Here is a 72,089-nt window from a genome sequence, read left to right on the forward strand (position 1 = left end):
ATGTTTGTATGGGTCGGAGTTACCCTCCATTTGTTAGAATTGCAACATGTAATTAGGAGTCAGAGTTATTCTGTTACTTACGTGTTGGTGTGGGTCAGAGTTACCCAGTTTGGTTGGAGACAATTAACCTAAATTTTGGTCTAATTTGAACATGTTTTTTATTAAGGAGTCAAGGTGCTCTGTTATTGCCATGTACATGGAATTTGGTCAAAGTTTTCTTATAGATACTTGGATAATTTCAACATATATAGTAGGCAGAGCTATTTGTCACTGGAACATTTTGTGGGATGTACTCTGTTTTTGTTTTAATGTACATGTATACATGTACATGTAAGTCAGAATTTTCTCATAAAACTGTCAGTATTGTGTCATCTCTTGAAATGACCATTTTATCTATATGTAGAATTTACAAATTTTTTCTGGTTCTTGGTATTTGACAGTCTTCTAGCCTGCATTGTTGTGAAAATTTTCCTAATTTGGTACAGTCGATGTTATTTCTTATTATCTTTTCCTCAGGAACAATGCCACCAAAGAAAAGAAATAAGAAAGGTGATTCCTCGGTGGGAGAGCAGTACAACTCCTCTGTTGCCATGAACGCAAGGAAAAGGCGAAAACAAACAACCCATCAAGAGCAAGACACTGTGACACAGAGTGTAATGCCGAACATTGACTATGCTTTACTGGCAAAACACATTCTCGAATAACAAAAAGTGCCAGCCAGTGAGACTGGACTTGCTGAGGCAAACCTTGTAAGCCAAGAGGAAGCAACAGCACCTACCAATCTTGGCACAAAGCCAGAATCCACCAGTGGGCTACTGAACCCTGCAACAAATTCAATTTCTACTGAGGGTACTCTACAAGCTAGTGCCATGGTCCCAGCTTCTGCACTTGGAGCCCTTCTGGACAATGTGTTCACAGGTGAGCCAGCAGGCAGAAATTCTGATAACAATTCACAAATACAATTAACAGATAGTGTGCCTCTTGGGGCTATTGTTTCGGCTAAGCTAAAGCTCAAAATTTGGAATAATGAATTTGTTGACTTGAAATTTCTTTTACCCAACTCAACTGAAGAGCCCCTTTCCATTATGGTAAAATCTGGTAAAATTGAACTTCAACAAGCATCAACAAATAAAAACCCAATTACAATCCATCAGTGGACAGATGCTTTTCTGATATTTATCAGCATATACTTGCAAAAATTCCCTCAAGAGGCAAGCAATCTGTTAAAATACATGTATCAAATTCGTGAAATAAGCAAGCTCCATGGTGATCAAGCTTGAAGGAATTATGATGAGTCATTTAGGAGAATAAGAGAGACATCTTTATTACCATGGGAAAGAGTAGTAACAGAATTAAGGTTAAAGGCAGCATCTATGGGGATTAGGTATTCAAACAAATCGCAAGGGAGTTTTGGAAAACGTCAGCCCTTTCGTCCCAGATATTGCTTTGCATATAACAAAGGGCAAAAGTGTATATCCCACCCATGTAAATTTTCCCATACCTGCCAAGACTGTAACGGTCCCCACCCACGATTACAGTGCACAAGCATACGGTCTAACTCCACCTCCTCAATCAGAACTGACAATGGCCCTTCCAACACCAGTAAACCCAGTAAGTCTCAAAAATGAATTACAAGGTTATGACAAAGAAAAATTAAATTTTCTAGTTTCAGGCTTCACATCTGGTTTTCGTTTAGGATGTGTAAAAACTCCTTCCATTCACCTTCCTCACAATCACAAATCAACCCGTGAACACCCAGAAATTGTTGAAGACTACAATAATTCGGGTTTAAATAGACAAAGAATTTTAGGCCCATTTCCGCATCCGCCATTAACACATTTTAAGACTTCTCCTCTAGGGGTGGTTCCTAAATCTGAACCAAACAAATTTCGGATCATTCATGATCTTTCTTTTCCAGCCCAGGATTCAGTAAATTCAAACATTCCTAAAGAATTTTCGGAAGTTCATTATGATTCAGTTGACACTGTAGTTTCACTTGTACGTCAGTTTGGGAAAGGTTGTCTTATGGCTAAATCTGATATTAAGGATACTTTTCGTATTATACCAGTGAGCCCTGATGATTATCACCTTTTGGGATTTACATGGCAAGGTCAATTTTATTATGAACGGTGTTTGCCTATGGGGGCTAGCAGCGCTTGTCAAATATTTGAGCAGTTAAGTACAGCTCTTCAATGGGTAATGTTGAACAAACTGAAGGCTGCGGGCATGTCTCATATTTTGGATGATTTCTTTTTCATCGGACCCCCCAACTCGGAAAAATGCAAAAATGATTTGGAGAACTTTTTGGCCTTGTGTGGCAGAATTAACATTCCAATGAATAGGGAAAAAACCTTCTGGCCAGTGACATGCATTACTATGTATGGTATTGAAGTAGATTCCATCGATATGGTGAGTCGCCTTCCACTAGATAAACTGAAAAAATGTAGAAATTTAGTGCGTCAATTTAGAAGTAGAAAGAAAGTTGCATTACGAGAACTCCAATCATTAATTGGAGTTTTAAATTTAGCGTGTTTGGTAGTAGTTCCTGGTAGGGCTTTTTTACGCCGTTTGATCGATTTAAAAATAGGAATTTTGAAACCCCATTATCTGATCCGTTTTAATAAAGAAGTCAGAGCAGATTTAACAATGTGTTTACATTTCCTAGAGAACTTGAATGGAAAATCAGTTCTTTTCCCAGTGGAATGGGAATCTTCAGATATCACCCGTTATTTACGGATGCATCTGGTTTGTTAGGGTTTGCTGCTGTGTTCGGATCTAAATGGTTTGCAGCTGAATGGACTGAGTCTCTTTTACCCATGCAAATTGCAGTGAAAGAGTTGTTTCCCATTGTATTAGCTCTTGAAATCTGGGGAACAGAAATGGCAAATAGGAAAATTCTTTTTATGTCAGACAATATGGCAGTGGTGGAGGTGATAAATAAACAATCCAGTAAAGAAAAACATCTTATGCATCTTCTTCGTCGTTTGGTATTGGTGTGTCTATCAAATAATATCTTTTTTAAGGCTAAGCATATTCCGGGCAAATACAATGTGGTGGCTGACAGGTTGTTTCGTTTGCAATTTCAGAATGTGAGGGAGGTAGCGCCATTCTTAGAACAACAAGCAACGGTCATTCCTCCACAGCTATTACAGCTTTGACCTCAACCACTCGTTCGATCCTGGTGGCAGCTCTATCCCCCTCTGCACGCTCTTCATATAGAAATTCTTGGCAAATTTTCCTCACTTACAGAAATGATCCAGCGTCTCTACCATTACTAACCATAGACATTTGTAACTTTATTGGGTTTCTATTTGAAAAACAGTACAGTTCTAGTAGCATTGTTTCACATATATCAGCATTAAGTTATGTACACAAAATTGTAAATATGCCTGATCCAACTCAAACTTTTATTGTTCGCAAATTACTGAAAGGTTGTCACAAGCTACTACCCTCTCAGGATGCGAGATTACCAATAACAAAAAACATAATGCACAAAATCTTGGCTGCAATAGTCTTTACTGTTCCACAAGCGTTAAATCGGGTCCTTTTGCAAGCTCTTTTTCTTTTATGTTTTAATGCTTTTTTACGCTTAGGGGAAATTATGTCAAAAACCCTAGCTGATAAGGATAAAATAGTTCAAGTACAGGACATTACTTTCTCTGGAGATGAGTGCAATCCTTCAACTCTTCAAATTGTTCTTAGACATCATAAATCACAAAAGAAAAATGAACCCATCACTATATCTATTCAAGCCAGTCCTAATTTTCAGTTTTGTCCAGTGCATTATCTTCATAGGTATAAAGCAATATTTCCCCATGCTTCAGGCCCCCTTTTCCAGTTTATCAATGGCACTCCAGTCACTTATTCTTATGTCAGTAATGAACTTTCAAAAGCAATTGCTTTCGCAGGTCTTGATCCAAAACGATATAAAGGACACAGTTTTCGAATAGGTGCAACAACACATGCAGCACAATTAGGCTATTCAGAGAGTTTCATTCAACATTTAGGCAGATGGAACTCAAATGTTTTGCATAGATATATTAGGATTAAGTCTTTCCAGTTGTAATAAGGAATAGATACCCCACCCCTCCCCTTTCCTATTTCATCCTAATCCGCTGCAGGTCAGTGTTTAACTGTTGCTATAGATTTAGGATGCAGGTCAGTGTTTAACTGCTGCTATTGATTAGGATGCAGGTCAGTGTTTAACTGCTGCTTAAATTACATTTAAGATTGGCACAGGTAGTTAAAAAAGGGTGTGTCTCTTGCTCTCAGTATATGCTTGTTTATAGTATGTATATATTTGTAACAAATTGTGCAATACAGGTTGCTTTATTGTTGCCATAATTTAGTTGTTTTTTGTTTGTTTATTTCTGTAGTCTTTTGATTTTTGTTAAGACAAGCTAGATACATTTTACTTGTCAAGTCATTCTGGTTAGATAATTAAAGATAATGACTGCCTGCTGGTTCCATCTACCGGATAATTTTTATATGTATATCATAGTCATATATTCTCCATCGTCAACTTCCCACATTTATGTAGCAATATTCCATTATCACCTGCATATGGTGTTTATATATCTCAACTGATTCGATATGCAAGAGCTTGTTTTGCGTATAGTCAGTTTTTAAATCGAGGTAAGGTACTGACAAACAAGTTGATGGTACAGGGATTTCAACAGTCTCGATTGAAGTCAGCATTTCGCAAATTATATGGTCGTTATAACGATCTAGTTCGTCAATACAATCTCGCATAGGGTCAAATGCTGTCTGACGTGTTTCATACCGATTGTTAAGCCGTTCTTGGCACACTGATTTTGACTGCGGATAACTCCGTTTACCTGATCAGGATATGGGGCTCACGGCGGGTGTGACTGGTCAACAGGGGATGCTTACTCCTCCTAGGCACCTGATCCCACCTCTGGTGTGTCCAGGGGTCCGTGTTTGCCCAACTATCTATTTTGTATTGCTTGTAGGAGTTATGAGATTGATCACTGTTCGTTATCTTCACCTTGCATATTTACAGTATACAGTTATGAACGCTAAGCAGATTGCCAGGTCAGTGTTTAACTGCTGGTACAGTTAAATATGGTGAACAGTTATTCAGTTTATTTTCTTTATTCATATAACATAAACCAGAGAAGTATTGAATATTCTGTGCACAACCTCACCTTGGATGGCACAATGTGAGTGCCAAATTCTGTTTGGCCGCTCACATTTTGGTGGCCTTTGTACTTTTGATGTGCCATCTTTTTGCTGTAGACCAAATCAATTTTATAATTTTTGCATATATTGTTCTTCCGTAAATTTAGGGGATCAGCCGATTGATATGTCATTATGTATTGTGTGAATAGTTTTTGGTCTGATCCCCTTATTATATTATGTATATATTTTTCCTTATTTGCGTCATTTGAATAAATGACATATTTCATCTCCACAGTGGTGTTGATGTTATTGATCTAAACTCAGCAAAAACGGAGCTGCGGTGAGTTTGTGCAGCATGAGGAAACATAAATCCGTTTGAACATATTTTGAAAACAAAATAAAATATTCTATTTCAAAAATGACCAAACTCAAATGATTTGAAAGTAATGTTTTCAATAAATATCTTTGAAAGCCCTTTTTCATGACGTTTATCTTAAAGACTTGTATATTAAAGGTGTCAAAAACCACACGTAAAATAGCACATATCGTGCACAATTCTCCATTTTGGAGGCCTCGTAGAGGGAAAAAATCACATTTAATTCGTTAATTTCTTATTTTCAAAATATCGGAAATTAAACCCTAGAACACAGATAACTAATAGTAAATTCAAAGAAAATTCCTTTATTCGTGTAAATTATGTCATATCTATATACATAAAAACACATTCAAAACTGTGTGTTTATCTGATTGAGCAGTGGGAGGGAAACAGGAAGTACATATGTAGAAAGAAAATTAAAGGTATGATTATATATATATATATATATATATATATATATATATATATATATGAAAGGTGAAGATAATAAACAGTGATCAATCTCATACAACGTACTCCTTTAAGTAATACAAAATAGATAGTTGGGCAAACACGGACCCCTGGACACATAATTTATATAGATCTGTAAGTCATAAGGTACGACATTGTCCGGTATCACACGCGATTTTCCTACAGCAACAGAATCCGAGGTCTACATCATTAAATGTGGGACGAGATACAAACAAAACTACGTACTGAAAATCTGAAATTTCACTATTCATAATACAATCCCTACCTTGTACACACTTAATCTATATAAAATACCGTATAAGCAGAATTTTTAGCGATGATTTAATTTTGGCGTTATCAGCGAGAGCGATGAGGCCGCTGAATTATAGTATCGTAAACAATTTATTCCTTATCGGAAGCAATAATTACCTTTCCTGTAATTATAAAGTCACTAAAATTAGTTCTCGCTTAATATGTATACCCATTTTTAAGGGGGAAACATCGTTAAATTTGTGTCTCTCTAAAAACAATCCGCTAATACGGTACGTGCAAGTAAATTAAAAGATATTGTGCTGAAACGTGTTTGATGTGTTTTACACTCGTTATAAATGTTCTACGTAATTACACCAGTAGTATGCACCCTTAATTGTGATTTGACCAAATCAATTCTAGTTTCCGTGGCTATCTGTATTTTGTGGCGCGGTATCTGTCTAAGTGACTCTTGATAAGACTGTAACGCCCCGTGCAAGTCCCCCACAACATGTTGACAGATCCCCAGTATCTGCCAGGACAGGTCTCTATTCTCTAACTCTACGTATCTCCCATCATCATAGAGCAGTAGCGTGTGTAGGTCTGTCAGTGCCTGTAGATATTGTGACATGTTACCTAGTATGTAGTGACATAGCACAGATAACATGTGCACGATCACAAAGGGAGGTAAATGTAAATTTGGCATTCCGTTCATTTTACTGACTTCTTGTTCCAACCTTAATTCTTCAATAAAGGTAAACTCATTTTCGAACGTAACATTTCTTGCCCAAGCCTTCCTATATTTAGTTAAGATAGACTGACCACCTACCACTTCACTGTATCTCTGTCTGTCTACACTTCTATACATGATATGAGGCTGTGAGAGTCTCTGGTTCACTCTATCTGTGACAGTTAGCGCTGTTTGATATCTACCGGTATCGTACAAGTATAACGCTAAATATAAACCATCAGATACACAACCTAACTTTGAAACTAGATCTAACATGTGAATTATTGACCTCTCATTGCTGTGTCTCTTTTTCTTAGACACAAACAAACACTGTGCTTTAAGTGACATGGAAGTTGATTCAAGCACACGTATCAACATATCATGATATACAACATTCTGACAGGTTGAGAATAACTGATCTATTACATTTAAATGCATCATGTTTGAAAGGAAATCCGATACAACGACCACACTTGTATAACTAAAACTTTCACCATCAAAAGCAATATCGATATCTATTTCTGACTTGAGGTAGCTTTCCTCTGTCGGCATTACAAAGTATGGATCGGAGACGGCCGGGATCAGAATCTCTCTGAGAGTGGGACTATGTAACAGCAAGGCAATGCCTATTTCGTAAAATCTTTCTAACTCTTGATACAGGAATATTTGTTGCGTCCCGACAACTTTTCCTGCAAACATGTTGTTTTCCGGAATAAAGAAATTTGGAAGGTATCCGGTATATACACACTGCATCAAGGATTTGAAACAAAACCACACATGTTGTAGTAATGTTGATGGTAACCATGAAGTTGAAGAGCTCTCTTGAATTCTCCAAAATAATATTGTTTTCATATGATATGAACACAGTAATTCGTCAGAAATCACTTCCTTCAGAATAATTTTCATAATTCCGAAACAGAGAAACTGGCAATGGTTCATAGAGTACACTAGTTTTTGTTCCGCTTGTGAAAAAGAAATTCTCCACTCTAAGTCTGAGTCTTCATTTGTCTGTCTGTTTGCGATCGGAACAAGATGAAATCCTTCATTGATAATTGATTGCAGTACACTGCGCGATGGCCATGCGCGAATCAAACATCTATCAACCCAGGGAAGGGCTGGTAATGGCCAATGACCGGAATGGAAACACAACGCGATATCATTCTCTATAGATAGAAAAGTATAGTTGTGACAAGGACCGTGCAGGTTCTCACCTTCACTGGATGGATTCAATCTACTCAATGATTGATGGAACCTCATCCGGAGTAATGAACTTGAAATGTATTCAGTATAGTTTCTCTCCAGTAGCGAGGACATGACAATTTCTTGATTTGACGGTGTGAGTAGTTGTAATCTGGCGAATCCCGGGGGAGTATCAGAGGTCTCCATATAGATAAGTGTATGTCTGGGTGGATGATAAAGCGTGGACTGAGACAGCTCACATATCACCTTATGATCAGGGAGCCAAAACATGTAATCAAAGTCAGATGATTTAAACCTGAATCCCTCCCTACGACTACCACTCAGCATCTGTGTCACACCTTTATATAACTGTGAAGGTTTCTGTATCATTTCCCCCGTGTCCTGTATATCTCTTCTGAAGGTCACTTCTGTCGGTGTCCCTATCTTACGACACATACCCACATACAGGACTTCTGATACACGGGGCATGTGGTCCATCCTGTAACGATTCTTTAACGTTAATTGACACAGTACAATGTCATGTTCACAACCAGTATATATCACATCATTCCTCGGACTTTGTGAATTTTATTTATAGACAATCGGAAATACCCGTCTTCGGCTACTTTCCTTTTGATCTTTCAATATTGTATATTTATCGAAAATCAAAAATTACCAGCTACGGCTTATTTATGCTGTCGTCTTTCCACAATCCGGTAGATACAATGTTAAATCATAGGCCTAAATCCCCTTACTTTGTTGTGTTTTTTTTTTTTTTTCAATATACATAAGATATCTATATTGATAGACAATTTAAAATTAAATGCTATACTGAGAACATATATTTTACGCACCATCATGCCAAGAACTCCGGTGTAGAAAAACCGTTATAAATCAGTGACCGCAATTAAGAGATAAGCGAGGGCTACTATTAATCAGCATGTAATGTGGTCCTATTGAAGCCAACGAATTCAAGACCGGACGGGATTTCTTGGCATGGTCATGGTTTTTGTGTATTCAACTAAAAAACTCAAATAACCCCATACCGGCTTAATTGCTCAATTTTGAAAATTATTTTTGCACATCAAATCTTTCCATAGTCTTGGCGTAACAATGCGTAATGGCAAAAATTACAAATTGTGACCCCCCGACCCCCCCCCCCTCCCCCCCCCCCCCCCCCCCTGCGCTTGATCTCTAAGGAAGGATATCATAACATGTTTGGAATGAATCGTTAGAGAAAGTTGTAATTTATCACTTGTTAAAATTGATGCCAAATAACGCGCTGATGCCAAATAACGCTCTCGGAAATGCTCATTGTTACCCGTCTCGTCTGCCGAAACCGCAAAAACAACATCCTACGTAGAATTTTCAAAAGTATTTACCTGCAAACAAGACTATCCTCAAAGCCTGAGTGCACCCCAGGAAGTAGCCTCAGCTACCAACATCAAATAGTTCCTTTGTATACAGCTGATTATTTCTGAAAATTACACAAAATTTCCTAATCAGGGGTACAAAAATTAAGAGAAAAGAAGAAGAGGAAATGAGAAGAATTGCGCAGGGGGGAAAATCATTCTTTCAAATATATGGAACTACAATTGTGATACCTTTACACATTAGACGATCGATCCCGATGCCGGCTTATTTTGTAGAATATCAAATATACCTTTCTGTATGCAGAATGTGTATTCATACAGTAGTTCCTTCTTCTTTTTTTTTACTACCTCCCCTCCCCCTTTCAAATTTTCCGTTTCAAACTCGTCTAAATCGTACTCGTTTACCGTTGACACATCACTATGACCAGTAGAGTGTAAGCATAGACAAAGTGTAGGTTACAATATATCCGCCGTCCCAGAAACTGATGTATGAGGCAGTTGGGTTATTTAATTTATCATGTTGTTAATTTAAATCGTGTCTACAATCAGTATTTCATATATAATTATAGATATGTGCAGTGCAGAAGTGTGAAATCTGTCAGTATTACCGGTAGTACTTCTGAATGATTGTCATTTATTTTCGTTGTTATAATTAATTGCTTGTTAACCTGAATATGCCCCCGAGGACCCTTGATTGGTGAATAAACAATATATGATTAATATTCTACATTTCAGTACGACCGTGGTGTACAGAGCATTACCAAGCTCATTCAAATAATGGACAATGCACTACTTCAAATATAAATCAAAATAATGAATTAAACACATATCAAAACAATATGCTAGTATTATACGCAATAATGAATTCTACAAACAATATTAGATACATGATTATATATGAAATACTGATTGTAGACACGATTTAAATTAACAACATGATATATACAATAAAATAACCCAACTATCCCAGCCGCGGAGACAGAGAGAGGATCGACCCATTTACGTTAGCGGCTCTCTACCATTTGGATATCCGGAGAAGATATGGAAGAACACGGGTCAGACCTTATTTTGGTATAATTCCATTAACCGCTCTGTTTGTTCAGTTGTACATTTCATCTCCTCGTTTTCATTCCTGCCATCTTGAAATCAAACACGTGAAATATCAATGTCCAACCAAGAATTCCCAACATCTTTATTCCAATGATATATCTAATTAATTTCTAAATTACTTTCGAGTAAAAGTTTGGGGGAAATCCACGTGTTATTTGTACTGTATTTAAATTAATCTTTATGACCTGGTTTTTTGATTGAGAGCATGTCTCTATTCTATTTGACTCCCTCTGACTTCATATCTATCTTATGATTTTCCTATCTATAAGACGGGTACCTGTAAAGTGCGAAACGAAATCGAAACGAAACGAAACGAAATCTACCGAAACGAAACGAAATCTACCGAAACGAAACGAAACCTACCGAAACGAAACGAAACAGATTGTATAACCGAACTCTTTTAATTATAATAATTAAAAATGGTATCTTAGGCCCCTGTGAAAGTTACCACATATAACATTCGCCTCCCCTTTGATGTAGGCTTTCGGCTTGACTGTTACAAAGTTTTAAAAGTTGGAAAAAAGGGGGGGGGGGGTAAGCACAAAGTACATATCCGTAGTTGATTAAATACCATGTACAATTAGTTTTGGATCCATAAATTTCAGAACCGAGGGTTACAGTCTCAGAGACCTGGGGAAACACATTATACGAGGGGTGGGATCGCCGACGTTGGATCCGCCTTTGTGCATAGATACATTGTTTGAAGAAGCTCGTGTCTGAGAAAATTGAAAGCAGGAAGAGCTCTTAACCTCTTATTTTATCTCTAACTGCTGAGGTGCGAATACTTTCAATAATGGAAAAACTCTATACATTTGGGGTGTTGCTAAGACGGGGAATTGAAAACGGGACGGAAAACGGAATTTTTTTAATGCAATAATATTAGGAGGAGGTCGGCATTTTGTAAACTGAAAAAGGCTTAAGAACGAGGTAATTTTAAGCAGAAATCACAAAGAGAACGGGAGGGCATATTCAGAATCCACCGTTTGATATACTACATACAAATACACAATATCCACATGTATACATATATTTGTCTTTAGAGCAAAAAATACTGAAACATGTATTTATGTCCAAAAGCTGATCGAACGCCGACGACCCCATCCCTCATTTAGTGTGTTTCCCCAGACCTCTGACCTGTGAGACTGTAACCTTCCGTTCTGAAATTTATGGATCCGAAGCTAATTGCACATGGTATTTATGTACTTTGTGCTTACCCCCCCCCCCCCTTTCCAACTTTTAAAACTTTGTATCAGTCAAGCCGAAAGCCTACATCAAAGGGGAGGCGAATTTTATTTATATGTGTAAACTTTAACAAGGGCCTAAGATACCATTTTTAATTATTATAATTAAAAGATTTCGATTATACAATCTGTTTCGTTTCGTTTCGATAGGTTTCGTTTCGTTTCGGTGGGTTTCGTTTCGTTTCGGTAGGTTTCGTTTCGTTTCGGTAGATTTCGTTTCGTTTCGGTAGATTTCGTTTCGTTTCGTTTCGATTTCGTTTCGCACTTTACAGGTACCCCTATAAGACATAATTTGTAATATGTCGCGAGTCAGATCTGAAAAATCAAGGTTCACGGCGAGATCATTTAAATGTGGTGAAACGTATGTGTGGATATATCTGGATATAGACATAAAACAACAGGACTGCTGACTAATGGTATTGTATTTATAATATTTTATATATAATGTGGCGTTCAGACGGATTTGGTCGCCATTGGCCAGTTAGCTCAGTTGTTGGAGCATCTAGAGATTCAGGGGGCCCGGGTTCGAATCCCGGTCTGGTCAATTACATTTTCCCCCTTCCTGTTACATCTGTTGCCGTAGACCAGACCCTGGAACTGACAGGTGAAAATTCCTGACAGGGGATAACGTTCCGCGATTGATGTCTTCAAGGTATTAAGACATATATAGGGAGGGACAGGTTTGAACTCCGGTGGCCAGATAGCTCAGTTGGTAGAGCAACTGACTAGTGATTCTGGGGGCCGGGTTTGAATCTAGGTCTGGTCAGTTGCATTTTATCCCTTCTTGTTATAACTGATTGTATTTTAAATCAGAGTCTTGGATAGACTAAAATTAATAATAAAAAAAAAAGGAAAAATCCATTAAAGTTACAACTATACAAATTTATTTTCCAGTAAATGAAAATACTTTCAATATCACAATATTGATTTCTACTTTTAAAAATCCAAAAATGAAAAAAAAAAAAATCATACACGCGACGAGAGGATTGTAAAGGATAAAATTTACTAGTGACGCCTCCTCGCAGACCGCAACACCATGCCTGAAGGTACACAATGTTGGCACTGAGTATATACAATACACAGTAATTGTATTCAACTTAAAACAGAAAACTTTGTAAAATTTTAAGAAATTAATAAACTTATATTTTCAAATAGAGTGGGGTTTTTGGTCTTAAAACTACAGATATTTACAGGTATTTCAAAAAAAAAAATTTAAAATATAACGATGATCTACTCTCTGCAAAAACTGGATTTGAACATTGTATAAATTCGGTTAATTCAACTTGTGTAAGCACTTTGGTAAGTCATTAAATTTGAAATTGGTATTTATTGTGTTACTGTTTTCTCGAATTAGTTAGCATATAATTATATATATATTATAAATGTAATAAAAGGTGGAATTCTGGCAATTTTTATATATTCATTATCTATCTGTCGTTCATGGGCATGTGGTTCGTCTTATTCCTCCAGATTCTTTACATATTCAGTTCGATTATATCATACGCTGCGTTACATACATATATGTGTTCAAATAATACGAATAAATCAAAGCACTGAAAGTATAGGTAGCCGGGATTCATATTGATAAAATGCTAATGATATTTCACAGGCACTTATATCACTTAGGAATTTATTTACTATCTTAAAAAACTAAATAGACCGAAGACTATTTAAATTCTAACGATGTCCTCATTAGTTGATGTTTCCGAAAGGAGGCATTATACATTTTATCGATACCGGGTATAGATTGATTATTTATTGTTATGATACAGAAAACTAATTTCAATAATCAAAAAAGATGTTTTAAAATCTTTTAACATATAGTAACATATTTAACAGATTATCTATGGTTTTGGTTTTTCTACAACAAGAGGAACATAGGCCACATAAGTCACCCAGGGACAGGAATTCAATAAAACTATCTATGAAGATGACTTTATATGAAATGATTATTTTTCTTGAAAGTAGGTCTTTAATGCTGTTACCCTGCAAAAAACTACTTAAAACTTTGGACCACCATAATTGTTAAATCAAGACTAAGGAAAATGTTGCTTATGTTGACGCATATATTCCCTTTATTTCTATTTTCCCCCGTAAATTTAAGTTAAAGGAACTGACGACATGTTTTGAAAGAATTATCATTCATAACCCACGGTGGTTTTACTAGCCTGTGATGGGCAACTAACTGCTGCTTTCACCAAAAACAGTTCAAGTATTCTTGAACCGGTGCCTAGAAAACATCATAGGAGTGAAATGGCCCAACAAAATCAGCAACAAGAAACGTATGGCATAAAGCCACACAAGAACCGGTTATCCAAACAATAATAACAAGAAAATGGAAATGGACTGAACACACACTGAGGAAGAAGAGCACCTATGTGACACGCCACGCTTTAGACTGGAAATCTCCAGGGTCACCGGAAGAGAGGTAGGTCAAAAACACATGACGAAGAGATTTGATTTCTGAAATACAGAAAATAGGAAACACCTTGGGAGAAATAAAGAAGTTGGGCAAAGACAGACAGACAGAAGTGGAGAGCTGCAGTGGTCGGCCTTGACCGAAGTGGATTAAGTCAAGTATGTCATGGGCAACAGATAAGTAACAATGATTAATCTCATAATACCTATAACGATGGTTGGTTGATTGTATATAGTGTTCAACGTCCCGCTCAATTTTTTTTCACTCATATTGAGACATCACTATTGTTGAAATGCTGCGAAGTTTAGACCTATGCTCGGCGCTTACAGCCCTTGGGCAGGGAGGGATCTTTATCGTGCCACACATGCAGTGACACGGGACCTTGGTATCTTTACGGTGTCATCCGAAGGACCTCCCAATTAAATTGCCTCTAACGACATGCAAGGGTTACTGAGAACTTATTCTAACCCGGATCCCAACGGAAAATTCATAGAAAAATACAAAATTAAGAGTACGACAAACACTGGCCCATGGGCATACCAGCGGTGCATGGAATCAGGTGCACAGGAGGGGTAAGCTCCCCTAGTCGACCAGACACACCAGCAGTGAGTCCTATAATTTGATCAGGTAAACGGAGTACTCCGTTGTCAAAGTAAGTGTGTAAAGAACGGCCTAACAATTAATATAAAACAGGTCAGGCAGCATTTGACTCAATGATAGGTTGTGTTGATAAATCAGATCGTTATAACGACCATAGAATTGGGGAAGTGCTGACTGACGGGATTGTTGAAACCCCTGTAACGCAAACAATACATGTGCAAATCATGGACCTCGTAGTAAGAGATCTATCAATAGATTCCTCCTATATCTACATACTAAAGGCATTGCGATGGGTTTTGGGTTGTTTTTTTTTTAAAACAACTTCTTGCATTTGTTTGGCCTATAACCTTGACCTTGGGGTTTGACCTACTTTTAAAAAAAAAATCTAACCTATTCAATACCTCTTGAAATATTTTTAAGATAAAACTTTAATGATTTGTATGTACATGCAAAATTATATTTTTTATGGCAAGATCTTTCATTTAATACCATGGTTTATAACCTTGACCTTCTCCAGAACAGCAAGGTCATGTTGGTGTTGAGGCATCCCCATGTTGCGTGAATTCAAGTTCGGTTGTGGGGGTAGGTTGGGGCCACAAAACGGGGTATAAACAAAAACCATTTCATAGGAATAAAGATTGAAAAAAAAAAATCTTTTAAAAAGTCACAACAACTGCAACTGCAGGTTCAAATCTGATTAAAATCAGATCCTATAATCCGCTCACGCAGATCGCTACCCAATCTGTTTAATCAGATCCTATAATCCGCTCACGTAGATCGCTACCCAATCTGTTTAATCAGATTGCAGTAGTACCAAGCGTAACATATTTTAGTCAAGCTTGTGATGCGATATTAAAACGAATACTAGTGAGGGTTCTGAAGTTTATTAGTATTGCATTATACACTGCAACCCTGAAATAAACAATTGCATTAATAAATATTTACATCATGTGCTATAGAAAATTACGTAAGCAAAGTGAGTAATGATATGAGTTTATTACAATATATGCCATCCCGTGGGGATCCGGGTTAGAATAGATCCCCAGTACCCCTTGCTTGTCGTAATAGGCGACTAAATGCATGGGGCGATCCTTCGGATGAGACCGCAAAAACCGAGGTTCCGTGTCACAGCAGGTGTGGCACGATACAGATCCCTCCCTGCTCAATGGCCATAAGCGCCGAGCATAGTCCTAAATTTTGCAGCCCATCACCGGCATTGTGACGTCTCCATATGAATGAAATATTCAAGAGGGACGTAAAACAATCATATACAATCAATTAATCAACAACATATGCATTTCTCTTTAACATTGTGAGTAAAGGGCAACAAGTCTTGATAAATAACTATTTCATTCAGTAATATAAATTTCTTTTTTATTTGCATGTTACAAATGAAATTGAATTATTTTGCAATCAACATAAAACACTTCACGTACAACACTACAAAACCACAGACCAGGTGTTATCACAGCTCTTTGATGTTTGATCACAAGTCTAGAGAGCGATTTAATTTAAATTCAATTCATGGAGAAAATAAAACTATGATCAATATCAATGATGATACGTAATTATGAAACAATAAGATAAATAATATCATGCTAACTTCTTTGATAAATCATTTAGGGGGGTTGGCATCTTCCTTTTAGAATAGAGAGAGACTCCAAAATGGCAGAAATTACCTTTTATGGAGAAAATCCCCCTTTTAGATCCGCCACTGCGCAAGAGTGACCTTACAGTTTCCGTACATATCCGGAAAGAAAATTTTCACGGTGACAAATTCGATTATGAAATTATACCCATTAACCATCTACTAGTATCTAATGTGGTAAAAATATACACTGAATTGATAGTGAATATATTATTCGCAAAAAGAAAAAGAAAAAAATTGGGAAATCTTTATCAATTTAATGCACATCGTAAACTATAACAAAAATCATACCTCAAAACGTATTCATGATTCAGATCTCGCCACATCACCAAAACCGGCGAAAAAAAAAAAGTTTCACGTGTTTTCGTTTTTCATCAAAAGGTTTCAGATGACATGCCATTTATTCAATACAGAGTGTTGTTTTATCGAAACATTTTCGTTGCTTGAGGCTAAAGTATAAAAACACTGTTCGTTTAAATTTATCCACGTGACAAAGTGACTTCCTTTTTCAGTACAACTGTCCACGAGTCAAAACAACATGAGCACATCGCAAACAGCTGTTCACCGGGGAATCGTGAAGCAGGTAAATAGATGTGAATCACTGAAGTAAATTTATAATAGATAAAGATATCATCATCACACAGGTTTGTTTTTCAACATCATTTTCGTTTTTGATGAGCTGTGGTTAAAATAAACAGGTAATGTTACACTACAGCATTCAGCTCTCTGCCAGATGGACAAAACTTTATTCTACCTTTCCAGAAACTATCTAAACTTGTGTAATATTTTCAACAAATATTATTACATTTATTATGAATTGATATTACGAGAGTTTGTAATGAACTATATGATTTATATAAATTTTATAAGAAACTTTAGACAGGTCCAGTCCAAAGACTATTTCTACCTACGTAGCTACTTATAGCTACCTACTACTTAAACCTACTCCAGGTAGCTAGTTTTACCTACTTTTTTCTTTACTTGCATTTCATGGCCAAACGCAGAAACGGCACAATATGGTGTGTACCAATTTCTTGATTCACTTTCACTGACGATGAATACCACAAAAATATTGGACAAAAAGTTATTACTACCTAATCTTTCAAATTTGCATCAATAACTACACTCAGTTCCATTTTCTAGGAGCTTAGGATCAAAGCTACGTGATAAGAAGTCTAGAATGTCTTACAAATTTATCTGTATTAACTTTAAAGTTTAGTTTACCTTCATGCATTTTTACATTGAAGGTTTTTGGGACGATTTTTCATGCATTTCCTCTACATTCTCCACCTTCATAAAGTATTCAAATTTACACTCCGAATTTTGCCATGCACATGTACAACATGATACATAAAACAACTGTCCTGTTTAAAAAATGTGCCTTAATTTATGTTTTTAAAAACAGGTAAAAGTAGGTAGAAGTAGCTACTTTAAAGGGACTGATTCACAATTTTACCCAAAATTTTGTTTTTCACTTTTAATGATCAAAATCTACTGTCTAATGTGTTTGAAAGATTTCACATGAAAATTAAGGTTATTCATCATTACAGAAGCTCATTATAGAGAGATTATTATTTGTTTTGTAAACAAAGGTTGCAGTACGCTATTGTTTACGAAATTTTCAAAAAAAAAAATGGATATGGATCCAAGTATTATTATATCTTTCACATTTCAAGCATTTTTGGGGTGAAATGTGTCATCTAAAAGTCAAAATTTCTGACCATGCAAAATTAAGATGCCAAGCTTTATTTCGAGTCAAGTGACTCGTTCGCTCAAATGGCAGCGAAAATTTGGTACAATTGTGTGCTTCTATTATCGAATTTTGCAGTGATATTTTCTTTTCATAATTGATATTAGAAGAACAAGAAGCATCGTTTTATTGATCAGTTGTTAGTTTAATGTTGAATCGGCTCGCAGGTATTTAAAATTGGCCTGAGAATGCTGCCTTCAACTGGAGGCGGTGAAATTTTCATTTTTACGTAATGGCGCCGGTTCTGACATTATCCTGGTGAAGCCCCTGGAAGCTCTAGGGTTTTTCCAATGAAATCTATTATTTTTTTTGCGCATAGAAACTTGGTTTCTTGTCAATTTCCAAACCAAGCAGAATGCACAAAATTATTTCTTACCGTGTTTTATAATGCCAACCGACCGTGTGTACTTAGAGACTGACTTTACATTTGTTTTACGAATAGTATTGTTCAGTTTTTTGTTGACAGGGATATATATATATATAATATATATTATATATATATATATATATATATATATATATATACATATATAAATTTTACTGATGATAAAGAATATACTAAATTCACCCGCTACATGTACATTATATGATGTACATTAATTAGTAAATTTGATATTCGATATGATGTTGATGATTGAAATTTAAAAAAAGATTTAAAATTTTTGTTAATTTAAAAATTCTTTCTCTTGTGCTTGCTCGCTAGCAATTTTAATCATGATGTGTATTCAGTTGCGTACTTATGTATAGGCACCTACTCTCCTGTAAAGCATAATTCCATTTCAGATTAGAACATCCCCCTTTCTCTGAAAAAAGAAATTGAATAAATTACTTATTCATTTGTATCTTGCTTTTAAGCTCAAGAGTTCTTGAAATCTATTTCTGTGGTATCAGACATTTCAAGATTTTTATCTGTCCAAATAATGAAATGCACTGTGATCTTGTCTTGTCTGAGAAAATTTTGACCGTCAGACTTCTATATTTCAAGAACACTGTCAAAGCTTAAAATGATAAATTGATTGATTAAATATTGTTTAACGTCCCGCTCAAGAGTCTTTCACACATATGGAGATGTCGCCACTGTCTGTGAAGGACTGTAAAATTTAGGCCTATGCTCGGCATTTAAGTCCTTTGAGCAGGGAGGGATCTTTATTGTGGTACACCTGCTGTGACACGGGACCTTGGTTTTTGCGGTCTCATCCGAAGGACCGCCCCGTTTAGTCGCCTATTACTACAAGCAAGGGGTACCGAGGACCTATTCTAACCCGGATCCTCACGGGATAAAATGATAAATATAGAATACAAAAAAAAAAAATAATTTGGAAGTTCAACACTGTGTAGTGGTGCTTAACAATGATGACCCTTCTGTTTCTACATGTATCAGGTTCTCTCGGGAGATGCCGTGGTAATCAGAGGACAACCTAAAGGCGGCCCTCCCCCAGAGAAAACAATATGCTTCTCCAACATCACAGCTCCTCGTATGGCCAGGAGACCCAACCCAGCACAGGACAATGTGGAAACCAAGGATGAGGTCAGAGGACAATGTGTTTATATATAGTGTACAACTGTTGGCATTAGGCCAGTAGACTTGTGTACAGCTGTCGGCCAGTAGACTTGTATAGAAAGAGATACTGTGGGTTTAATCGGCGTTTTTCCTTCTTTTATAATAAGTACCAATAAAGGGTACCATTCTCAATGCAAAATACTATATCAATTTTTTTCTCAAATGTGAGGCTAAAAATGCTGAGTAAGAAACTGATTAGTCTTCATCATTTCAGACTTGTAATTCGCTTTGCATGAAATGTACGAGTTCACTAATTTCTTCATATCCTCTGAAATAGAAAGTACAGATCAATAAAATGGCACTCATTTTTAAAATTTAAACAACGAATACTTGTTTATTCTGGTCATATTAAAATGTATGCCATTTGTCAACATGAAAGAAAATTCCTAATCTGTTTTATGTGACAATTAAAAAACTCGAGAGACCAGTAAAATATGATCTAAACACAACTGACAGACTTTTAGTGTATTGTCAAAGATAACTTTACTGACGGAATCGTCTGTTTGTTTTTACTTTTCCGTGTCTTTATTTTCTTAAGGCTCTCCATGTCATCGTCTTGTTCAACGGCTGCTTCTACAGTGTCTACTGGTTTATAGTGAAATTTAAGGGATGTTTGCCCTTTGTCGGGCTTAGGGATTTTTTTTTATGGCATCTTCAGTCCATGCACATTAAAATTGCAATTTAACGGTATTAACCAATCAAATAACTTTTTATCGTTTGATTAGATACTGAGGAAATCGAAGTCATACTTGCGCTTAAATGAACGAAAAGTTGTACTGTTACAAAGCATGACAGCGATAGAGACTTTTCAAGCACTAAATCAATATAGATTCAGGGGGGACAGCTCAAAAGATTAAAAGTTCGTAGGTCAATGAAGTTAGTGGGGAAAAGTTCAAACTAAGTAAACCGATGATATTACACCACAACAGCACAGGATTTTCAACATCTGTGTGCCATTCTTTAATTTAATGCGACCATGGCGCAGGGCGCATGCTTATCCCAATCACTGTACCTCAATTATTATTTGCCTCGGCTACTTGCACAAATTAGGCTTTAGAAAATATTGATAAGCAATAAACCGTGTTGTAAATGATATATATGTATATTAGAATTAATTAAGTGATGACTCTGTCTTGGGTTATGAAAGAAACGAAATAAAAATAAAGAGTACAATGACAATTTAAAGATACTGGGTATTTGTTACTCTGTTGTTGGTCTTAACCGTCTATAGTAAATCAATCATATCAAAAGCAGACTACACAGGTGATTTTTAATTCTTCAGGACGTTCAATCTGGTAAACAATCTAGCTTTACCAGCCAGACCAAAATTTCCAATGTGCGAAATTTCCTTATTGACTGAAATTCTAATTTACCTTGCATATATTTCAATCCAAACATGTTAATTTTGAAAAACGAAAGATGTATATTAATACATGTAAAAATACTGGAGATTTGGTCTGACAAGAATTATCCAAAATTTTACCAGACCGACCCATTTTTTTTACCAGGAATGTCAGATGGTCTGATGAATTTGTGTAGTCAGCTAAAAAATTCTAAAATTTGGTAGACCAATTGAAAGCAAATTTGACAAACTACCTTGACTCAGCAAAAGGAAGCAACTCTTCTGAACATGCATTTCAACTAAATTTTCTCATACAGAGACTACTGGCTTGAAATTTAGAATTTGTTTCAATATTTGCTATTTAGTTATTAATTATATTGTTGTATGGAAAGCCTTACCAGTGTTGGTACATGTAGTTGTTTAGACTAGTACTTTGATAAAGAAAACTGGCATGTACCCATAATCTGCTTCAGCCCTTTGCATGGGAGGCCAGAGAATACCTGAGGAAGAAGCTGATTGGAAAAGATGTGGCGTTTGTTATAGAATACACAGTCCCAGGAACAGGAAGAGAGTATGGCTGTGTTTACCTGGGAAAAGGTCAGAGAGATTTTCAAAGTTTAGATTTAATTTAATAAAGTTTCTACGCAGCTCTTCTGTTATAAAATTACTATTGTCCTTTTACAACTTGGTAAGAATGACTATCTTCAATTTTCAAAAAGTGCCTAAGCAAATGAATACAATGAGAATGAAAGAGAAGACAAAAGCTAATGTATGATATATGTTGCAGACACATCAGGAGAAAACATCACTGAGGCTTTAGTGTCCGAGGGACTGGTCGAGGTCAGGAGAGGCGGAATTAGGGCGGACGAGTGAGTGTGAATTGTCTCCCTTGGTTTGAAATATTAAGTACTTCTTTAAGGGGGTACTCTACGTCGTCATTATGGCTGACTTCCTTTTAAAGCATGGATGAAAATATAAATACCAGCAATATTTGTCTATTCATTTAAAACTTTTTCGCCTAGCTCAGTAGGTTAGCACGTTGATTGCTGAACTGTAGATCGCATGTTCGAGCCCAGCAGGGGATTTAAATTTTTCTCAGATTGTTTTCAACTAAAACTGCATTTTTTACTAAATAAAGTAAAGAACAAGGTACGATTGTATACATAAAAAGGCCCAAAATTTTTCTCTCTATAAAATGTGTCTGGAATTAACCTTAATCAGCATTTTAAGGAAGTAAAATATATGCCAGGTATACTATGTCAACAAAATCAGAATGATATTCCTAATTGGATAGCATTATGACATCATGATTAAGACATTTCCCGCCTTTTTTTTTTCAAAATAAGCTTGGAAACTGTCAAATGTCATACAAATTATTGCTCAGGAAAAGATGTGCGCATTTGTTTAGCAAAATGAAAATGATATATATTGTGTATTATTTTAAGATGAAAAACATACTTAAATATGAATTTGCTCGACACATGCACTGTATGTTTTCTGAGAAGAAAACCACCTAAATTTGTGGATATTTTCATTGAAAATGGCATTTTTGCAATTTTATGCCAACTTTTTGCTCTCGTCATATGACACAAATCATTTTGCTGATCAAACTGAGTGGATTTTGGGTTTGCTAATCTATTCGTTATTTGAATGCCAGAGTTTGAGCTCCAAGTGAAATCATCGATATTTTGGGCCAAATGACTTTAGAAACTGGTGTACCTACTTCTTTGGAAGTTTTCAATTTCAAAATATTGTTGTAGATATCCTTCACTTTTCATCCATATCAAATATCTCTGGTGTAGCATACCTCCTTAATATATTTAGAATGTATACCAATAGCCTTAATGTTTCTTTAAGATATGAATTTCATAGTAGAAAATCCAGGAGGGCATAGATTGCGATGCTTTACGGGGCATATTTCGTAAAGTCTGTTTGCTCATCAAGGAAAGTATGCCGGTGTGAGGCGTTGCTGTTCATGCCCTCATAAATTTTCAAAAATGATGTTTATTTTTAGCTCACTTGAGCTGAAAGCTCAAGTGAGCTTTTCTGATTGCCTGTTGTCTGTCTGTAAATTTTTCACATTACTTCTTCTCCAGAACCACTGGGCCAATTTCATCAACTTGGCTAAAAGCATCCTTGGGTGAAGGGCTTTCAAGTTTGTTCAAATGAAGGGCCATGCCCACTTCAATGGGGAGATAATCGTAAAAATGCAAAAATACGGTGGGATCATTTAAAAATCTTCTTCTCAAGAACCACTGGGCCAAAAGAGCTGAAATCTACATGAAAGCCTCCTGTTATAGTGGAGAAACAAGTTTGTTGAGATCATGACCCCCGGCGGTAGGGTGGGGTCACAATAGGGGATCAAAGTTTTACATACAAATATAAAATGAAACTTTTTAAAAATCTTCTTCTCAAGAACCACTGGGCCAGGAAAGTTTAGATTTACATGAAAGCTTTCTAACAGTGCAGATTAAAGTTTGTTAAAATCATGATCCCTGGGGGTAGAATGGGGCCATAATAGGGGATCAAACTTTTACATACAAATATAAAATGAAAATCTTTAAAAATCTTCTTCTCTAGAACCACTGGGCCAGAAAATTTAGATTTACATGAAAGCTTCCTGACAGAGTGCAGATTAAAGTTTGTTAAAATCGTGATCCCTGGGGGTAGGATGGGGCCACAATAGGGGATCAAACTTTTAGATACAAAGATAAAGAGAAAATTTTGAAAAATCATCTCATGAACCAGAGGCCTAAGAAAGTAAAAATTTAAATGAAAGCTTCCTAACATAGTGCAGATTCAAGTTTGTGAAAATCATGGCTCCAGGAGGTAGGTTTGGGCCACAATAGGGATCAAAGTTTTACATACGAATATACAGGGAAAATCTTAAGATATGGGCCAAGGTGACTCCGGTGAACAATGTGGTGCATGGGCCATTTGTTTATAGTTACATTTTATTTCCATTTCTGTTGGAATATTCCCAGCCATTAAAATAATTGTACTCTATGTATGAAGATTCATCTGCACATTGTTCACATTCACGAGGAAACGGCCATCGTTTCGATCAGTAATTAAGATATCACAGATAAAAACATTAGAAATGTAGTTATTACAAAATGAAGTTAAGATATCTTGATCACACTCTCCCTCTTAATTTCCTATCTGCATGTAAAGTGTCTGGTGAATTCTATTTTCAACAGTCCAGGTCAACAGCAGTTGATTCAGCTAGAGGATGTTGCAAAGTCTGCTGGGAAGGGGAAATGGAACACCGAGGAGGCAGCTAAGCATATACGCAACGTAAAATGGACGGTAGAAAACCCCAGAAATTTTGTGGACTCTCATCATAACAAACCCATTGATGGTAAGACAGAAGTCATGTCAAAACTTGTCTCAAATGAAACCTGTGTAAACTGTAAAGTTGATACAGTGAAACCTGTATAATCTGATAATTTGTCCCATGTGATGTAGTGAAACCTGTATATTCTGATCATTTAGGATGGATCTGCATTCAGGGGTTGAATATTGTTTTGGTCCTTTTACTCCACTACATTTTATTATCCCTTTCTGTCACAAACTTTTTAAAGAGGGAGATGATAATTATGATTAATTATTATAATTAGGGGTCTTGTTACATGATTATTAATTTCATCAATCTTTTTCTTACAGCTGTAATTGAGCATGTGAGAGACGGCTGTACAGTCCGTGCGTTCCTCTTACCATCATTCGACTACGTCACCATCATGCTGTCAGGAATTAAGGTTTGTTCACGTTTTTTGTTGCTAGAAGAAATACACACTTCATGGCTGTCTGTTTACCCCTCTGAACACTGAAATCATGGCAGTCTGTGTCCCCCTCTGAACACTGAAATCATGGCTGTCTGTTTCCCCCTGTGAACACTGAAATCATGGCTGTCTGTTTCCCCTCTGAACACTGAAATCATGGTTATCTGTTACCCCCTCTGAACACCAGTGCTCCCACTGGACCAAAATTCCCTTTCGCCACTTTTTCGGGGTGCGGCGAGGCGCAAATAATCTCATGCTTTACAATTATTTCCATCATATTATTTTATTCATTACATTACACTGATTTTAATCAGTTACATTACTAAATCATATCCAGCTACCATACCTAAACACTTCTTTCTGAAATAATAAGAAGTTGATTTGTTTGATAAATTCTATTATGGAAATCAAAAATCAGATAATAAATCATAATGATATAAATATAAACTTCATGATGCCACACCCCTCAGTGAAAACATTGTGTACATTGCCCGAAATGGAGATGTCACAAAACATCAAGCCCAATTTAGAGTTGTATCTCAACCATTCCCTATTAGTTCCGTTTTTGGTATGGAAGATTTTGCAATTTGGACAAAATCAGATGTTTGAACAGGTGGGGTTGACAGTAAAGCCAAACAGATATTTTTTTAATTTTAGACTGACTAGGGTCAGAAGCTACAAGTTTAGTGTCAATATAGTATGGAGTGCATAGTCTTATGGGATTAGCATTTTTATACTGTTGCGCACCGAACTTCAGAACTTCAAAAAAAAATATTTATTAAAATTGCTATGTCCATATCAATGGTGACCGACCGCATTGTTTATGAAATCAAACACATCACAATCAAAACGAGCTTGGCCGCAAAAACAAACAATTGATGTATATACATTATACACAATAATACGGCCAATTTAATTACCGGTCGGTTCTGTGGTTAAGAATTGACATCAATGTGGAGATGATAACACGATAATGAATAAGAATTTAAATGTTAAACAATTGACCACAGCAGGGTACACAGCCGATGTACTTTATTACATAATCACCGACTTTTTTGTAGCCATACATTACCTGTGGCTATTATCTGGCCTTCGTGACCAGCTCTGTGTGCACTGGAGCGACGCGAGATTTCCGGTCGCACGCGTTGACTGAATAAACAGATTTTGACTGCATAAACAAACAGGTGATAATGTGTCACTGACAAAGGAAATTTTAAAATACAATTTATTGCAAAAAGGGATTTTCGCCATTTTTGAAAAAAATTCGCCATTGGCGAAAATGGCGAAGCCCAGCTCGAGCACTGCTGAACACTGAAATCATGGCTGTCTGTTTCCCCCTGTGAACACTGAAATCATGGCAGTCTGTTTCCCCCTGTGAACACTGAAATCATGGCTGTCTGTGTCCCCCTCTGAACACTGAAATCATGGTTATCTGTTACCCCCTCTGAACACTGAAATCATGGCTGTCTGTGTCCCCCTCTGAACACTGAAATCATGGTTATCTGTTACCCCCTCTGAACACTGAAATCATGGTTGTCTTTTTCCCCCTCTGAACACTGAAATCATGGTATCTGTTTCCCCCTCTGAACACTGAAATCATGGTATCTGTTTCCCCCTCTGAACACTGAAATTTGGTGTTGAACTCTTAATCCCTGACATTGTTTTGGAATGTAGAGAAGTGTGTGACACATTGCTATCACAAAAACAGATCATAAATAAATATCAGGATTTTAAAGAGTGCAACAGTGAAAGTAGGAGATATGAGAAAAAAAGCTCAATGTACATGTATAAGATGTAAAATCAGAGTTTCCTAAAACCAGGTATTTCTATCAGTCATTTGGACTGATGACTTAGTGAGTTCGATAATACAATTTATTTTTCTTTCAAAAATGAATCAGATTATTATAGCAATGATAAACCTAACTGCACTACTGTAAAAACTGGGAAATTACCTTCCTCATAGGCATTGTGACATCATAATATTGCATCACTTTCTACATAGAAAAAAAATTCAGATTACAATAAACTTTCCAGGTAAAATGAAAAATTCCGGATTGATAAGGCAGGTAGCAATCGGTCACATGGACTAGTAGTACAGCGAATTTTATCAGACATTCCGATTTTCTGTCAATTTGACTGTAGGACTGACTTAGAGAACCTACTGTGTATCAGTGTCTTGTCTAATTACCAGCTTGTTTCCACTGTGACTTGTCTAATTACCAGCTTGTCTCTACAGTGTCTTGTCTATTTACCAGCTTGTCCTTACAGTGACTTGTCTAATTACCAGCTTTTCCTTACAGTGACTTGTCTAATTATCAGCTTATCCTTACAGTGCCTTGTCTAATTACCAGCTTGTCCTTTCAGTGCCTTGTCTAATTACCATCTTGTCTCTACAGTGTCTTGTCTAATTACCATCTTGTCTCTACAGTGTCTTGTCTAATTACCAGCTTGCCTCTACAGTGACTTGTTTAATTACCAGCTTGTCTCTACAGTGACTTGTCTAATTACCAGCTTGTCTCTACAGTGTCTTGTCTATTTACCAGCTTGTCCTTACAGTGACTTGTCTAATTACCAGCTTGTCTCTATAGTGACTTGTTTAATTACCAGCTTATCCTTACAGTGCCTTGTCTAATTACCATCTTGTCTCTACAGTGTCTTGTCTAGTTACCATCTTGTCTCTACAGTGTCTTGTCTAATTACCAGTTTGTCTCTACAGTGACTTGTCTAATTACCATCTTGTCTCTACAGTGTCTTGTCTAATTACCAGCTTGTTCTTACAGTGTCCAATGTTCAAACAAGATGACAGTGGCAAGCAGGTCCCCGAAACCTTCACCGAGGAGGCCAAGTATTTCACCGAGGTTCGTTTGCTGCAGAGAGATGTACAGATCATACTGGAGGGAGTGTCCAATCAAAACCTGCTGGGCACGGTCATCCACCCGGTATGTACAGAGTCACCCAGTATTTATATCGATTGGTAGATACAATTCTTTTTACCTTAAAATATTTGAGATTTTGCAATCTATGATTGAGATGAAGTTTGATTAAAGTTTTAAAAATATTTCAAACATTTACGAATACTTTGTTTGTAGAATGGTAACATTGCCGAGTTGTTGCTGAGGGAGGGATTTGCTCGCTGTGTGGACTGGAGCATGGGCGTGGTCACTCAGGGAGCTGATAAACTCCGAGCCGCTGAAAAGTAAGGGGCATCAGGAAAAGCCAGCATCTTCTAGCATTCATAACAATTGTACTGATATACATGTATTGCATTGTCAGTCATTTTTAATAGCAAATCTGTCTTCGGTACAGATTAGTCGACTCATGAAGATTTTTGGTACAACCTTGGTCATAATTTCTGAACTATACAAGATGGAGACATCATACTAAAGAGAATTGAAAGGTCAAGGTCATGTCTATCTGACGACTAAAGGTCAAGGTCATTCACTAATATTGAATTCAACATATTGTACAATAAATTGTGTCCTGGGAGGGGACATTGTACATGACAAAACACATCCTGTTGAATAACAGCCTGTCACATATCTTTGTGTTGTAGAATAACAGCCTGTCACATATCTTTGTGTTGTAGAATAACAGCCTGTCACATGTCTTTGTGTTGTAGAATAACAGTCTGTCACATGTCTTTGTGTTGTAGAATATCAGCCTGTCACATGTCTTTGTGTTGTAGAATAACAGCCTGTCACATGTCTTTGTGTTGTAGAATAACAACCTGTCACATATCTTTGTGTTGTAGAATAACAGCCTGTCACATATCTTTGTGTTGTAGAATAACAGTCTGTCACATATCTTTGTGTTGTAGAATAACAGCCTTTCACATATCTTTGTGTTGTAGAATAACAGCCTGTCAAGTGTCTTTGTGTTGTAGAATAACAGCCTGTCACATATCTTTGTGTTGTAGAATTGCCAAAGAGAAGAAGGCTAGGGTGTGGAAGGATTATTCTCCCTCAGGACCGACAGTGGACATTAAAGACAAGGCCTTCACTGGCAAGGTAGGCTGATGTCATGAAGATTTAGAAGTGTATGTACAGTCAAACATGCTGATAAAGAATTCACACTCATAACGAATTCACACTCCTAACGAATTCACACTCCTAACGAATTCACACTTGTAAAGAATTCACACTCATAATGAAACTCGTAACGATTTCACACTCATAACGAATTCACACTCCTAACAAATTCACACTCGTAATGAATTCACACTCATAACAAATTCGTAACGAATTCACACTCGTAACGAATTCACACTCGTAACAAATTCACACTCGTAACAAATTCACACTCCTAACGAATTCACACTCGTAATGAATTCACACTCATAACGAAACTCGTAACGAATTCACACTCCTAACGAATTCACACTCGTAATGAATTCACACTCCTAACGAATTCACACATGTAACGAATTCACACTCTTAACGAATTCACACTCATAACGAATTCACACTCATAAAGAATTCACACTCATAACGAAACTCGTAACGAATTCACACTCATAACGAAACTCGTAACGAATTCACACTCAAAACGAATTCACACTCCTAACGAATTCACACTCCTAACGAATTCACACTCATAACGAATTCACACATGTAATGAATTCACACTCGTAACAAATTCACACTCGTAATGAATTCACACTCATAACGAAACTCGTAACGAATTCACGCTCATAACGAATTCACACTCGTAATGAATTCACACTCATAACAAATTCATGCTCATAACAAATTCACACTTATAACGAATTCACTCTCGTAACAAATTCATGTGAACTCATAACGAATTCACACTCATAATGATTTCACACTCATAACGAATTCACATTCCTAACTAATTCACACTCGTAACAAATTCATACTCATAATGGATTTACACTTGTAACAAATTCATACTCATAATGGATTTACACTCATAACAAATTCATACTCATAATGGATTTACACTCGTAACAAATTCATACTCATAACGGATTTACACTCGTAACAAATTCACTCATGCAACGAATTCACACTCATAACAAACTCGTAACGAATTCACGCTTGTAATGGATTCACACTTGTAACAAATTCACACTCATAACAAATTCATGCTCATTGCAGAGTGATGTATTTATTGCTCTTACGAGAGATAAATTTCAAAAGCTATGTTGAAGCGAAATTGTTACAACAACCTGTTTTTCGCTGGCTCTGAAGGTTCACTGTATTTATAGGTTTGAAAACAGAGATCATTATTTTTATGCCCCCATAATCAGGTTTCACAAGACCATTCTTTGGATAACTTAATTACTTTACTGCCATATGAAGGTATCAGTGTTTTACAAACACATCTTGTTAGTCTCCTAGGTAGTCTGCTTCAATAAACCACCATTAATCAAATTTTCATCATGTGCTGCAGTCCTAGTCTGTGGAATTAGTTTGTACAGGGTATCGTATTTGTGTATTGTTTTTGTCTTTCAGGTTGTGGAAGTTGTTAATGGGGATGCTTTGGTCGTCAAAACTGCAGATAACAAGTTTAAAAAGGTGTTCCTCGCCAGCGTGCGACCCCCAAGGTAGAACACATCCACAATTGTCTTTCATGATTTACATGTATTAATGCAAGTAGTACACATTCAGTACAAACAATGTTACTCCCATCGTGCTCCTAGTTGTCTGTCTCTTCACGAAATTAAACTTTTCGTGCAAGTCAAGACCTCTTGCCTTTGTATCAGGCCAGTTCAACTTAACTGATAGATTTTCCTCCCCACCCACCCCTCAAATATCGGCCCGCCCTGAATTTTTAGCCGAGTTCCAACGAAATTGAACTCGGCTATTGGTTTCATCGGGTGGGCGGTTGGGCGTCAACAATTGGTTTCTGGATGATAACTCGAAAAGTTTACAATCTAATCAAATGAAACTTTGAATTATTGTTGGGTACCAGGTTAGGAAGACCCCTATTGATTTTGGAGAAAAAAGATCAAGGTCACAGTGACCGAATATAGAATGAAAATTTCAGAAAAATTTGGTTTCCGGATGAAAACTCAGAAAGTTTAAATCCGAATCAAATGATACATAAAGATATTGTTATGTACTAGGTAAGGAAGATCCCTATTGATTTTGGAGAAAATAGGTCAAAGGTCAAGGTCACTGAACGAAAATAGATTTAAAATTGGTTTCTGGAGGATAACTCAAAAATTTAAATTTGAATCAAATGAAATATATTGTTGGATACCAGCAAAGCAAGGCCCCTATTGATTTTGGAGAAAAAAGGTCAAAGGTCAAGGTCACAGTGACCGAAAATAGATTGAAAACTTCAGACAAATATGGTTTCTGGACAGTAACTCGAAACGTTTAAAACTGAAATTAGTTCTTCACAATTATAAATATGCCACATCATTCCTGACTTTACAATGTATCCCATGCAGCTCGGCTCATGCACCCCTGGGTACATATATTGATTTTCTTATTTTGTGGAACTTGCGCAATTTCCGAAAAATTTCCCATGTCCGGCTCCGGTATTTACACTTCTTGTTTACATTTCCGGTATAGCAACATGAAAAGCCACGTGAAGAAAATAAATCATATGGTTTTCTTAATTTCTTACGGGCGTAAATGAAAGGAAGGGATTAATGTTCGTCATATCTTGAAGAAGTTTGGTACCTTTCTGTGTTTGAAATCAAAGCTTAACCTGGAATTTGTCTGTGAAATAAGCATAGATTGATATCCATCTGGCATTAAATGATGCACTTCTGTTGAAAAAAACTTGTTTGTCATTAATATTTTTCTCAGAAAATAAAAATTAAAAAATAAAATCCTCCCACCCGCCCCATACTTTTTTGTGACCCTGGATGATAATCTACTAATTAAGTTGAATTGGCCTTATGGACTACTTTGATATTTATGATCTTTTTATATGCGTTCAGGTTCAGTAGACAATTATTTGATAAAGTTGTTGTTTTTTTCATTCCTTGCATGATTTCCATAATTTTTTTTTAGAAATACCACACCTGCTGACTCCACAGAATCTTCTCCCAGCAAAGGTCGAGGTCGCCCTCTGTATGACGTTCCATATATGTTCGAAGCTAGGGAATTCCTGAGAAAGAAACTGATCGGAAAAAAGGTAGATTTGGGAATGCAAGCTGACATTTAAGTTTTACAATGAATTATCTCCTTAAGTTCTATTTGATTGTATCTAGTTTAATGTGTCCTTAAATTCTGATGATCTTCAGTTTTATTGTTTTGATCAGACCCTTAAATTCTGATGGTCTTCAGTTTTATTGTTTTTATCAAGTCTTTGAATTCAGGCAATCTTCAGTTTTATGTTTTATTGTTTTATCAAATTCTTAAATTCTGATGGTCTTCAGTTTTATTGTTTTTATATCAAATCCTTAAAAATTCAGGCAATCCTCAGTTTTATGTTTTTATCAAGTACATGTTCTTGCATCCTTGATAATTGGAAATGTAACACCACATGTTAAATCAGCTGACTGTGAATTGCAGGTGAATGTGCAGGTGGATTATATTCAGCCAGCTAATAACAATTTCCCGGAGAAGAACTGCTGCACCGTGACGATATCTGGAATGTAAGTCACAGTGCTAACGTACGTCGTGTCATTTTGGCACGCTGGGAATGTTGGAGTTTTTTGCGGATGAGGAAAATTTGACACAATTGAAAGTGCCAAAATGTCTATCCATATTTAATTGATAAACTTGTTAAGTGAAAATATGCCAAAGAAATGAATTGCTAACTTTAATTTCAGTCTTTATTTTTTTAGAAAAATCCGCTGTTAGAATACTTCTGACATAAAAATTCCGCGATGTACTGTCAATTCTATCGTCACTAATGTCACTTGTAAAATTAGTTGTATTTGCAAAATGTTTTATTTTCTACTCTTTTCCGGGGGGGGGGGGGGGGGGGGGGGGGGGGGAAATGATGTGGAAACAAAAATAGCCTTTACTTACATGTTGTTTGGAAATAAAAAAAATTGTAAATTTAAAACAGAGCAGACAACAGAGTTTACTTTGAGTGACAGTGCTTAGAGTGAATTAAAAACAACTGTAATTAAAGCGTAATCATTCGGTTTTATGCCTCTGAGGTGGAAAATGGGGAAGTAGGCACATATTTATGTCTGTTGATCAACTTGAAGAACTGTAGCTGATTAAGTAAACTGAAATGTCACCGTCAAAGAAATTTGACTGTATAAGGTAGGCCAGTTTTCAAGCTCACAAGTCATGACCACACTTGAACTGGGCCAAATGGGGGGAGGGGAGGGGAGGGGAGGGGGTAATTGTTTCATTAACATATTGTGTTATAGTTAAAGACATTTAGAAATAATATCCTGGTACATGTATATATTTTTTTACAGTAATGTAGGGGAAGCTCTGGTTGGTAAGGGTCTCGCCTCTGTCGTCCGCTACAGACAGGAGGATGACCAGAGGTCTGAACACTACGATGAACTGCTGGCTGCAGAAGCAAGAGCCCAGAAGAAAGGCGTGGGAATGCATTCCAAGAAAGATGCACCGACCCATAAAGTGGCCGACGTGTCAGGGGTAGGGCTTCATTATTGTCAGGGGCAGGGCTTCTTCATTATAGTCAGGGGCAGGGCTTCTTCATTATTGTCAGGGGCAGGGTTTTTTCATCATTGTCAGGGGCAGGGCTTCTTCATTATTGTCAGGGGCAGGGCTTCTTCATTATTGTCAGGGGCAGGGTTTTTTCATCATTGTCAGGGGCAGGGCTTCTTCATTATTGTCAGGGGCAGGGCTTCTTCATTATTGTCAGGGGCAGGGCTTTTTCATCATTGTCAGGGGCAGGGTTTTTTCATCATTGTCAGGGGCAGGGTTTTTTCATCATTGTCAGGGGCAGGGCTTCTTCATTATTGTCAGGGGCAGGGCTTCTTCATTATTGTCAGGGGTAGGGCTTCTTCATCATTGTTAGGGGTAGGGGTCTTTGTTCATTATCATCTTTTATTGTGTATCATGATGTGAAAAATGACCATATTAGTAGATGGAAGGGTAACTGTTAAGTACATGGATTTGGTATTAAAGAGTGGGTACCCTACGCTTTGGTGAATGAAACACCCTGGTATTGAGAAACATTTTGTGGGATAGAAGCAGTGATGGCGATGGATTGTGATCTATTGTAAACCGATTTTTTTTATTCTATGGCAGGATCCAAACAAGTGTAAGCAGTTTTTGCCATTCCTACAGAGGGCAGGAAAGTCCGAGGCCATTGTGGAATTTGTTGCTAGCGGATCTCGTCTCCGATTGTACCTGCCGCGGGAAACCTGCCTTATGACTTTCCTGATCTCAGGTACAGAGGGGTACAGCTAACTAATTTGTAGAACTCTGCCTGTAAAAAGTTTCAATCAGAATCTCAGAAGAATTGCTTCTGTATGTTGTGCTGTGTGACATCCAAATTCTGTAGGAGGTTTGCAGATTAATGACTTAGTCTGAACTCATAATGTCTTTAAATGAATGATCTGTCTCTGTGATAAAAGGTTTACTCTGAATGTGAATCGAATTAGACAGATAAAAGATTTCATTGTCTTGAGAGTCCTTCCATTCTCTCTGTTCTGTATTATGATATTTTTATATATCAGATATTGAATGCCCCTGGGGAGCTCGACCCTGTTCTATATCGTGATATTTTTATATATCAGATATTGAATGCCCCTGGGGAGCTCGTCCCTGTTCTATATCGTGATATTTTTATATATCAGATATTGAATGCCCCTGGGGAGCTCGTCTCTGTTCTATATTGTGATATTTTTATATATCAGATATTGAATGCCCCCGGGGAGCTCGTCCCTGTTCTATATTGTGATATTTTTATATTATATCAGATATTGAATCCCCCCGGGGAACTCGTCTCTGTTCTGTATAGTGATATTTTTATATTGTATCAGGTATTGAATGCCCCCAGGGAGCTCGTCTCTGTTCTATATTGTGATATTTTTATATTGTATCAGGTATTAAATGCCTCCGGGAAGCTTGTCCCTGTTCTGCATCGTGATATTTTTGTATTTTAGATATTGAATGCCCCCAGGGAGCTTGTCCCTGTTCTGTACTGCGATATATTTAATGTTTTATATTGTATCAGGTATTGAATGCCCCCAGGGAGCTTGTCCCTGTTCTGTACTGCGATATATTTAATGTTTTATATTGTATCAGGTATTGAATGCCCCCAGGGAGCTTGTCCCTGTTCTGTATTGCGATATATTTAATGTTTTATATTGTATCAGGTATTGAATGCCCCCGGGGAGCTCGTCCCCTCCCAGGAGGTCAGATGACCACTTCTGAACCGTACGGTGATGAAGCGCTTCAATTCACAAAGGAAATGTGCCTGCAAAGAGAGGTAACTCCGTGCTTTAGAGAAATGGATTTCATATAAAATGTTTTGTAATGTAAATAATGGAAATCATTCAAACACTGTATATATTATAGACATGTTTTAACGGGGTTACATTTTCATGGATTTACTTTTTCTATTCATTTCTCAGGTAGATGTGCTTAATTCTATAACATTTTTTTGAATAACTTAAAATCTCATTGGTGTAAAATTCTGAAGATTTTTCGTACCATGTGGAAAGTATTTCACCTACTGTAGGTTTGTTTTGGTTCCATTAATTATTTTTTTATGGGGAACCAGCAACATTGAATGAAATTATAGATGTTTGACAATTCATTAACATTACTTTCTTGAATTGATTAAAAGTTTGTGGATATGGAGGAGGACAGGTCGAAGTAAATTCTTTGCTTACATCAACAGCAAAGTTAACAATCCCCATTCCCCCGAAAACGTGTGTTTATAGCCAAATTTAGATATTTATTTTAATTTGATTTTCATAGTAAGTGAAATGAAACTATAAACGTGAAGTTACAGAGATGGTACCCAGTACTGTACGTTTTGCATTTACTTGGTAGCAGGATACATACGGAATAAATATTTCATTAAAGTTTTTAGAAATTTAAAAAAAAAAAAATTTGCTCCTTCTGATGTAGTAGCTTAAAGAAGAAAATCTGCCAATAAAACAAAGTTTGATTTGTCAAGTGGATTAAATATGCAATATAAAATGTGATAAATACTGTATAGGTTGAAGTGCGAGTGGAGACTATGGACAAGGGAGGTAACTTTATCGGCTGGTTGTTCGTGGAGAACACTAACTTGTCTGTGGCTCTGGTAGAAGAAGGGCTAGCCAAGGTGCACTTCACCGCAGAAAGAAGCAATTACTTCAAGCAGCTACAAATCGCAGAGGAGAACGCCAGGCGAAACAAACTCAATGTAAATTTATATTCATTTCTCTTTTATTGATTTTCTTTCTTGTTAAATGTGACTTACGATGTTGATCTCATGGAGTAAAACAGTTATAGTGAATCTCCAGGGCCAGCTAAAAACAGCGCGTTATAACCAAACTTTGCTATATCCAGTAACATTTTTGTTATTGTGGGAATAAACATAACTTTGCAGTAAGAATGAATTCATTGTAAGTGTGTTCATTATAAGCATCTTTTTACTGTACAAAGTGATGAGTTGATTTACATGAATCAACTAAGGGCTATTCCAGAAATAAATACATGGGGGGGTTGGGAGGCACCTTTTGTATATACCAAGCACCCATAAAAAAAAATAAAAAATTACCCCATGACCCATCAAATTAATAAACTCATTTTACAATGACCCATCTAATAAAAAAAAAAAAACTAACCAGACCCACCACAAAAATATTTTTAAAAATGAAAACTGTACAAATCTTGCAAGGTTTTCGGGACAAACATTCTAGTCAATGACGCGGTAATGCCTGTGCGACATTGTATCACAGTAGTTCTGAAGAAACGATGTCACATCAACAATCAAAGGCATCTATGGCGGGAATGTTGGAAAGATTGGGAGTCCAAACGATGCTATTATCATGAAATGGGTATGGATATGTTTTTCCACGAATCGTTCGTCTTCTAATGGAGCCCGCGCCCGGAGGCCTCTATATCACCATCACACCGACTGATAAATATAACGCATCGGTACCCTCGTATAAATCAACTAAGGTTTGCCTATTTTTATTAGAAAACGGAATACCTATTGGTTTCAAAATATTCCCAAAATCGATGCACTGTAAACTGTAATAATCTACCGAACAGAGTTCGCCGCCATCACGTCCAAAGGGACCCTATTAAACGCGCCTCTAATTTGAAGAGTGCCGTAATGGAAAGTTATGCGCTGCAAAGAGCGACAACTCGAATAGTTCTATGTTACTTTCGATTTCGAAAGCACGTTTTCAATTTTCCCTCCGACGTTTTGTAACCAACACGACAAGAGCGACAATAAAAATATTCTGAAAACTCAACACCCAAGTAGCACAAAATAAAACAATAGAAACTACCCACTACCCATAATAAATATTTTATTAACAATCCCACCACGGACCAATTAAAATATGAAAAAATACGACCACCCACACAAAAAAATATCATTTGCCGCCCGACCCCCCCATTTGATCATTTCTGGAACAGCCCTAACTGGTTCATTTTCGTATTCAGTTGTGGAAGGACTATAAGGAAGCACCAGAAACGGAAGAAGTTGTAGAAGACACGACGGAGAGAAACGTAAGCTACAAGTCCATTGTAGTCACGGAGGTCACAGACGACCTGAAATTCTTCGCACAGTTAGTCGACAACGGACCACAGTTGGAGAAATTGATGGAACAGCTTAGACAGGACATGGAAGCCAATCCCCCGTTGCCTGGTGCCTACACGCCAAAACGAAATGATACGTGTGCAGCCAAATTCTCCCAGGATAATGAGTGGTAAGAGAGGACATTTCTGTTCAGCCATTGTGTATTCACATGTAAGGGAAAAGAGGAAGGGAAATTTTCAAAAGTTTAGATATATGAGGAAAAAGAGGTAGGGAAATTCTCAAAAGTGTGAAGATATGGCCTAGAGGAATCAAATTTACAAGGAAGTTGGTTCCTGTGTGTATTTGATTTTTGAAAACTGTCTTAAGCTTAATATTTTGATAAATTGGAATAATTATACTAATTGTAAATTCTCTATTTCAGGTACAGAGCCAAAATAGAAAAAGTGGATGGATCCAAAGTGACAGTGCTGTACGTTGATTATGGAAACGTAAGTAATGAACTGCAGTTTGTTTCGATCAAAATTTACAGGAAACTTTCGATTGTCAGCAAATACATGTATGTTGGTTTTACTCGGTTTCTCATGAAATTAAACAGCAGGTGAAGGTTATATGGAGTTGATGAAGCAGTGTAGGCTTCTACATATAGAGTTAACAATGTTTATTCAGGGATATCAATGCCAATCCTGTTAATTATCTTAATTATCCTCTTAATTATCCTGTTAATTATCTTAATTATCATAGTATTTTTAACGATTCATGGCAGCAGGTGCATGTAATAAATGACAGATTTTACATGTAAACATAGTAAAAATAACAGACAATATATACACACACCCATTGCTATGTGCAGATAAACGTAATTTACACAGTCTGCAGAAATATGATAAGTGATCTTCACTAACTTTGGGTCAGTATGATAAAATGGCCAGCCTACCTCAGCTCTAGTTCACAACCTGCTTCATACAGAGAAGATGTCTTAAAGGACACATCTCGTGTTTTCAAAGTATACAGAATTATATGCATTTTGTCTTCCTTATGCTTATAGAAATTAATTGTAATAGTTCGTTCGCTGAAGTATTGCGATAATTAGCCACAATACGGACTTAAATCTAAGCCCCGATTTCAAAAAGCCTAGTTAATTAGATAGGTAGTCACGTGGTACAGTGACTTCATATGCGACCTTCGTCGATCAACTTGTTGTAAAAGTAGTGTTAGATATTTTTAAAAACTCGGGTTTTAGGGGCCTAATTTATTTACCATGGATAACATTTATTTCGATGTTGACAAATTTCCAGAGTCTTATATCTTTTAGCCAACAGTGCATATAAATAGCGACCCAAATGTAGCGAGAAAAGCGAGTATGAAATCTGCATAAATTTGCGAGTAAATAATGTTTACATCGGATCCCTGTCTAAACACAATTTGGTAATGCCATTTCTGTAAACAACTGTAATTAGCGTTGTTGCTTTTCTAAAATAAACAGTGCAATTATTATTAAATTTATTTTTGGAGAAGTTAGATAGGCCTAAATTATGATACGATTATGTATCATTGACAACTAGGCCTACTGTCACGGGTGCATTTCGAAAAAGAAAAAATAATAATAATGATCAAACTTATTGTGAAAATCACAATACTTTTAAATTATTTTATTAAAGCAATTTTATTAGGCCTAATCATTATTTTTTGTTATCAACACGTTGTTACGTAGGAAGTGGGAGCGCGGCATGCTGTTGTTGTAAACACGTACGTGTTCCTTAAAAAAAAATGAAAGCATTATAATTCAATTCAAAGTCGGGAAATATTATATTTTATTATTTATAATTGAAAGTTCAATTATCTTTTATCTTTAAATTTCTTTTTTAAAACTACCAGTTGGTAGACACTGCTAGCAAAGTTCTGCCTATGTTGTTACAAGGTGAAGGTCAGTTGGTGCGAGTGTGTATTGAATTCGAGAGCAGAACGGAAAGCATATGCCGTAGGCCTATATGTAACAGTGCGTAGCTTCGATAGAACCACTTTCTCTCAGTTTATCTACGTATTTGTCCAAGTGCTTGTTAGAAAAAGTACAGGGACAAATTTTACTGGGGTTTTTTATAGCAAAGTCGTTGTGCCGACAAAAAATATTCACGTCTTGTCCATCATACCTTCCTTCGAAAATTGATAAAAACAGTCCAAATCCTCTCTACTGACAGCAAGTACACCCTCAAACGGCACAAAACATCCTAATGCAGTGTTATTTACAAGCTGTTAATGTGATAATTGTTTGTTTGTCAATTAAATCTAATCTGTTTATGAAATGGCTATCAACTGTTTTCAAATCTTCTCGCTCGAGGTCGCATATGACGTCACAGATAATGGCGCGTAAATTATCGAAGAAAATATGCATATCGCAAGATTTGAATTTCATTGCTTTCAAACTCGAAAACTACGCAAACTGTTTCATTTAAAACACATGTAAAGTAGTTTTAGGCGTGAAATGAATTAATTTTGCTGAAAAAATTAAAAAGATTAAAAACATGCGATGTGTCCTTTAATGTGTATAGTAAATTGCTTGTCTTTTTTCCAGTTATATACCTTTCTTAATAGATATAAATAAAATAAAACTAGTTTTAATATTGTTGTTTTGTTTTGTGTTTTCAAAACAGCAATACAAGCATGAGTATTATATGGAAAATTAGTCAAAAACTGGGTTGCTGTGATGTCGATAAAAAATTCACCACAAGACTTTCAAATTTCACTTTTGATTGAGCAAGACCTCACTCTTTGTCCTCAATGAATTTATCAAATGTATGATTGAATATAGTTAACTATGTTTGGATTGGATGATTTTAAGATTCAATATAGTTAATTGTTTTGATTGGATGATTTTAGGTTCTATATAGTTAACAAAGTTTTGATTGGATAATTTTAGAGGGAACAAACTACAACCACCTGCCTGGCTACTCTGCCTGCATCCTTCCAGACTCTTGCCCCACAAGCCACTGAGTACTGCCTAGCCTGTGTAACCCTCCCACCAGATGTAAGTATCAGGGATCGACACCAGTTCTGTGTGCCATTGGTGATCAGGGAAACTCAATATGTAGTTATTTCCAACAGTTTTATAAACACCATAATACACTGACACAAAACACACAGACTACAGAAGAATGCACACTTACACATCCAACCATGTGCTCATACACATACACAAATGTGCATGGACACACACACACACTCCAAAAAAAGAACAAACAAAACAGGAATAAAACTGCATGTATTTTTACTTATCCTTAAATTACATGGGAATGTGTCAGGTTTGAGATGGATGTGACATTGGATAACATAGTTTTTATAGGAGGACTTTAAGGTTTGAGACGAACGTGACATTGGATAATGTCTTGTTTTTATAGGAGGGCTTTAAGGTTTGAGACGAACGTGGCATTGGATAATGTCTTGTTTTTATAGGAGGACTTTAAGGTTTGAGACGAACGTGACATTGGATAATGTCTTGTTTTTATAGGAGGACTTTAAGGTTTGAGACGAACGTGACATTGGATAATGTCTTGTTTTTATAGGAGGACTTTAAGGCTGATGGAGTGGATGCTTTTTATGATGGAGTGGCAAACAGGCAGCTGTCCATGAACGTGGAATACAAATCTGGAGGATTAGAATATGTCAGCCTGACCTACCTGGACTCTAAAGATGATGTGGCACAGAAGCTCATCTCCAGCGGATTCCTGCTGGCAGAGAAACGCCGAGAGAAAAGACTGGCCAAACTGGTGTCAGATTACATGAAGGCGCAGGAAAAGGCCAAATCTTCACGGGTAAGTTTAGGTAACAAAGAAAAAGCCAAGTTTTCAGGGGTAAGTTTAGGTAACAAGGAAAAAGCAAAAATGGGTAAGTTTAGGCAAACAAGGCCTGGAGTTTAAATGTATTTAACCCCCTGAAAAAAAAAATTGGTAAAAATCCACAGAATATTCACTGAAACATTATGTACTAAAAGACTACCTAGATACACAGACCAGGTATCTGATAAATCTGCTAATTATATAAGGGAAAAAGTTAACAAATTTATTTTTGGATTACTTTGCAGGAGAATATGTGGCGATATGGCGACTTCACAGATGACGATGCTAAGGAGTTTGGATATTCCAGGTAGATGAATCTGGAGTCAAGACCCACCTAAAACAGGAAAAAAATAAGTCGTACACATGCGGAATCTAGCTTTGTTTAGCCAACACAAGTGGAATCTAGGAAATTTTCATTTTTATTCGAATTGTTATACATATATAATATATATATATATTTTGCAATTTACTTATGAATGTACCGGACAAAAAAAATACAGTCAGATGAATTTTGTTTTGTTATTGTTTTCTTATTGAGTTTTTATAAGTACATGTATGTGATAAATTTCTATGCATTGATTAATTTAACTAACCCTTAAGTTTTTACCAAGTACGTAGACTTACTAGTGCTATTATTATTTAACAAGTCAGCTGAAGTCATGTGAAAGAGACCTATACGAAATTGTGCATGTTTATGAGTGTGTGTTTGTATTGGCATGTGCAAATATTAGTTCATTATGTTTTAAAAAGTCATTTATTTCATTTGTTGCATGTATTAATTAGAGACATGAATGTGTAGGAAGGATTCTAAAGGGTGTATATACTATATCTAAGTAGCTTGTGAGGCTGAAAGTTTTATTGTCCGTTTTATTCAAATTTTGCTGCATTAATATGTATAATATTCAGAAATTCTTGTATTCATTTATTTTTTCAAGGATGAAAATTAATTTCAGTGTCCATTTTTGAAATGGAAATTTAACCATGTAAGTCTACTGATAGTTGTGTCATGTAAACCTATCGAAAGACTATTGTGTTAATCTATTTATAAACTATCATGTAAATCTGCTGATAAAACTAGAGTGCCTGTGAGTGTCTTCCACTGAATGAAGGCAATATTATTTATTGGGCTCTGGTGTAATTATTTTGCTGTAAGATTGCTCTTCAGATACCTTAATGTAATCAACAGCCCTTCAAACTAATCGTCAGGCAGTACAGTTTTGTAGGATTAATAGATCTATGGACCACCAAAAAAAAACCAGGGCTGTTTTGGAAAGGTGATATTTGTATTGTCATTGATTTTAAGACTTCAATCTGGTGAAAGATTATTGAATCATATCATGTGTTTGTAGTTTTTTTTTTTTTTTCTTGTCTGACTGTATTTAATGGATGAGGCATTGATTTACGTATATTTTGCTGGGCATGCATGCATTCTGGTTGCCATGACATGTCGTAAAAGACTTTGATATTATAAAAGTTGACATTTGCTGCATGTTGAAAATCTTGGTTGTACTTGTAAATGGATCATTTTGTCCTGTTGGTACATTCTTTCTCATCTAAACGTTTTATCTTTATAACGACAGAATATGAGTAAAACATTAATTGTTGTAATACATTCAATAAAAAACCCTGAATGTTTATGAAAAGAATGTTAATTTCTACACTGGAAATGCAATGTATTTCCATTTCTTTATGTCTAAAATATAATGAAATAGTAATGAACATTCATTAATGGCCAATATTTGAATGCCGAATTGATTGTTGCAAGGTGCTTTTTCGTGTGTTTGTGGTTTTTTTTAATAAGGATCTGTCAATTTGTTGAATGTATTAAGAAACCAACTGTTAACTTCATGTAGCTCATCATGTGACCATGCCAACCAATTGCAAATCTGTATTGACAGACAAATAAAATGCTGAAGGCTGCAGTCATAGTTTTGTTATGTTTTAGTATAGATTGTTTGATTGATTATTGTTTAACATCTCTTTAATGAATCTTTCCCTCATAAGGAGATGTCATCATTACCATTGAAGGGCTGCAAGATTTAGGCCTATGCTCGGCGCTAATGGCCTTTGAGCAGGGGGGTCTTTATCGTGCCACACCTGCTGTGACTTGTGACCTCGGTTTTTGCGGTCTCATATGGAGGACCACCCAATTTAGTCACCTTGTATGACAAACAAGGGGTACTGAGGATCTATTCTAACCCGGATCCCCACGAAAGCTAAAACGTATTTTGAGAATATATTGTAAAATGCCTGCTAGGTACATTGGGAACTATGTAGGAAATTGAGATCACGAACAGTAATCGTCTCGCAATCCCTCCAAAGAATACAAAATTAAGAGTAGGGCGTACATGCACACCTGGACATACCAAAGGTGGGATCAGGTGATTAGAGTAAGCAGCCACTGTTGACTAGCCATGAGGCCTACATCATGATCATGTAAATGGAGGAATCCATCATAAATATTGGATTTAGGAAGTGGAACGGCTTAACAATTGGTATGAAATGCATCAGACAGCATTTGAACTAATTGCAGGTCATATTTGTGAATTAGATCATTGTAAGGACTATTGAATTTGTAAAATACTGAATTTAAACAAGACTTTTTATATAGCCCTGTAACATTAATTTATTTGTCAGTAGCCTGCCTCGATTTAAAACTGATCATACACGGAACAATGTAACACGTCTCGTAGGGGACTATATACTGTAAATCGTTTGAAGGCACTCAAACAACTGTTGATGAGATGCTGCTTTTGATACCCTGATGCAATATTTTTATAAAATTTTGTTGATAAAATATTCCATTTCGGATTGTAATGATATATTGCCTTTGCCGTTGATGAGAGATTGCTTTTGGGATTTCGTTGATGAGATGTTACTTTGGGGATTTCGTTGATGAGATGTTGCTTTTGGGATTTCGTTGATGAGATGTTGCTTTTGGGATTTCGTTGATGAGATATACTGTTTTGGGATTCCGTTGACATTTTTCTTGAAATTGCAATGATGATATTTCGATATTCTTGTTATGATTTCAATGACGAGATATTCCTTTTGGGATTCTGATGATAAAGTATTCCTTTTGGGATTCTGATGATAAAGTATTCCTTTTGGGATTACAATACTTGGATATTTTGAGATGTTCCTTGTGAGATTTCATAAAAAAGTGATAGACAATGGGATAACGCGGAAGTGACCCATTTTGCCCGAAGTGACCATACCACGTTTGCAGGTCAATTGTCATAGGTTAAGGCTACTACACAGGAAATCGTATCTAGTACATTTGAGTCCGCTGTATTACCCAGCAAACATCACAAGAACAGCTTCCAGTTGCAAGAACTCGCACCACCTTTGTAGTTAGTGTGGTCGAGAAACATCATGTTTGTGTGCACATGTTCTCGTCATTTACAACTATAGAACCAAGAATGGAGCATAAAAACAACTGGAACGGCGGTCGCGAATGCATTAATTGTGTTTGCACTCAAATACATCGCTCACAAAGATCTCCATGACCTTGTCATTGGGAACAGTCAGGGTCTCAGATACAATTGAGAATCATACACAGAATAACTGATTTGAAGGGTGAACAACTATTTTCTAGTCATATTAAGAGATGGTTTCGGACGATTTGGGCTCTATAGCAATAAAGCAGAGGTGGGATCAGGTGTCTAGGAGGAGTAAGCATCCCCTGTCGACCGGTCACACCCGCCTTGAGCCCTATATCTTGATCAGGTAAACGGAGTTATCCGTAGTCAAAATCAGTGTGCCAAGAACGGCCTAACAATCGGCATGAAACACGTCAGACAGCATTTGACTCAATGATAATTTGTATTGGCAAACTAGATCGTATGTTATAACGACCATAGAATTTGCGAAATGCTGATTTTAAACGAGACTGTTGGAACCCCTGCACCATCAACTTGTTTGTCAGTAGCCTGCTTCGATTTAAAAACTGAACATACACAGAAAACTCTTGCGTATCGAATCAGTTGAGATATATAAACACCATATGAAGGTGATAATGGAATATTGTTATATAAATATGGGGAGTTGACGATGGAGAAGTTGAAATCATCCCGTTTTTCATAAAGTTGAGTTGTTAGTTTGCCGTTAATATCTATTTTCAATAAAATATCTAAGTATGAAGGAAAAGTGGACGACTCTGGTGTCTTTTATTTTGAGTTCTCTGGGATATATTGAATCGACATATGAATAAAAATTATTATTGTCATTAGATGATACATCGTCGATATATTTAAATTTATATTTAAATGTCGAATTGAAGGCCACAGAAAGATATTTTCTCTTCTCACGTAGAAGTTTTTGAATATATTCTGCTTCATAGGAATATAAAAACAGGTCAGCTAACAAAGGAGCACAATTCGTGCTCATGGGGATTCGAACAGACTGTAGGAAGACCTGATCACCAAAGACAACGGAGATATTGTCAATGAGGAACCCCAGCATAGTTTTTATTTCAACTTCATAGTATTTGTGCATGGAATCAGAGTGGCGTTTAGATGACTGATCGCTAGATATGAATATTTCCGTTTTCCATTTTTGTTGAAGAAGCAACCGTCTACGATGTCAAAAAGTCTAGTCTTTATTTTATTGCGAGGAATGGTCGTGTAAAGAGTTGAAACGTCATACGTTTTGATGTTGTTGATTTGAGAAAAGTTTTGTGATTTCAAGTTTACTAAACGATCTTTAGAATTGTTACTGAATCCACATTTGATTTGCACCATACTGGTATATGTAGTCACACAGTACGTTTGAAGTTTCTCCTCCACAGCTGTTAATATTTTCTTGAAGAGCAAAGATAGGGTCTTGGTAGAACATTTACTGCATCCAGCAATGTATCTTGGTTTGTAAGAGGTTTTATGAAGTGTAAAAATCCAGTATAGATACGGTAACTCATAGTCATCCGACCCATTGACTGGGATTTTAAATGTGTCTAAAACTGCAGCATGGTTTTGAAGAATTTCGTCTTTTGAAAGGCCAATTGGAATATAGGTACGATTACCAAAAGTAGAAGTAATGCCAAGTTCGTATAAAATACAGTTGTAATAATGAGTCTTGCATACAAAGACAATGTTGTTACAAGCTAGTCAGCTGGAACCAAAAATATTTCTCATGTAACCTATCTAATTCTAATTCAGTTCTGATTTACTAAAGACAGGGGGGTGGGGTAGATGGTACGTACTTTTGTTTTCATATTTTGATACTTTAATATTCCTCTTATGCTTTTAATGTATTCTGACAATGTATCAAGTTCTTCTTTTTCATATCTAGCCCATCGTCTGGCATCATCCTCGACAGAATTCATAATAAAAATGAAGTTCTGTCGCCGATTGAAAGACTGAGGTTCTCTGTATTTAGGACCGTTTATAATAATTGATTTGAAGTCCTCATTTTCAACTCTATCAACATCTCCAGTAATGGCATGTCCAGCTGGACTATACCGGTAGTTGAAAGAAGATGAAGAACAAGAACACTTCAAAGGTGGGTTAAGTATAAGATGGTCTATATCTAGGCACTGCAAAGTTTGTTTATAATTGAAAAGTTTGGATGCAATAGTAGAAGTATATTTGTAGGAAATACTGGGTGTAGACTTGAACTTGAAATAAGTTGGAATTCACGCCTAAATTTTTTTTTTATGACGAAGACGGTTGCTTATGTTGACGGCAATTATTCCTTTAATTGTTTGTAAATTTGAGCTTAAAGAACTGGTGCCACGATTTGTAAGGAATATCATCCATGACCTGTGGTGGTTTAAAAATCCTCCATAATCATGGAGTTCAGTCTATATTCAGGTGTTGAAAAATCCAAGTATAGGCTAGCTGTGGCGTCTTGAAATCACGTATGTAAAACTCTCAATGGAACATATGGAGCGCCAAATTAACATAAACTCAAATATTTGAAGATATCATCAATTATTTGAAGATATCATCAATTCATTTGATGCGCGCAACAATTTAATTAAAGATATCTTCAAATAATTAATGATACCTTCAATTCTGAATTATTGCGCGCACTAATTGAATTGATGATAGCATTAATTCTTCAGCTGAATTGATGCGCGCTTTAATTGAATTAATGATCTCTTCAAATGAATTAATGATATCAACAATTGAATTGATGCGCGCTACATTTCAATTGAAGAGAGCAATAATTGAATTGATGCGCGCATTAATCCATTTGATAAGAGCAATAATTGATTTAATGCACGCATTAATTCAATTATTGCTCTCTTCAATTGAATTAATGATATCTTTAATTCAATTGAAGAGAGCAATAATTCTTTTAAAGAGAGCAACTATATAATTAAAGATATCTTCAATTCAACATATCCACAATTGAATTAATGATCTCTTTAATTGAATTGTTGCTCTCTTTAAAAGAATTGATGCGCGTTTTAATTCATTATACAAAAGCATTGTAAATAATTAAAGATATCTTCAATTGAATTAAAGAGATAATCAAATTATTTACACCGAGCTCTAAATTATTTATTGCGAGCAATATTTCTACGGAATTGATGCTCTCATCAATTGAATTAAAGAGAGCAATAATTGAATTAATGCGCGCATCAAATCGGTAGAGTTTTGCGCGATATTGACGTAAGGTAAAAGTGAATCAAACGTGACATCATTTATACTTGGTCTTTTATATGAACGATGTCCATGACCGCGTTTCCGTCTTTGAGTATTGGGGAAAAGTTCCATCACATCCATGTTATTTCCTTGTGGACTAGTCAAATTTCCCACATCATATACATTATCATTGCACTCCATATGGAAATGCAGTGCCTAGGGTTCTGATTCAGTAATCTTCTCGTTGTCTACCAAAAGGGGCACTGAATGTTGGACTATTTGTGTGATGGTAACCCCCCCCCCCCCAAAAAAAAAATCCTCACCTTCATGGACAGTATGTAGTGGTCCGGTGAGGTATTTAAAATGCTTGTAAAGAAGTTGGTTACCACCATTATTTATTTGAAATATGTGCCCCGATATTCCTTTATTAAGTGAACCCTTAGTTTCTCTAACATAAATTAAGCTACATAGGTTACACCCAATAGCGTAGACAACGTTAGAAGATTTACATGTTCTGTTTGACCTTGACCTCTACAAAATGACCTTTGTCTGAAACTCATTTGCACAATGATCAATAACTGTTGAAATAAAGTCTTTTTTTATATGATTGTTGTTAGACGGGACGTACATGTATTGTGTTATGGCGCTGTCCGTGCGTCTGACTGACTGTCCGTCCAAGGTCATATTTTCTGGACTCTTTTCCATAATGGATGCATGTACAGCGTCAAAATTTAGTCTCAATTTCTCCCCCCAAGAAGCGTTTACGAGTGAGATTGCATTTCAGCTGGATTGGTACACAGCGACCTACTTCACAGATGAAAGTAGGTAATTTTTTCGTAAGGGAAACAGATACTGCCCTGCATGAAATCAAGTCACAAACTTCCTCTCGGAGGAATACAAGTTCAGTTTGTATTTCAGCTGGATTGGTGCACGCACTGTGACCTACTTCAGGGCTAAAAGTAGGTCAAGTAGTTTTCCGGACCTTTTTTCGTGACGGATACAAATATTGCCCTGAATTAGTCACAAACTACCTCTCGGAATAATACAAGTTTAGTTTGCATTTCATTGTGCGTGCGTTCATCCATCCGAGGTAAAGTTTTCCAGACTTTTTCCCGTAACGAATGCATGTAGAGCTACGTTAGGACTAAAAGCAGGTCAATCAAACAGTTTTCCAGACACCCCCCCCCCATTATGGATACAGGTGTTGCCCTGAAATGTAGTCAACCTTCCTCTCAGAGAAATACAAAGTCAATGTGCATTTCAACTTAATTGGTGCAGCGTGACCTACTTTAAGGCTAGAAGTAGGTCAAATAGGTTTCTGGACTTTTTCTGATTATGCTAGATATTGCACTGAAATTGGTCATCACTGTCCAAAGGGCAGATGATGTACGGTTTGCGGTACTCTTGTTCATACAAGGTATATGTTCTCAGTAGATTTAAACTTTACAAAATGACCTTGAGTGACTTTTATCCAAAATCCATTTGCATATGTACAATGATCAATAACTGTTGATGGACGGACATGTCAGCAACTACATGCTCTTCCGAAATTTTTCGGGGAAACTAAAAAAAATATTACTAACCACTCAGTATTTCAATGGAGAGTACAAAATTTAAAATGTTTTAATCTGAAAAGCATAAGAAAAATCAGCTTGGGTTTGTAGATAACAGTTTTATTTATAAAATAAATGATATCAGATCACAAAAGTTGACAGACACCCACTCAAAAAGCATATATTCAAGAAAGAAATGGTAGTGATACCATCCTGTGTTTTCTTATTTGAAAAAGGGAGATAACTCCCAAATATTACAGAAAAAAAAGAATTCAGGATGGTCACAAAAATATTGCATACAGACGCAGGCCTTTAAAAGCATGTATGTATTGATGCACAACAAACATTCAATCAAAATATCAGTTATAATTATTAAACAAATACACAAAGTACTTAGCTCCCTAGTAGAAAATAACTAAAATTCCAACATATCATTTAACAGGAATTGTGTTTGTTGTGAGGTAACAGCAGTTCCTGTTAAAATCCAGCATATTGATACAAAATTAACACTACAGGTCACCATTAGCATCTCCTGAAATGTGAATTTGTATATCATTCTATAATAATTATGAAAGATAAAATGTGTTTAACAATCTAAGGGTTTTGATTTTTCTAAAACACTGAAATTATTGTCTAGAATATTGCAGAGAGCATAAATGAATCAGTTCAATAATTTTGCTTCCCTGATCAAATATGAATCTTCTTTGTTTGGAGCAATTATACTGTTTTTGTGTGCAGAGCTTGAAAATGAAATGCATGGGTGTATGTGTGCGTGGATGCACTAGTGTGTGCTGGAAGGGGCTACTTTAACAATTTTAAACTGGTGGGAATTTTGGCTTTGTACATTCTGACAAAAACATTGACATCACCATACAGTGTAGTTAGCACTTTCTCTTTACATAAATGAACTTATCTAAAACACACCCGTGGGGGGGGGGGGGGGGGGGGGGGGGGGGGGGGGGGGGGGTTCGTGGGGTTCGTACGAACCCCCCCTTGAAAACTACTAAGCACTAGTAAAGTTGGCATTTGTTTGAATTGTGACTATTAAAGTCGGGATTTTTTATGAAAATCATGAAAATTCATAGTAAAAAAGGCATGATTCCAAAATTCAAATTAAGTGTCAGGAAATTGCTAGATTGCAGGATTTTGCACCAAATACCCCAGAGCTTCTGGGGGGCCTTGAGCTGCCCCCAGACCCCCTGCCGTAGTGGCACCTCGCGGCGCGAGGTGATAGACTCGCGTTGCGAGTCTATGTAACCCCCCCTTGAAAAACCCTGCCTACGGGCCTGTAAACTATACAGTAGAGTCTTTACGTGAGCACCGTAAAATATGACCTCAGATCACAAAAAAATGAATTCACAAGTGGACTTTTTAATTGCATTTCAGCAATAAAAAAGTAACAGCCAGATATTTTATTTTGTGAATGGTACTTCTTGGTAAATTATGCAATAATAAATTCCTTGCCTATATTTAGAAATCTACTGTAGTCAAAAGTACACATTCACTAAACAAAACTGTCTCCTCCTTTGCTACCAAATAAAGCACTTTGAAACACATGACATGGTCAGATAAATTTAAAGGTCCCTTAAGTACATTATAACACCACCCCTATACCAGGAGAAATGATTGTCAACTAAAAATAACCATCACTTACTGAAAACCTAATAAAAAATTGCAAGTCATGAAAAAAAGAAAAATTTTGATGGATGAAAAGAAGAATTTCTCTAGTCCCTAAGTCACAATATAATTTAAAAAAACATCTACTTGTAAAAAAAAAAAAAACCAAACAAAAACACATGGACATATGGTATACAAGATCATAATTCTTGAAATAGCATTAGTCATTATTCACGTCACAGGGATACATTTGGAATCACTTTAAATACTGGAAATTATGGGGGATTCAAGACACATAAATATCCACTTCGTAGATCTATATACACAGACGACTAATTCTGTATACAAGACAAGGTAGTACTGGTGAGTTAAAAAAAATCTTAACAGGTGCAAAATGAGACACTCGTACAATTTCCACAAGCAAGTCGAGAAATACACTCACCCTTAAAGCATAGATACATCCTGCAATATTTATCACCCCTCTCACACTGAAACTGATTCCGAGGCCTACATTATAAATTACATACCAATCCACACATACCTTTCACTTATATTCCTTTTAAGGATCCATGCAAGGTTTCTCAATAACATATATAATTTTTCTCGACATTTCAAGTACAATTCACTTGCATCCTATCTTAATCCTACAAAGAAAACTCGGCATCAGGTTAGCATCATTTCATAGAACTTTCTGATAAAGTCAGATCTTATGTATTACAGAATGATGTATACAAAAGACATAACTAAGTTATTGTAGCAAAGAATGTTAGAAAAATCTTTGGATAAATCAGAAATCGAACCCGGCCCCTTGCATTTAATTTACTTGTCAGGTGACCTAGCTAGGCTGATATACAAAGCATAGTAATACTACTGCAACCTATTTTTGGAAATCATACAAGAACTCTTCATATCAAGGAGATACAAAAATAGATTTAGAAAAAAAAATTGTTCTTTTTTAAAAAATTGTTACTCATTGCTATGTCTAATCATCTTCATATCAAAAGGGGAAAAACAACAAAAATTACCACCATCCCCCTCTCAAAAATGGAAATACCTGGACCGACCTTTATGAACAGCAACCAAAGACATTATAATTCAGTGTCAGTTTTGTTTACCTTGTACAAAAGGATCCAAATTCTATTCCGAGACAAGGGTCAAGAAAATGAAATAAACATTACAGCATTAAAAAAAAACCTATACAAGTATCCTCAACATACATTTTATAAATCAAAAACATGCACAAACAAAATGCATATCAAATGTGTATATAGTGCAGTCCACATCTAAAATCTGCATATACAGAAAACCATACTCAACATATAGAATGGGGAAAAAAGAAAAAAGACTGAAAAAAGTTCAATAAATTAACAAAGTTTATAATGAATCATGATTATTATAGAAAAAACAAGAAAACAAAAATAGAAAATCAACAGATTGACTAGTTCATTTGCTATCCTCTACATAGTTTGAATATATTAGGAACAATCGAAAACTAAATAGCAACAATCTGCTTGTTCAATAACTAACCTAATTATTACATTTATATACATCTCGTACACGTTATCACAATTCCGTTTACAGACTTCGTACACGACAAAAGTAAAACACATCTACAACTAGACATCTCTCATTATACTCCACCAATTTTTATTCCATATAATAGATTCAAAATACAAGACAAAAAGGTCTTTGAATATCATCTTTGAATTAGAAGGATGCATGCTTTTGAAGCTCATTCAGATGGCTGGCATTTTAATATGGACATTAAGTGATAAATTTCTGCCATAGCTTTGTCGAAATTTTTTGGAGTCAACTTTTATCCACTTTAAGAGTTTCAGTTTTTGTACCCCTGCACTGAAGTCTTTGGTAAAATTCACATTATGCTACTTTTTTTGTTAATATATGAGTGAAAAAAATAATAACATAAAAACTGAAATACATTGGTATTTTACGTGATATCTCAAGCTAAGCAAAATTATTATGAGAAAAAAAATTACTGGTTAAAAAGCTGCTGATATTGTATGTAAAGCACATAATATTATACAAAACACGGACTTTTCCAATCCTAAAGAGAGAAACATCTCTCACTCTAGCATGGATTCTTCCAAGCCCTTTAACTTAAGGAGGTATATACTACATCGTCATAATGGCTGAATTCCTTTTTAAACATGAATGAAAGTATAAATATCAGCGATATTTGTATATTCCATTTAAATCTGATTGCCTAGCTGAGTACCTCAGTCAGTTAACGTGGTGACTGCTGATCTGTAGATTCCGGGTTCAAGTCCAGCAGGAGTTTTAATTCCCCCCTCCCTCCCCCCCCCCCTGATTACTTTGTTCTAAAACTGCATTTTTTGACTGATTAAAATAAATTTGCAAGTTTCAATTTCAAAATACCATATCAATTTCTCTGGTGAGTTATTCCTCCTTAACTTGGTAAATTTCAGAGTTTCCCTCCTCCTGTCTGTGCTAAATATTACAACACCACTTACACATACTATGATAACAAAAGGACTACAGCTGTACACTGGAAATTCGACCCACTAGAAATTTGACACCCCCACCACACTTTTTTGCTTCCTTCTTCATGTAAAGCTTAACCAGTGTTTTGAATTTCCACAACTCTCAACTTCATTTTTTTAAAGCCATTCTTTGCCAGGTTATGTGTGCCATTGCAGTAGATATGTGTTGCCAGAAGGTTGAACCTAAATGGTCAACAGAGATTTAATTAACAAATTCTAACGGAGAAACTTCATATGAAATTGAATGCGTACAATTTTCTTCATAAATTTCTATTTCATACGAAAATGGCAACCAAAGTTAGAAACAGATGTAATTGATTATCATAATTCCTGGTTTTTGTTCCACAATCTTTTGGCAGCGGGAAGCCCCAGAAAATTGTCTAACTTAACAAAATGGAGGCAATCAGGCAGTCTTGAATTTCCCATGCAGAGTACGCTGCAATCTACTACAGAAACTGCATTAACACACATACTGTATTGGGAGTGTACTTCATTGTATTCTTATTGCATAGCAGTCTCTCACTATCATTCATCTACACTAATTACAGGGACAAAATTCCTTCACTGAATACATTTAGTGGGAATCAAGACAGAGTTACCCTGCTCATTCTAACAACGAATAATGCCAACTTAAATCACACAGTCTACAGTCTGTCTGTTAATCACATAATCTACAGTCTGTCTGTTAATCACATAATCTACAGTCTGTCTGTTAATCACACAATCTACAGTCTGTCTGTTAATCACATAATCTACAGTCTGTCTGTTCAGACTGTTAATCACATAATCTACAGTCTGTCTGTTAATCACACAATCTACAGTCTGTCTGTTAATCACATAATTTACAGTCTGTCTGTTAATCACACAATCTACAGTCTGTCTGTTAATCACATAATCTACAGTCTGTCTGTTAATCACATAATCTACAGTCTGTCTGTTAATCACATAATCTACAGTCTGTCTGTTACTTTAACCCCCAACAAGGCATTCAGTTTTCTTCATTGCTAATCTCGACAGAGTTGATCGTAATCCAGTTGACATTAAGACTTTTCACTCTGAATAGACACTCGATGGTAATCACTGCAGATGTGAATTTCACTCTGTTCCTACTGCCAGTGATTGAAAACTTTAAACGATGACATTAAGCGACACTAACTCTAAACGAGAAATGACAGTCCCTATACAGTAATGGTGCGTTTCTAAGTACATATTTTCTTGAATACACTACTACTCTTGTTATACAGATACAATATAATTTTTTTTCCATTCTTTAAAGAAAGAAAAATGTGATAATATGTATAATAAAGATGGTATTTTAAAAATATAAAAATTGTATACAAAAAACAATTTCATTTGATGGAATGCATGATAGCAGAATAATTGTATAAATATTCATAATGAAAGAGACCAGTGATTGGAAAGGGAAAAATGTCTACATGCATTTGGGCCATAGTCTATATAATGCACAGAGTCTTGATTTAAAATAACACAATAAATTAATACCCAATAGGTGATCCAGCTTTCATATAACAAGACGTAATAAAAAGCCATATCAAACCTTCATATTGAAGCAATCACATTCATAAATTTAAATGTCCAATCGAAATGAAAAGAAAGAAAACTTTCCCCACCCAACACTCCCAAAAATCTGTCAGCTACCCTCATCTGTACAATACTACAAAATTATATAAAAGGGACCAAAGTGGTTAATGGTGGAAAAAACAAAACAACAATAGTGTGTGAACACATTCGCTGTTTTTAGTTTAGTAAAATAATTTACCTAAGGCCACAATCGAGTCGGCTTTTATTACGTCTTGTTTTTTTTCTTCTATATTATCATATATATTACTACTGTCTTACAGTTACGAAAAAAAAAAAAATGGAATATTTTTCTTCTTCATCGAGTAAGATACATGTATTCAAATATTACAACTGTTCCAAAGCAATAAATAACGTACATACATAATGCAATTTTTCATGCTGAAATAAGTTCATCACTTTCATTTCAAAATAAAATGAGGTATTGCTGTAGGTATTCATTAAGGATGAATAGAAGAGAAAAAAATAAAATGTTAAATTTAAATTACTTTTACAATTTCACAAAATTCTTACATCTTTGAATATTAACAAATACTTTGGGATCAGTGAATCATATAACACATATAATATGAAAAAAATTGTGAGCACGACGCACATTAATTTTCAGAGTTGTGACAACTCTTGCTTGAAGCTTAACCACAACATTGAGGAGAATGCAGCATTCAAACATTCAGATGACCAAGACATGGATTGTCATCAACAATATGAGACTGACAGTACAACACACAACAAAACTCCACTGTCTTGAATAATGTCAGTTACATTATATGTCCTGTTGAAAAAAATGAGTAAACAGTTGATGTTCCATCATAAAATGGTGCATTTTTTGCTTCGTTTAGCTGGTTTGATAGGAGGACTCTCGTGTAATTGAAATCTCCTACAATGAAACAAACAACTAACATTACCTATATTTAAGACAGCCCTTCAGTCATAAAATGAATGTAATAAACAAAAATGAACTGCATATTATTCCTCAAACTGCGATGAAAACAAATCACATTTATGTACTAATATCAAAGACAGCTCTTCGGTCATAAAATGAATATAGTACACGAAAATGAACTCAGTCTGCGTAATTCGTGAACTAATGGTGATCCTAACACTTGCGTATCACTTACAGTAAAACTATTACACAAATATGCAACAACTCAATCACAGAAAATTCGTACTGATTTCAGCCCCTTTGTTTCTGGGATGAGGGTTCTATAGTCCAAATATATATGGTCTACTTTGATTATTCATTATAAGTGTATATGACAAAACTATCACGTTAAACAGTACATCAGCTAAAATTGAGCTAAATCTTAAACATACTAAAATTGATACAGTCATACAGCACTGTTTTCTATGGAAAGCTGGAAAATAAACACCTTTAAAAGACGCTTATCATCCATAAATAGAGTAAATCAATTCTACAACTGTTGTACCTCAAATTATCCCATATACATACCTTATAATTCTAACCAGATCGTAAAAAGCTGTACCTCAAATTATCCCACAAACATACCTTATAATTCTAACCAGATCATAAAAAGCTGTACCTCAAATTATCCCACAAACATACCTTATAATTCTAACCAGATCGTAAAAAGCTGTACCTCAAATTATCCCACAAACATACCTTATAATTCTAACCAGATCGTAAAAAGCTTTATCTACATTCATGCGGACTTTGGCACTTGCTTCGATATAACTAATCTTTAACTGTGTAGCGAATTCCTGTCCTTCCTCTCTCGTAACCTGAAAGAGAACCAAGAAATGTATTTATATTTCATCAAATGTGCATTACAAATTAAAAAACAATCAACATCCTGCAGACTGAATGGTCTAAATAAAGTGCACAGCCCTGGCACATGACACGCCTGTCATGTTTATTAATCATTAACAGATGAGTGTACAATATGTTAACCTTGGTTCAACATTATTGACTTAACAATATATATCTTTAATTGCTCAACACTTCAAAACATGATTCATTTTATTTAAATGTATTTAGATTTCTTTCATCTGATATTAATAGCTGGGGACCCAGGTTAGAATAGGTCCTCAATACCCCTTGCTTGTTGTAAGAGGTGACTAATTGGACCAGCCCTTCAGATGAGACAGCAAAAACTGAGGCTCCATGTCACAGCAGGTGCAGCACAATAAAGATTCTCCCTGCCGAGCATAGGCCTAAATTTTGCCGCCCTTCACCGGCAATGGTTATGTCTCTATATGAGTGAGAAATTCTCAAGCAGGACGTTAAGCAATATCCAACCAATCAACCAACATGATAAAATCAGTAACAATTTTGAGTTGTACAAAGAAATGGCCCATAACTATAGGAGTGACAAATTATTCCTGCAGCTTCTTACATTATACTCATTAATTAATCGTTAACTAGACAGATGCAATTTGACCCTTATCAAAATTATCTTTGCATGTCCGACTAAACTCTTTGAAACACCATTGCTAATATTATTATTCCCATGGGATAATTCCTTTAACTGTTGTTTGATGTGCATGTTAAGTCTTTGCAATCTTTTTTAGTACAATACTGAATATATTTATATCATTAATGTTATCAAAACAAAATAATTATTCTTATTATATACCCATCAATGTTTCATTTTTTGATACTGTGGATTTCACTGAGTGTGATAAGATTTTCCGGATCACCACACTGCAGTTTTCTGATTCCGTATCAGTATCCTCTGAAACTGATGTCGTCACAATGCATCAATTTAACGCACCGTTTTTTGTGGAAAACATTGACCACGTCACAAACAAAACTGTATACACAAAATATAATTTCACTGCATGTCTGTGTTTTAGATATTTTGGATTGCATTTATTATCTTATACATGTGGATTTCAAAATATATAAGGGAGTATATAATGAATTTATCATTACTACAGTAACTTGATACGAAGAGGTGGATCATGTCTGGCTTACAGACGCGGATCATCAGATCAAACTTGACGCTTCACGTCTCATGTGATCCGATGATCTGCACCTGTCAACTTGACGTGATATATATCGAGGGAGCACTGTATATATATCAATTGTTATGTAGCTACATTTTATGAAAAAAATGTATATTTTTTTATGTAATATTTGAACAGCGATATTGCATTACTCTCTTTCATATGTAAGGATTACCTCCCTTGAAACACAGGTTTCTTTTCAATATTTACCATTTTAAAAATATTATTGACCTGATTTTAATCTGCAATTTACATTCCTTTATAGATCTGATGCAAAATTGACAAAATTTGTAGATTCTGGGACTCAAATCTACATAAGCCCAAAAAAAGGGATATATTGCCATATATGGCCATATCATCTTATCACAGTGACCTTGTCAGATTTAGAGTGCAACACACCCTCTACTAAAGATGCATTAACTGACAAAAGTTTGATGATTATAGACCAAATACTTGTCCAGTTATGAGTCTGACAGGATTTTGCCATATTTTGCCGTATCATCTTAATCAAAGGTCATAGTGACCTAACTTTAAAGTGCGACCCACCCTCTACCCAAGATGTATCAGCTGACAAAGTTTGATGATTCTAAGCCTAATATAGACTGCATGTACTTAACTTACAAGCCAGAAATGAAGCAGGACAGATGGATAAGATGGCCATACTGTAATAGGTCCCGTCTTAGACGGCATATAAAAATGAATTGAAGCATGTCGATGGTCTTGATACAGATTGACAGTCAATCAATATCATGTGTGAACTGAAGCATGTCGGTGATCTTGATGCAGACGGACATTCAGTCACTATCACTCGTGATATCAACAAAGAGAGGACTTACCACCCTAGAATGTTCTAGGTCTGCTTTGTTGGCAACCAGTATCATCGGAAATTCCTCTCGATCTTTTACACGCAAAATTTGTTTGTGGAATTTGTATGCTTCATTAAAACTGCAACAGAAAGAAAATACAGCGCTAATTTATGTGTGACATACATGTAGTTTTTATAACAGCTGTAAATGAAAACTATGTTTCACTTCCAAATTATGTTTACTACGTATAGTTTAACTTCGATATCTCAAACATTGATATATCGAATACCATGAATATGTTGAAGAGAGTTAAGAAGTCCCATCTACATTTTTATACACCTGTCGAAGATGGGACATATTATATGGTATGCAGCGATTTTTTTCCTTATATAACTGGTACCCATAAACGGTACCATTCCCAATGCCAAAAACCATTAATTTTCCCCAATTTTGAGACTAAAACTTCCCAATTTACTACTTCTTGTTTTGTAGAACTCTTTTTTCTTTTCTTTTAGTTGAAATCTTTTGCCAATACATTGGTAGAAAATTCCCAATTTGTTCAATTTTGACGCTATTTTTCCCAATTGAATGGGTACCGGTACCAGTACCAATGGGTAGAAAAAAATCGCTGGAATGGCATTGTCAGTCTGGCTGTCCAGACCTTGTGGGCAGGATACAGTCCAAACCATAAGCTCCAGGATTTTACAACTTGGTACATTTGATCACCATGATGAGAGAAAGATGCCTACTGTTTTTCAAGGTCAGAGTTGTAGTATCACTTAGTAGGAAAACCTAGTACGAAACCTTTGTGGGCGGGATACAAACCAAACCATAAGCTCCAGGATTTTACAATTTGGTATATTTGATCACCATGATATGAGGAAGATGCCTATTGTTTTTCAAGGTCAGAAGTCAAAGATCAAGGTCGTAGTTTTACTTAGTTGGAAAACCTTGTAGGCAGGATATAAACCAAACTGTAAGTATCAGGATATTGCAACTTGGTATATTCGATCACCAGAATGAGAGGAAGATGCCTATTGTTTTTCAAGGTTATAGGTCAGAGGTTAAGGTCACAATATCATTTAGTTTGAAAACCTTGTAGGCAGGATACAAACCGAATCGTAAGCTCCAGGATATTGAAACTTGGTACATTTGATCACCATGATGAGAGGAAGATGCCTATTACTTTTTCAAGGTCAAAGTCACAGTATCACTTATTAGGAAAAGCTTGTGGGCAGTATACAAACTGAACTGATGGTGCTAGGACTGTCAAACTTTGTACACATATACTTTATTCCGATTGGTATGTAAAGAACAATATAAAATACCTGGGCTGTGGAACTTTTCTGGCTGAAGAAATCTATTAGGGCACTCTCATGTAATACTGCATGGCAATAAAAGTACTGCCATTATAGAACACTTGAGATATTTAACATTTTGAATAATTAGTTTCATTAAAATTGTTGATTAAAATTTCAACAAATCTTGATCTCCTCCCTAGGGTGAAATGCAGTATCAGTTGATGGAGAATTTTTTTTGGGGGGGGGGGGGGGGGGTGTTAAATTATACATATGATCTAAGTCCATACCTGTTGCTTAATTTCATCATCGACTAGAGAAAGGTGAATAAATAATTGATATTGACATTAGTCTGTTGAGGTAATCATTTTTTCACCCCATCTCCTGTCCTAGCACTTCTGTCCACAATCAGAAATTCAAAAACACACAATCTCTTTTCTTCCTTCACTAAGGATGACCTTGATATACAACAATGCACAACAAATTCCACTGTTCAACAACTACAAATAGTGTCAAATGGATTCTAATTTACTTCCACTTTTTTCTCTTAGATAAACATGTTGTTGTTCAGCTCTTATTACACACAAGGTCACAGTCATAATGCACAAACACACATACACCCATGGACACCAAGCTGTTCTTGAAATCTCTGTTCATGATCTAAAGTGGTTTTAAGATTTGTCCCCTAGATTTAAATAGGAAAATAGCTGTTGTCATCTAAGAATATATTTCCTCTAACAAAATGGAACAATGTCACATGATGATTTTCTTAAACTGGAGAGTGTATCTTACATAAAATATATATAGAACAAATATATTCAACAAGTGCAAAGCACTTAGAATAGTTTTTGTGCCAGAAAAATTAGAACAAGAGTAATGGATGCTTACACTGCAGAATTTATCTTTAAAATAAACCATTCTTAGATTAATTTAAAGGACAAAAAAGCAGTGTTCTTTGGACACATTCAGTACATGTAATTCTACTGTAGTTGAAGCTCTATATAACACGTTATCTTTGTTAGACTAACCAGTGTCCATCATATACAGTAAAACACGACTACAGCGGACACACCTATAATGAATCCAAGCTTAGGGAAGTGATTTTTATTCCCTGTGGTTTTAAGTTATATTACCGGTATATACTTATTGGATTTACTGAATTACGTTTATAATGAATGGAAACTTGTTTGTCCCCACTACTTTGCTATTATAAGCATGTTTTACTGTACGTCCATAGTTCTGTGTCAAACTCTGCCATATCTGTACAGAACAATACTCCAATGCTCACAATCACTCCAATGACCTAGATATTCACCGTTTATTGTGACGCAAAAAAAAAACACCAAAAAAAAAAAAAACCCTGACAGATGAACACACAACAAACAAAGCACACAAATTTGCTCCAACATCTAAAAATACAGCCCGTCTACGATTGTCAAATAAAATACAGCCCGTCTACGATTGTCAAATAAAATACAGCCCGTCTACGATTGTCAAATATAGGTATCAAGTTTGATCATCCTAGATTTTATAGTATTGTTTATATCAGGTTTTTTTTGTGTGCCTAAAATATCACCCATGTAAAGTTTGACCTTGACCTTGAAAAACAACAGGCTTCCTCCTCTACTCATTGGGAGCATATGATAGTACAATGTACCAAGTTTTCTGATCTAAACCTTATAAGTACTGTTTAAATGTGAGTCACCAGGTGCTGACAGATGTATAGACAGATGTATCTATGATGTGTGAATATGTGCAATAATCAAATTTTATATTAAGTTTGTACTCATAACAACCAAACTACACCAAACATATATACATAACATCAACCCATGCTTCCATCTTGTCCATTGTTATATACATGTATACACAACATCAACCCATGCTTCCATCTTGTCCATTGTTATATATACATAACATCAACCCATGCTTCCATCATGTCCATTGTATACACAACATCAACCCATGCTTCCATCTTGTCCATTGTTATATACATGTATACATAACATCAACCCATGCTTCCATCATGTCCATTGTTATATATACACAACATCAACCCATGCTTCCATCATGTCCATTGTATACACAACATCAACCCATGCTTCCATCTTGTCCATTGTTATATATACATAACATCAACCCATGCTTCCATCATGTCTATTATTATATATACATAACATCAACCCATGCTTCCATCATGTAAATAGTTAATCTGAATCAATACAAAACTGACATATACATAATAACATGTAATGTGTCAGCAAGGGGGCTATTTTACAAAAGCATCTAATGCAACTTACAACTAAAGAATTCACTTTTAAAACATAAAAGCTGCACTTTTCCCAAATAAGGGTATATATATGTACTATATCTAAAGAAATGAAGATGAAATGCAATTACAGTCAAATGTACATGTAAATGGAATAATTTTGACCAGTTGATAATGTTGGTCTTCAAGCTATGTGTAACAAGAGGTACTGTGAGCAATGCTCACTAAGAATACCCCATATCGTCTCATGGTGATCCACCTGTGTGCCAAGTATGGTATGCCTATGTCAAAGAACAAAGAAGTTATGGCCCGGACACGAATCTGCACAGACAGACAGATGGACAGACAGACAGAGAGATTCCAATATACCCCCCCCCCCCCCGAACTTTGTTCGGGGGGTATAATGGTCTTTAGTAGAACAGATCCCTGGTTTCTTGGAAGCAATTCAAAGCATGTCTGTGTATACAAAACAAAGGGAGGTGGCAAACAAAAGTTAGGTGAAACCATACTCCTGAAAAATGTTCAGGGGACACTGATTTTCAAATTGTATTCTAAATCTGTTTCCCAAATGAGGCGATGTGGAGTGCAAGGGCATACACATTTCAAACCTGCCTGAAACTAAACTGATATTACAGAATTTCTCTGTGATATCATCCATATTCACTATAGCAACCTTGACACTGTTACAAACCTGGCACGGTCTGTGACTGAATACACCAATAAGAATCCCTCCCCTGACCGCATGTACTGTTCTCGCATCGCACAGAATTCTTCCTGTCCAGCAGTATCTAATACTGAAAAAGAAATCAGGACAAGATTTTAATTCTTACTGCATGTCCAGCACTCATCTAATACAGAAAAAGAAATCTGGACAAGATTTTAATTCTTCCTGTCCAGCACTCATCTAATACAGAAAAAGAAATCAGGACAAGATTTTAATTCTTACTGTCCAGCACTCGTCTAATACAGAAAAAGAAATCCAGAGAAGATTTTAATTCTTACTGTCCAGCACTCATCTAATACAGAAAAAGAAATCCGGACAAGATTTTAATTCTTACTGTCCAGCACTCATCTAATACAGAAAAAAAAAATCCGGACAAGATTTTAATTCTTACTGTCCAGCACTCATCTAATACTGAGAAAGAAATCCGGACAAGATTTTAAAGAAATCAATCAAATCGTGTCTGCATTGCACAGACTTTTTGTCTTTTTACTTCATTTTTCTCGTTAAGATGCCGGTCAATGCCCTATACTGACCTAGGACACTAATCATGAGACTGGCTAATATCAACTGTTAGGAAGATGTTTAGCTGGTGTATATATACATGTATATATAATCCTAACTTGTCCATGAAAGTGTTTCCCAAACGGCAAAGGAAGCTTAAGCTTGTAAATACTGATTTACATTTAGATAGCCCTAAGAAATAAGCTATATCATAAGATTTACTTAAACATTACAATTAAGCTGTAAAAGCAATATCTATCAAAATTTGTATTTGCATTTAGTTCAATGTTTTCTAAATTTTAAACGCCCAGTGCTCTTAAGTCATAAAAGTGCTGGAAAATAAATTCTTGTCTTACATTGTTAAAGAGAAAGGACAGATATGGATTATCAAGTATTGCTGTGAAATATAACACAACTAAGGAATTTTAATTACAATTGTGACATATATTTGGTATTAATTCGGTTTGATATTTGTGTAAGACATTCAACAGATATTAAGCAAATGAATCGTATCAGAGAATACATTGTACTTGGGCCTGTTAATCTATTTTTGTTTCCACGGATTTAATACATTTGGCATGCTTTCAATTCTATTTAGTAAACACGTACATTACATTTAGTTATAAATTCGAAATATATCCCAAGAGAATGCACATCCATTTAAAATTCCTTCAACCTGCATTTAATTTTATTCATAAAACAAACATGAGTTCACAAAGCAAGAAAATAATTAAACTTCAAGGAAATCTAACGTCCACATTTTATATTCCCATTAATAGTAATTTAATACAAGTATTTCTCATAATTTTGATAATTGTTCTTCAGAATCTGCTATTAATATATATAGACACAAGGACACACACGCACAATATACATATTATATCAGCTTTATGATGTAATGCAAAATTTTATGCTATTTTGCCCAAGTCACATATCCCGAACTTTTGTATATATATAAATATGACATTATGTACCTATTCCCTCCTCACAAAGACTATCATGATGTCACAATGTCACTGTTAATAATGAATATTTACTGAAGTAATTAACTCATTGAATGTTTATAAACAAGATGTGTTTGTGAAACACAAATGCCCCCAATAATGACCAATTCTAAAGATGGCAAATGTCACAAGGACAAATATTTTGGTACCAGTAGAAAGATCTTGTCACAAGAAATGCTCATGTGCGATATGAAAGCTCTAATACAAATTTACCATTTAAAAGTTATGACGAATGTCAATTTTTTAAAAAGTAGGTCAAACTCCAAGGTCAAGGTCACAGGGTCAAACAGTTTGGTACCCATGGAAAGGTCTTGTCACAAGAAATACTCATGATTGTGAAATATCAAAGCTCTAGCACTTACTGTTCAAAGGTTATTAGCATGGTTAAAGTTTTCCAAAAGTAGGTCAAACTCCAAGGTCAAGGTCACAGGGTAAAAAATATTGGTACCAACGGAAATGTCTTGTCACAAGGAATGTTCATGTGAAATATCAAAGCTCTAGCAGTTACTGTTCAAAAGTTATTAGCAAAGTTAAAGTTTTCAAACAGTAGGTCAAACTCCAAGGTCAAGGTCACAGGTTCAAAAAAGTTGGTACCCATGGAAAGGTCTTGTCACAAGGAATATTCATGTGAAATATCAGAGCTCTAGCACTTACTGTTCAAAAGTTATTAGCAAGTTTAAAGTTTCAGACAATGACAAACAGGACAAAAACAATATTTGTTTTATACACTTGTATACTGACTATTTAAATTTACAATAGCCCTGAATTTGAAAATTTCATTTTGTTATAAAAATGTGCTATTACGATAGTTTTGTGTGTGTAACTTTAATCATAGTCATTGATAAAATCAAAATCAAGATTATGATTTTATCACTATAGAGATTCCGGGTCTATTGAATGGCATTTAATATAGAAATCAGTTTTTGTATGGGAAAACAATAATGTACTTTCACTTCATCCAGAGCCTCTGGATAAGTTAAAAATACTCAAACACAAATATTAATAACAAAAGTTTATAAACATTATATATTTGTTTTGTTATTGAAATAGTAAATCACAATTTTGCAACAAATGTATTCAACACCCAAAATGAGAGCTAGTATTATTTAAATACAAATTACAAGGAAGTTCTGCGTGTTTGAAATGGTTTTATTGTATCTAAAAAATCGCACTCGGTCTAAAGTTAACACACAGTGACAATAGTCTAAAAAATGTGTCACAACAGGAAAAGCAATCTTAAACTCTAGGTAAAGGCATACAGCATTCTCGTGAAAGCATACAGGACCATCAATTGTTCCCAGTGAAAAGTAGGAATATAACAACATTCTAGTGAAACTATACAGGACCAACAATTGTTCGGAGTGAAAAGTAGGAGTACACATAAGATCGTGTCGGACAGATCTACTTTATAATCAAGGTCATTTATTGACCAAGCAGAGCTATGTGACTAATTATCACTCCCATTCCCCACCCCCTCCCTATGAAAACATTTACTGACCAAGTAGAGCTTTGTGACTAACTACCACCCCAGTCCTCACCCCCTCCCCATGAAAACATTTACTGACCAAACAGAGTTTTGACTATAACTACCACACCAATCCACACCCCCTCCAAATGAAAACATTTACTGACCAAGCAGAGTTTTGACTAACTACCACCCACAGTTCCCACCCCCTCCCCATGAAAACATTCACTGACCAAACAGAGTTTAGTAACCATCTACCACCCCCAGTCCCCATCCTTCCTCGTGAAAACATTTACTGACCAAACAGAGTTTTGTAACTATCTAACAGAGTTTTGTAACTATCTACCAGAGTTTTGTAACTATTTACCAGAGTTTTGTAACTATTTAACAGAGTTTTGTAACTATCTAACAGAGTTTTGTAACTATCTACCAGAGTTTTGTAACTATCTACCAGAGTTTTGTAACTATCTACCAGAGTTTTGTAACTATCTATCAGAGTGTTGTAACTATATCTACCCTGCCCTCCATGAAAAGCTTCTTTTATTTCCATATTCTGTTTGCAATCTTAATAATCAACACAGTGAAACAATAATTGCTAAGGATTTACATCACAAAACAACTACATTTCATGTACCTGTACTAGCAGATTGTTCTAGATCTCTATGTTTATCAATGTATCTAGGAATTTCTTCTAGATCTTTTCCTGTGGGGATCTGGGTTAGAGTAGGTCTTCAGTACCCACTTGCTTGTTGTAAGAGGTGACTAAATGGGGCAGTCCTTGCTTATTGTAAGAGGGGAATAAATGGGACAGTCCTTTGGATGAGACCGCAAAAACCGAGCTCCCATGTCACAGCAGGTGTGGCACAATAAAGATCCCTCCCTGCTCAATGGCCATAAGCGCCGAGCATAGGCCTAAATTTTGCAGCCCTTCACCGGCACTTGTGACGTCTCCATACGAGTGAAATATTCTCGAGAGGGACGCTAAACAATATTCAATCAATCTTCTAGATCCATGCTAATTAATGTACCTAGGAGTTTGTTCTAGATCTATGTTGATTAATGTATCTTATGGAATTTCTTTTAGATCTATGCTAATAACATATACCTAGCAGATTGTTCTAGATCTATGTTTTATATCATATATACCTAGCAGATTGTTCTAGATCTATGCTTTATATCATATATAACTAGTAGATTGTTCTAGATCTATGCTACTGAATGTATAATAGATTTAAGTCAATAAGATAGAATTATTATCTAGATGCTCGAAATAACCCTAATATCAATAGACAGAAAAATGGTCATTAGTAGTACAAAGTATAAAACAGAAAGTAGTCACATTACTATACAAAATAAAAAATAACCACATTCACCGTGAAAAATCGCTAATCTAATCTAATCTTTTATTTTCAATATAAAAATATTCTTAGGTCTTAGATAACGCACTTTTCTAAGTACTATCAATGCATTATAGCTATTGATTTGTTTTGTAATCTGCATTTGCAAAATATTTTTGCTGTTTTTGTAAATGATGAGTGTCCTTATTGGCCACTTTAGATGAAATTGCTTTGTAGGTTTTATTCCCTCACTTGAAAACCACTTATGTACAAGAACTGAATGTTACATCCATAGAATGTTACATCCATATTTTACAGCACTACATCTGTGTAAATGTGGGGGGCGTGGCCTTCGGCAGTTATGATCGGCTTTTTTTATATACATAAAGATAACCAGCTGAATTTCACAACTTTAATCTATGTCACAAAATACTAGTCTATATGATGTCAAGTGTTGGTTTAAGCCAAAATTATTGATTTAACTGATCGAAAAGCATGCCCAAAAAAACAACACTCCAAAGTCAGTAGAAAATAGTATATATTCCACTGATCAAGAAATAGGTAATTTGTAAGTTGAACTTTTAAAACATACATAATGTGAACTTGAGTTTTCTCACCAATTGAGTTCACTTACCAATTTGAAGATTGTGTTTATTCATTATTATAACTGAGTTCACTCATCATAATTGAGTTCTCTCATCATGATTGCTTCAGTAAAATTTCCCCTTATGTAACTATACAAGTATATATGACCTTGGTTGAATGGGAAACATATCATGAATAAATAAACAATGACAGCAGGTTTATATACAACATACTGTACAGCTTATTTTTGGAAGCCTTGCAATCATTCATTATACAACTGATTAATTTTGCATTAAAGGAGATAAGTTCTTGATATAAGAAATTGAGAGGAATGAATTTTGTTTATATAAACAATGTGCTTCATGTTTGTATTAGGTAGTTCAAACTGTACACGTATTACTGAATATACAGTCAAAACTGCCATAGCGACCCACTGTATTAAGCGACTCACTGTATTAAGCGACTCACTGTCGTATGTGACCATACAAAGTCCCCCCCCCCCCCCAAGACGTTACTCTATATATTGTACCTGTATTAAACGACCACCTGTCTGACGCGACCAACGACCATGATTTTTACAACCTTTTCGAGTATTTTCACGAAATTTTACCTCTATTTAACGACTGTACATTTTTCGATTACAACGTGATTACTTCTTTCGATTTCGGTTGAGCCGACTATTCTGGGAATTATCGCCCCTAACACTTTCGTTTTCAAACGCACGACTATTCTGGGAATCATCGCCCCTAACACTTTCGTTTTAATACGCACAGTTTGGCGATGATCTTGATTAGTCGGCCCTCTGAATAAATTATTATACCTAAGCTGTCAACATGCAGTGTCATGTGTGGTTAATTAATAAAACCAGAGTTGTTGTTTATTTAACAAAATCAAGGATCAGGGATCAAGGCCGATGTATTCGAAGGTGTGAATTTCGACAAACTTTAAGAAGTGGCGGGTAGGTTATATCGGAAATGAAAATCTACCACTTGTTATACCATTATGTTCAACAGAGTAAAAAATTTGCCCGATTGCAATATAAATCAAGTAAATATTGTGCTTAGGACTAAAATTTTAAACGGAGTATTCACAGTTTTCCTGCATGAGATACTAGAGGTTTCCAGAATAATGACCGGAACTAGCGGCTCACTTCGACATGTCCCGAGTATTGACACGTCCGAGTTCAAGAAAATTGCCTGCATTAGTTCTAAGCTTAAAAGATTTGCTGTGCATGTACAATGGATATTGTGATTTATTTAATGTTTCTCAAATTGAATAGCATTTTTCCACCATGTATTGTACAAAAAGAGATGCAACACTTCACCATTTGCTTTCTTACCTGAAGTGCTTCATTTTCTAGTTACACTGTACAAGTAGGCTATACATGAATACCCTTTACAACGAAGTGTTTATAAGTTTTAGAAAATTTACATGCAGTTCATAAATAATTTTTAAATCTCATGTAAATGTGTAATATAAAATGCATGAAAAGTTTATCATTCTTATATAGATTAAATGTAATTTTGATGAATAAAAAAATTATGATACAACACATTGTATTCTAGATTTTTAACTACAGTGTATTATTAATTTTATTTTACAACTATTAAAACCGTACTTGATATTTTAATGATAAATTCCAAATACATGTAGTCATTTTCTCCATTGTATAAATTATTTGCGTTTTATCCATTAACTGCGGAAAATAGGCAACCTGTATTAAGAGACCACCTGTCATATGTGACCTTTTTTTCATTCTCTGTTGGACGGTCTCTTAATACAGGTTTGACTGTATATAAAAGCTGCATACATAGACAAATTTCAGTACCACATTATGCAAAGTGGATTCTATATAATTACTTACTGTCTAGCCTTGCCACCACTTCATCAATAACACATTGTTTTGTATAGGAGTCTTCTATTGTTGGGTCATAATCTGTTACAAAGTAGGACTGAAAACAAAGAATGTGTATATATAACTACATGTAAAATATTTAACTTGAATAAACAGTTCCAACATCAAAATCACTTGTATTGGCTATATAGATCATTGCTTTGTAACACATAGTACTATATGTTTTCATTTTAAATTTGCTGATGAGAGAGAGAGAGAGAGAGAGAGAGAGAGAGAGAGAGAGAGAGAGAGAGAGAGAGAGAAGAACAATATTACATGTAAATATAAATAAATATTTGAGTTTCAGTTTCAAGGAGCACTACCTTTTCTTAAATTTTTTTATTTCCTCTTTAAAATTAAAATTTTCCGCTGTTCATTATATGAACTGGGAGAAGTGACAGCAATGCCTCTTCAGAAATGATACATAAGTGAATTATCTATAATCTGATAATACTTGGAAATGTATATCTTTTCTAAAATAGATACTGTATATCATTTAATACTGTAGCTAAAAATATAAACAAACCAAAAAAAAAAAATAACAAAAAATATGGGCACGTATATATGACGTGCAAAACCAATATAGTAAGTAAATTTTATTTAAAGTCAGAACTAAAATAACATTTAAGAAATTAGCACAGGTTCGTTAGAGCTTTTTAACTGACTAATTACATATCAAAAACAAAAGACACATAATTAACATGCATAATATTATGTACATAGATTAATGAAAAATAAACATCACGTTCAAGAATATACAGATAAAGGGACAATATTTAGAGGAAGGCTAAAACACAAGACAAGCAAAAGTGGATATCTCATAAAAAGAAATATATAAAAACGAAGGAACTAAAATTGTTCACACAATAAACATGAGCACTGCATAACTTTAGATCAAATAATTTCTAAATTGAATTAAAGAACAATTTCAAGTAGGTATGCTTGCTAAATTTTATAAAGTAATGCTGTTGCTAAATTTTCAATATAGAAAAATATCATGCATAAAGAAAGGCTGCCTCCACTTGTGATTCACTCTCTGTGAATCACCACCCATTTAATGAGGGACTTTAAATTATTAAGGTTTTTCTAATATTTAGCAATGACACTTATACCACACCTGTATAAATTGGATTGTAAGAGCACTTTTTCCTACTCCACCACCTCCGACGACGACAAGCTTGTAGCTTTGACTGTAATTATTCGAATCCCTGGACATATTTACTTTATGTGTTTACATGTCAAAAATGCAAAATGGCGGAAGTGATTCACTCGGAAGATCTCTTGTTTTTTTATTGTTTACAAAAACATGTTCCCAAGAATCGTAACTTCTCGGACCTTTTCAACAAGCTGAAAAGCTGAAAAGACACAAGAAGTAGCAATATTTTTATTTTTTCCCATTATTATTTTTATATATATTATCATTGATTTTGGAAAGGGGCTGAAATTCGATTAAACATGATGACTGAATTAATTGTAAGGTAAATTCACTCTCAATCTTTTCAATTTTAATGAACATGTTGAAATTTTTTATTTTAAACAACTAATTCTAAAATTCTATCCTGGCTAACATTACGAAGAATGTGCTAGATTCCATAATAGATTATGTTTCCGAATTTTCAGTTTTGAGTACACCAAACATGAAATTATGTATTTTTTACTATGTACAGTTCTTGCTGTGGCTTTCATTTTGTCCTCTTACATGAATGTTGAACAAATCATGCTTGCTATATTTATATGTTATGCCCCCAGTTTATCCATGATTGGCAAAAGTTTCTATCTCAACGTCACATAATTCAAAATCGTTGTAAAACTGATATTTGTCTGTTGAAGGACCATCTACCGCGCCGGTATTATCCGAACAATATAATCATTTCTTATTCAAACCGGAAGTTGATTTTGATTGGTTGATATATTGGAGGTAAATTTTCAAAGGAGCCCTAGAAGATAGC

At 35.5% G+C, this 72,089-nt stretch overlaps 5 protein-coding genes across 6 annotated transcripts in view; 3 read left to right on the plus strand and 2 right to left on the minus strand.

Annotated features, from left to right (window-relative positions):
- Nucleotides 1-5,601, plus strand: part of LOC125677195 (integrase/recombinase xerD homolog) — an 11,511-nt gene extending 5,910 nt beyond the window's left edge. The window contains exons 4-5 of the mRNA XM_048915188.2: nt 517-918; nt 3,087-5,601. Coding sequence (XP_048771145.2) covers nt 870-918; nt 3,087-4,066 — 1,029 coding nt within the window. The 5' untranslated portion in view covers nt 517-869 and the 3' untranslated portion in view covers nt 4,067-5,601. The remainder of the gene's footprint in view (nt 1-516; nt 919-3,086) is intronic.
- Nucleotides 5,602-5,807: 206 nt separating this feature from the next.
- LOC125676652 (uncharacterized) lies at nt 5,808-8,709 on the minus strand. The gene has a single exon (XM_048914483.2). The coding sequence runs from the start codon at nt 8,622-8,624 to the stop codon at nt 6,582-6,584; it is 2,043 nt and encodes a 680-aa protein (XP_048770440.2). The 5' UTR covers nt 8,625-8,709; the 3' UTR covers nt 5,808-6,581.
- An 8,107-nt stretch (nt 8,710-16,816) lies between these two features.
- LOC125674744 (staphylococcal nuclease domain-containing protein 1-like) lies at nt 16,817-43,331 on the plus strand. Of its 2 annotated transcripts, XM_048912008.2 has the most exons (22): nt 16,817-16,898; nt 17,030-17,100; nt 19,649-19,795; nt 21,644-21,767; nt 21,958-22,039; nt 24,371-24,531; nt 24,837-24,928; nt 27,733-27,891; nt 28,042-28,148; nt 28,869-28,959; nt 30,430-30,521; nt 31,945-32,068; nt 32,449-32,531; nt 33,315-33,498; nt 34,117-34,258; nt 35,190-35,302; nt 36,041-36,229; nt 37,483-37,748; nt 38,001-38,067; nt 40,494-40,601; nt 41,137-41,385; nt 41,655-43,331. In XM_048912008.2, the coding sequence occupies exons 1-22, from the start codon at nt 16,823-16,825 to the stop codon at nt 41,718-41,720; spliced, it is 2,793 nt and encodes a 930-aa protein (XP_048767965.2). In that variant the 5' UTR covers nt 16,817-16,822; the 3' UTR covers nt 41,721-43,331. The 2 variants fall into 2 exon arrangements, with proteins under 2 accessions (XP_048767965.2, XP_056013676.1); XM_056157701.1 differs by having other exon boundaries at nt 16,822-17,100.
- Nucleotides 43,332-49,651: 6,320 nt separating this feature from the next.
- On the minus strand, nt 49,652-71,506 carry LOC125677712 (ras-related protein R-Ras2-like). The gene is made up of 6 exons (XM_048915864.2): nt 71,258-71,506; nt 70,111-70,198; nt 63,322-63,424; nt 59,094-59,202; nt 56,912-57,030; nt 49,652-56,167 (listed from the first exon to the last, which is right to left on the minus strand). Exons 1-6 carry the CDS (start codon nt 71,354-71,356, stop codon nt 56,098-56,100), a joined length of 588 nt encoding a protein of 195 aa, XP_048771821.1. The 5' UTR covers nt 71,357-71,506; the 3' UTR covers nt 49,652-56,097.
- Nucleotides 71,507-72,033: 527 nt separating this feature from the next.
- Nucleotides 72,034-72,089, plus strand: part of LOC125677706 (inner centromere protein-like) — a 39,955-nt gene continuing 39,899 nt past the window's right edge. The window contains exon 1 of the mRNA XM_048915855.2: nt 72,034-72,089. This exon is cut by the window's right edge and continues 1 nt beyond it. The gene's annotated coding sequence lies outside the window, so the exon portion shown is untranslated.

Source organism: Ostrea edulis, chromosome 3 (assembly GCF_947568905.1).
Source record: "Ostrea edulis chromosome 3, xbOstEdul1.1, whole genome shotgun sequence".
NCBI classification, from domain to species: domain Eukaryota; kingdom Metazoa; phylum Mollusca; class Bivalvia; order Ostreida; family Ostreidae; genus Ostrea; species Ostrea edulis.

Excerpts from the sequence above, each read along its gene's own strand:
- LOC125676652 (XM_048914483.2), bottom strand. The coding sequence starts at position 8,624 with ATGGACCACATGCCCCGTGTATCAGAAGTCCTGTATGTGGGTATGTGT.
- LOC125674744 (XM_048912008.2), top strand. The coding sequence starts at position 16,823 with ATGATTCAGATCTCGCCACATCACCAAAACCGGCGAAAAAAAAAAAGT. Across the intron at positions 17,101-19,648 it reads ACCGGGGAATCGTGAAGCAG|GTTCTCTCGGGAGATGCCGT; the intron begins GTAAATAGATGT and ends TACATGTATCAG. Across the intron at positions 21,768-21,957 it reads CTGTGTTTACCTGGGAAAAG|ACACATCAGGAGAAAACATC; the intron begins GTCAGAGAGATT and ends TATATGTTGCAG.
- LOC125677712 (XM_048915864.2), bottom strand. The coding sequence starts at position 71,356 with ATGTCCAGGGATTCGAATAATTACAGTCAAAGCTACAAGCTTGTCGTC. Across the intron at positions 57,031-59,093 it reads ACCTAGAACATTCTAGGGTG|GTTACGAGAGAGGAAGGACA; the intron begins GTAAGTCCTCTC and ends GTTCTCTTTCAG. Across the intron at positions 56,168-56,911 it reads GATCTGGTTAGAATTATAAG|GAGATTTCAATTACACGAGA; the intron begins GTATGTTTGTGG and ends GTTTCATTGTAG.